The sequence below is a fragment of the Rhopalosiphum padi genome, chromosome 2 (assembly GCF_020882245.1).
Source record: "Rhopalosiphum padi isolate XX-2018 chromosome 2, ASM2088224v1, whole genome shotgun sequence".
Classification (NCBI taxonomy): domain Eukaryota; kingdom Metazoa; phylum Arthropoda; class Insecta; order Hemiptera; family Aphididae; genus Rhopalosiphum; species Rhopalosiphum padi.
In genome coordinates this window covers 72,150,532-72,206,085 of record NC_083598.1, presented here as the reverse complement: position 1 = coordinate 72,206,085, position 55,554 = coordinate 72,150,532, and the positions used below count along the sequence as shown (strand labels likewise).

General features: G+C 27.1%; 4 protein-coding genes across 8 annotated transcripts; 1 reads left to right on the top strand and 3 right to left on the bottom strand.

Moving 5' to 3' along the window:
• Nucleotides 1-5,052: 5,052 nt before the first annotated feature.
• Nucleotides 5,053-48,406, top strand: LOC132919454 (cytosolic carboxypeptidase 1-like). 3 transcript variants are annotated; one of them, XM_060981085.1, is made up of 24 exons: nt 5,053-5,303; nt 8,503-8,650; nt 11,144-11,226; nt 17,414-17,483; nt 17,562-17,717; nt 17,779-17,910; nt 17,986-18,120; nt 18,179-18,328; nt 18,404-18,616; nt 19,431-19,596; nt 19,892-19,975; nt 20,403-20,442; nt 20,599-20,786; nt 21,434-21,556; nt 21,623-21,725; nt 21,792-21,869; nt 22,780-23,076; nt 24,916-25,056; nt 25,677-25,855; nt 44,729-44,816; nt 45,863-46,027; nt 46,801-46,977; nt 47,527-47,660; nt 47,903-48,406. In XM_060981085.1, the coding sequence occupies exons 1-24, from the start codon at nt 5,130-5,132 to the stop codon at nt 47,955-47,957; spliced, it is 3,279 nt and encodes a 1,092-aa protein (XP_060837068.1). In that variant the 5' UTR covers nt 5,053-5,129; the 3' UTR covers nt 47,958-48,406. The 3 variants fall into 3 exon arrangements, with proteins under 3 accessions (XP_060837068.1, XP_060837067.1, XP_060837069.1); XM_060981084.1 differs by having other exon boundaries at nt 20,400-20,442; XM_060981086.1 differs by lacking the exons at nt 5,053-5,303; nt 8,503-8,650; nt 17,414-17,483 and having other exon boundaries at nt 20,400-20,442.
• LOC132919455 (integumentary mucin C.1) lies at nt 25,877-34,569 on the bottom strand. 3 transcript variants are annotated; one of them, XM_060981087.1, is made up of 5 exons: nt 34,208-34,569; nt 29,830-30,012; nt 28,692-28,884; nt 28,451-28,606; nt 25,877-27,255 (listed from the first exon to the last, which is right to left on the bottom strand). In XM_060981087.1, the coding sequence occupies exons 1-5, from the start codon at nt 34,272-34,274 to the stop codon at nt 26,418-26,420; spliced, it is 1,437 nt and encodes a 478-aa protein (XP_060837070.1). In that variant the 5' UTR covers nt 34,275-34,569; the 3' UTR covers nt 25,877-26,417. The 3 variants fall into 3 exon arrangements, with proteins under 3 accessions (XP_060837070.1, XP_060837071.1, XP_060837073.1); XM_060981090.1 differs by having other exon boundaries at nt 27,116-27,255; nt 28,440-28,606; XM_060981088.1 differs by lacking the exons at nt 29,830-30,012; nt 34,208-34,569 and having other exon boundaries at nt 28,440-28,606; nt 28,692-28,833.
• Nucleotides 48,407-51,071: 2,665 nt separating the features above from the next.
• On the bottom strand, nt 51,072-51,957 carry LOC132922374 (uncharacterized). The gene has a single exon (XM_060985861.1). It carries the CDS (start codon nt 51,955-51,957, stop codon nt 51,214-51,216), a length of 744 nt encoding a protein of 247 aa, XP_060841844.1. The 3' UTR covers nt 51,072-51,213.
• Nucleotides 51,958-53,089: 1,132 nt separating this feature from the next.
• On the bottom strand, nt 53,090-53,722 carry LOC132922375 (uncharacterized). Its single transcript, XM_060985862.1, has one exon. It carries the CDS (start codon nt 53,720-53,722, stop codon nt 53,090-53,092), a length of 633 nt encoding a protein of 210 aa, XP_060841845.1.
• Nucleotides 53,723-55,554: the final 1,832 nt, after the last annotated feature.

Genomic DNA, 55,554 nt, shown 5'->3' with positions numbered 1-55,554 from the left:
TAAGTATATTCATGATAATATAGAATTGTAACTTATAAAATAGATATATTTAAAATTTTCATTTTATGTACAATATGTGTCTTACGTAATAAAATAACTATAGAGTATGCAGAGTATGGAGTAATACAAACTACCAAGTATGGTATAGTGTCATCTACGCGAATCCAATTGACTTATATAAGCCCATATAAATTATTCTAATCATATATAACTTGCAAGTAATTATTTATTTGTTCCGTGCAATTGTGAATTTTAAAAAGAAAATGCAAATTTAAATTTGTATAGGTAGTAAATTTATTTCAGAATTTCAGAATTTTTTTACTTACACACATTTTTTCAAATGACAGTTTTAAATGGTACTGAAATATTATTTAATTGTCTGTTTGATATACACAGGAACAGATTTTTTTAGAATAATTTTAACTAAATTTTGTTATTATTGTAATAATAGATCATATAATTATTGTAGTACTTTATAAAGTACAAACTACAAATTCATGTATTATCATGCTATGTAAAATATGTTATTTTGAACGATATACATATTAATTTTAGGGTTCAATGCTTGTAAAAATAAATTATTTTAGTTGGCTACTGATTTGATTTTAATTTGTCTATTTAGAAAAAATAAATAAAAAATGGTAAATAATTTAATGTATAATTTAAGTTGATCTAAAATCTTAGCATGAATTAAAAAGTTGACTACAGTCCAATATTATGCTATAATAAACTAGATACATTTAGGTACCCATATTATTATGATTATTTTTTTATATATAATATTCTTTTCGTAATATTTAGTTATGAAATTATCAATTGGTTTTGATTATTTTTACATTTTTAATTCTCAATAAATAATATTATTCAAAAAAAGTTATAACAATATCTTCTAACGAAATTAGAAATATATTTTGTATAAAACAAATTATAATGATTAAGTAATTGGCTACAAGCCTGCATAATTTAATATTTACCAGTACATTATGCATATTATTTTATACAGTAGTAAGTACAGAGAATCTATATTTTATTACTTTATTATTTTATTAACAATATATACATACAAATTACTAACATTAAAAAAAAGCACTATAGTGAACAATATTTAAACTTGTAATAGAAAATAGGGAAATATATTGATAATGAATATACGATACTTTGACTATAAAAATTATGAAATCATTAAATACAACGTGAATGAAAATTTTACTGTAGTCCGGATATTTAATGTATTTGTACAAATTTAATAAGAAAAAATAATAAAACCTTCTAAAATCGGGTAGGCATCGATTATTTTTTTTATATAAAATAATGTGATAAATAATAGTAATTCTTAAGATGTTATTAAATCATTTAGGTATTCGGTGTTTGTTTGGGCAAGCAGTAGGTATAGGTTATTGTAATCGACTTTAGAAATATAATGGTATAGACGTCGTCACGTCGATAGTAATAATTAGTATAATACAACATCATCGACATAAATGTATATTTTATTTGTAATGGTAAAATATTAATTGCAGACATTAATTATTTAGGTTCAGTCTATTACAGTTATTATTGGGAAAGCTTTTACTCGACGGCGGTAGTATAACTATTACACTCATGCAGCAACGGCAGCAGAAGGCATAAATTGCTTTTAGGTATGTTATAATAATGATTGTGGGTATGCAGTCACAACACTATACAATTAAATGACAAACAAAATATTGTGAAATAATAACTTACCGAAGGATATTATTTCACTGGCGGAAAACAAATGTACAAAAATCACGGTATTGTCATTAATGTATACAACCTCGTGACTAGTAAAGGTTTGTGCAATCGTAAAAGGCCAGCAGTGGCACGCGGCGTGTCTACAGTGGCGCACACACATTGTGCACAGTCGAATTTATTATTATCGTTGGGGTTGACTTAACGTTATAGAAAAAATTATTTTCTGTGTAAAAATATCTTCGGTTGGCACTTTCACGAAACCGATCATTCACCTATAACTAAATGTCAAATTAAGTTACTTTAAAATTCGTGTCGACATGAATATTGAGTATATTATGTTACGCTGCATACACAATAATTATTATGTAATTGCAGCATCGAAAATTTGTTTAATCATTTATTAATGTAGTTAAACGTACCTATTCGTGTGATCAGGTTATATTACGAAATACTATTAAAATTTATAATTAAATGTACAGTAAACTATTATCTATACGAATATACGATGGTAATTTTTGGTGATTTCTTATTACACTTAATACCTTATTATAACTTTGTCTTTAGGCTTATATTGTAGAAATGGTTCACAACAAACGCATACACACCTAAGTATTTTCGAAGCTAGAATTTATTTTTAATTTTAATTATGGTTATTGATAAGGCGCAACAATATATGCAACTCAATTTACATATGTCACTAATAATTTAAGAATGGGTTTAAGCTTTATTATTATTTTTAAGTGAGAATTTATTTATGGATGCTTATTACGTACATATTACTTAGTAAGTAATTAAGTGCAATTACCTAAGATAATCAACATTTTAATATTTTAATATAAATTATTTTTTTTTTTTTAAACTGTTTTATTATTAGACAGTACATTTAATCACGATTAGTTGTACATAAATTATATTATCAAAGTACTTTATTACTTAATATTTGGCAATTTAGCCAAATTACTGATTAATGACTATAGTATTATACATAAAATATTAGCTTATTAGCGAATAATCACACTGTTGCAGCCATAACTATAGAGCACATAAAATTTAATAGGTATACATTCAACTAAAAGTTAAGGTCATACTGTCATAAAACATCAAATGCATCGAAAACATAATTTTTCATCAAACAAAACTGTACTATATTCAATGTTTTAGTATTTCGTAACTTCGTGGTCTCGTTTATTTGAGATTTTACATTTAAACGCAATTTATTAATGTTATGTATGGATAGTTGTTAAGTCGTCTTCGTTTTCATAAAATCTGAAAAATATCGAACTGCATTAACATTATAAGTTTCATTAAAATCCGGTTTTTTTTCGGTTTCATCCAACGCAAAGAAATTTATTGTTAAATTAGGTACAGCGGTATGCCATTTTATCCTTGGATTAAGAAAATTCTGTGTACACCGGTTTTATGAACATCAACACTTTGCCATCCTGACACCATGACTCATTTCCAATTTATTGTATACTATTAAACTGGTTTATTTGTTTTCCTTTTGTCCGAATTTACAAATTACCATTACTCGTAAGTTGAGATATAATTGTTCGTGGTTTTACATTTATTTTTTCAGCTTAACATGGTTACTAAATGTATACGAGTAAAATGCACTTAAAAATGCTTATACACTCATAATATTCCATACGCAGAACATTAGGTACATATTTGTTAATAGTTTTCTTCGTTGATATTTTCAATTTTATATACATTAACTTATACACAAATGTATAGCATCAATATACATTTTGCATGACTAACCATGTACATATTTTTGAAATTATTTTTGTTCGCAATCAAGTATACAATTATTCATACGAGATAGAATATAAGTTCGATACTGGTACTGCATATCATAAACACGCATTCGCTGTGTGTCCTTGGACTAATATTTCTTCTTTATTTTAGAATTAAATACAAGACATTAACATTATACAACATTTAGGACTACTATTTTAAATATTAAATTAAAATAGAATCATTTTTTTTTTTATATAACATATCTGTAGAATCCAAAAAGATTTCAATTGTTTAATGAAGTTTTAAGATTTCTTAAAATGTTCTCATCAAAAAATGTATGAAAATACCTATACCTGAATCTTTCCTTTTTTTATAAATAAATTAATAATTTTATTGACTGTCTAGAAATATAAGGCAAATCTAATTTTAAAATTAACAATATATATATATATATATATATAAGAATTAAAGAAATTTATAATATTAAAAAAATCATAATAATTGCATTCTGCTTTCACTAGTTATGTATTGCATTTTATAGTAATATTAATGATTTTAAATTTGTATGTATTCTCTGATGATCATTGTATATTATTGTATTTTATTTTGTTTATTTTATATTATTACGTAGGTAATTATTATATAATAATAATTGTATTACTTTATTTTGTTTAAGCGGAATTTTTACTCCGTAAATAAGAAAAACTTAAACTGATTTACGTACCTACATTTTTTTCATAAGTAGATATAGGTATACTGTACGTAAATTACTATTATATGAGATTACAGAGCAAAAATAAATAGTTAGTATACAATAACATAACTAACTTTTTTAATTTAATATTATTTAAAAAAATGTTTTTAAAATCATGTTTCAAATGTTATTAATAATCTGGCAAAAATAAAAATATTAAGTTATTAATTTAATTTAAAACATTGAAATTTACATGTTTTTATTCGATATAGGTTAATTCATTGTCCATTGATTATGTTATATCATAGTATATTCATTGATTTTTTTACTAAAAATCTATATTTTATCACATTAATCATTTCTTTTATATCTTTCAAATTATTTTGTAGTTACTCGTGTTTTTTGTTTTGTAGTGAAATATAAATTTCATACATTTTGAATGAGCATTTAATACTATCTTATAACAAGTATTAATATAGGTTTTTAATAATATTTATAATATGTTTAGTCTATATAACTGAATAGAAAATAATGAAATATTGTGCTAATTAAAAAAGTAAGACTTAAATACTAATGAATTTATGAGCTATTTTCTAATTTATAAAAAAATCAAAGTAGACATTTAAATATTACACTTATATATGGTATACCTACTTCTGTTAATCGCGCAAAGTTTTAAATAAATCGAAATATATTCACAACACTATAAAACAGTGTATTAGTGTGCGTAGTACATTTGTGTGAAATAAGTGTTCCATAAGTTGGTTCACTATGGAAACGCGTCGTCACCAGCGTTATGTTTGATGGGGATCATGCGATAAATATATTTTTTTTAACAGTATTTTTTCAACCATAGAAACTAGACATATTGTTTACGATACTAGTATTAAGTTTATTGTAATATTTTACTATTTATATACGTACTATTAATAAAGTAACGGTATTATTAATAAAAATATAAGGGGTGGAAATTTACGTCATGGCAAACAAAAAGAAAACCATAGGAAGGATGAACAAAAAATTGACAACCAATAAACGAGTTAACGAGCAGGCAAGAGTATTATACAAACAATTTCGTTTAAATACAACTACGACGTCTGTTAATAGAGTGGCTGCAAAGGTGGAGAAATTGCAGCAGCCAATAAACTCCAAAGTGAGTAAAAAAATATTAATATTTTGTTTTTTTTTTTGTTTTCAGATTTATTTCATTATTGGTTTTTTTATTTTGTATTTTTCTATTATATAGTTTTATTGTTGTCAATATATTTGAGCTATTCTAAAATTTTAAAAATATTATATTAGCTTAAAAACACTATAGGACCGTTCTCAATCAACTTATTATATTATAAAACTATAAAATCTAAATATTATTAAAAAAAATTGTAACCGCCAATTTCTTGATAAGATTTTAGTTGTTTGCAGTGTTATAAATTATTATGCTTTTAATTGTTGTTGTTTTTTTAGATTATGCAATTCAGAAATAAAATACAATTAGTTTCATATTTGTTTAATGGTTTATTGTTTTAGTATTAAATTATATGATATATAAATATAAACGTACCTATAAATGCATAATAATACATAATTATAAAAAAAAGAGTAATTTTGAATAGTTCAAAATAGTTAAGTAAAACATGATATTTTTTTGAATAGATATAATTTTAAATGAAACATAGACTTAATAATATTCTAAACATAGGCCCATCATTTAAAAAAATCGACTTGTATATTAATAATTAATAATATCCAATACTTATTTACTATTTACTATTTTATCAGTTTAGGTCCATTTATAACTTTTATTATTTATTATTATATTTCAAGTGTGCACCTTTATGGGTAGGCATCTTCATTATGATAATGCAATGTTCACTGTACGCATCTTCTTCGTAGTATTTACTTGTATACTGTAGTAAACAACATATATACATGTTACTGATACTTTACTCTGATTTGGCCAAACTTTAAAACGTATATAACTTAGTATCATAATTTTTAACTTTGGTAATTAATAATTTAACTTATAAAATGCTTATATGAATTAGACAATTAGTCTTGTATAGTTTAAATTAAACTGTAATTCAACAATCTCTAATGAGAAAAAAATGAAAACAACAATTATTATCTAAACTCTATCATTAATATTAATTTATATTTTATATAGTCATTGCAGTTATCATTCAGCTGATAGTATACGAGTACTTTTACTGTAATAATATTCGCAGGTACTTTTATTAACGTGTATATTTTAAATATGAATTCAAATTTTATACTAAACGAAATGTATACATAACATCAAGTTTGAGATTAAAATGTAATGTGACTTTTGTTTCACAAAGATATTTTTATGTATAGTGTTTTTTATATAATGTTTAACTGTATTTCGTCCCAAGATTTGTTACGCTGTTGAAGACATGATAAAACGAAATGATTATAACTATGAGTACTATAAAATGTTATAATTTTTACGACATTTATACTCTTATTTTTAGTTTTGTCTATTCATATTTTATATATTTAATAAGATATAAGAGTATATACCAAACTGTGCTTAGTCATATAATAGTCAGCAACAGTTCATAAAGTGTGGTTAAATCAAATGAATATACTTTCAGGATATTATATTTATGTATACCTACTTCTTTGTACATGTTATTGACTGTAAAAAAGAAATAGGTATTAAAACTATTTTAGTACTCATTTAATTTGTTAAATATATCATATATTCAATATGACGTATTCGACATAACAAATATCTAACTATCTAAAATAAATGTATAGTGCGTTAGTACAATATATTTATATTAAGACATACAGTTTATTTAAAAGAACCTGAAAATATATTCATTTGGCTAGAAAATACTGTAACATAATGTAAGTGTATTAATCTCATTGAAAACGCCCAAGAAGCTGTATATTTTTATTTTTAAACAGTTTCGTCGTTAAATATGTCGCACGTTGTTCTAATCCATCGATAATGTTGTTTGGAAAACACCGATTCACGTGTAAACATTGTTATTGTTGACGTAGAATTGAAAAATAAAAATAAAATACTACAGCTATATTATAATACTAGTATGTGTGTGAAATCACACGCGGAATTAATTTTCTAAAATGTTATAACAACCGCGGGTGCCGCGCCAGTCGATAAAACTTAAACGTGCTTCTAATATTATACATACGTGTTGACATACAACAATTATATCATTCACTGCAGCTGTGCACAATTTGTAAATGAAAAATAAAACAATTAATACAACGACAATATAGTAATACTAATAACGACGATAATAATAATAAAAAAAAAAATCCGACCAACGTCCGTCATCGTCGCTGCTGCAGTCGTCGATTTATAGCAGCCGCGCGCGGTGATAAACTTATCCGGACGGACACTTGGCCCAGGTCTGGTCGAGTGTGTATATAGTGCTGTAATCGCGTAATAATAATAATAATATTATTATTATCATCATCATCATCATTAATATTATTATTATTATTAAGCACAACCGCCGACGGGAGCAGCAGCAGACCCTGTGTGTAGCACACGTGACTCGTCGTGGCGTCACGAGGAAAACGCACACGATATATATGCGATCATACAGGGTGATCCACCAAGCTTGCTAATTCTACGTTTTGTCTCGAAGATTTTCACAAATTATTAATCTCTCACAGAGTAATTATATTAATTATCGGCTCACCAAACGGATTCAAATTTCGATTGCGACACGCCAAACTTTCCATAAAAACCGAATGTATGACAATCACAGTAAAAAAAATAGGGTTTTTATTTGGAAAAAAAACAAGTTGGCATCGCCACTGGACACTTTTTCAAGTAGCGTACGAAATCTGAGGATTTCGAAAATCAGAATTTGAGTGAGTGTTGCGGTTAAAGGATGAAATGGGAAACAGCATGATTGGTTTATCATCCTGTATACACACGGGCGCGCGCGCGCAACTATATCGTATATGGTACCTATATAGTATATACCTACAAACAAGCGCTGCCTCGTTATTTTGGCAGTCTGGCCGAATCGGTCGTGCCGTTTGCCAAACCGTCGTGTTGCGGCCGTCAACGCCGTCTGCGTCGGTGTCATTCACGATTTTCACGTTCGACTTTAAACCATTGCGACTTCCGCGCGTTATTATTATAACGTTTCGTCGCCCTTTTCCATCGCCGTTATCGGTTTACCGAACTTTTTTCCACACCACCCATCGCCGTAGATTTCGTTCTCATCGCGACTTGTCGACACCGCCACGTCGTGCCCGAAACAATTAAATCGTTATCGATTCGCCCGTAAAACATAATATTATTATATCGTTTATAAAAATTGTTTTTCTTTTCGTTCTCTAAGAACTCCAAGACCATGGTGATCTCCGGCGACGATCACGTGTTGGACGTGCTACTAGACCGACTGGCACCTCTCACGGCCCACACGACCGAAAACTTGGAAAAGATACGGAGGATAGCGCACAAGATCAACGGCCGGGTCAACAATTCCGGTAAACGTTTCTCTTTTAATATTCGAACTTAAAGGCGGATAATAATATTATTATACGCTGTGCTTGCGTAGTAGTGGGCCCGACCGTTTAAACGTTGAACCATATGGGTAGACGCACTGTAGTAGGTAAATCTCAAAGTGTCTGCCCTACATTATTTTACTCGTTTCCATCTTAATACTTGATCGATATTATTCTATGAAACGAAATTTTAAATTCTACCCTTAGCGACCGCTCAACTATAGTCAACTGGTGTACCGGTTTGTATAAACCATACAAGTATATATTATAAATATGTGTGTATATTTAATAAATTATTATTTGTTATTATAATTTTAATTATTTATAATATTATATATACATTTTACAGAAACATTATCCAATAAACAATTTTTATAAATTGTTATTAAATTCGAATATTATATTATAATGAACAACTTGGTTCAAAAGTTTAACAAACTTAATGTAAAAATAGTTTTTTTTTTATCAATATTAATCAGTATAAATTAGATATGGGATTCCATATTATTTGGACTTGTTTCATTTAAAATTTATATTTGTATTTATTTTCATGGTACGATAAGAACAATTATAATTTACTTGTTGGTTATCTGACGACCATTTATTATTATTATATCATTACTTTCGAATGACTATAAATCATATGAACTAGTGAAACATAAGAAATATTTTGTCCTTATCTATAGTTTGATATTTAAGTGATATTTTAGTTATTAAGTAGTAATGTACGTGTTATAATAGTTCTGGTAAAATTAAAATACTTTTTTGTTTATAAAATATTATTACTTATTATATTATTTTTTGTTTGAGACTATTGTATCTACGTAAATGTATATATTTTCAAGACAATTTGAAAATAATAAAAATTATCTTATATATCATATACCTATCATATCAGTTTTTTCAATTTATAATATATGTAATTTTATGGTTTTATAGTTAAAAATATTGAAATTTAATAAGTAAAAAGTTCTTTATAAGTTTTTTAAAGATCTCAAAAATATATGAAAACCATTTTTATATAAGCATTTTTACATATTGTGACTATATTCGTCAAAATCAAAAATAAATGCTAATTATTTTGTAGTTTAATTTAATAAATAAAACTACTCCCTATAAGTTGTTCTTATAGAAATTCAAAAAAAATATGTAAATAATATTTAGAAGAGAATACTTTTTTTTTAGCATTCGAAGCTAAAATTTTGAGAAAATTGAAAATTGAACGAAAAATAAAGAAAGTATTCTCTTCTAAATATTATTTACATATTTTTTTTGAATTTCTATAAGAACAACTTATAGGGAGTAGTTTTATTTATTAAATTAAACTACAAAATAATTAGCATTTATTTTTGATTTTGACGAATATAGTCACAATATGTAAAAATGCTTATATAAAAATGGTTTTCATATATTTTTGAGATCTTTAAAACTTATAAAGAACTTTTTACTTATTAAATTTCAATATTTTTAACTAAAAATCCATAAAATGACATATGTTATAAATTGAAAAAACTGATATAAAACATTATTTTTTCAGTCCAGTCAAAAATATTTTAAATATCTATACTCAAAAACTATAATATCATCTCTAGTATATATTTATACATACATATTTGGGTGAAATATAAGTATTTACGATTATTACTTTCTGAATTATACGAAATACAAAAAACTAAATCAAATTTGTCAAAAACCTGTATTGTGTAAATATCACCGTTTTCTCTTAGTTTTTAATTTTTTTCATACATTTACTAAAAAGTATCGTCTAAAGTAAATTTATTACCAGAAACCAACCATTCTCTATGAAAATTGTCTCTACAAAAACACTGTTAGATATAAAAATAAATTTGAAAAATAAAAACATATAATAACTGTAAAACTAATACATTCTTCATTTCACGCAAAATCTAAAAATAACGATTTCAAAATATTTATTCATTACATTTTATTGGTTTAATTTTAAAACATTTTAGGTAAATTATTAACTATTATTTTTGATAAAATTATTTCAATTTTTAATTTATGAATTTATAATTAATTTGAAAATTCAAAAATATTATCTATGCATAAATACTAAGCTATTGTTTCATTATATTCATGATTAAAAATTATAATGATAATATATATGTACAACTTTTTCCACACACCTAATAACTATTACATAATACAACTAAACTAACCAAATTATTTTATTGTATAGTTAAGAGAAAAATGACTTATTGATATACTAATTCATTTTAACATGAACTATTTTGTATTTATTAAAATTTAAAACTTTTTTATAAAAATTAAATTAATAAAGTAATTTAAAAAAAAATAATAATAATAAATTACTCAATTTATTTATATGTAAAGAATAACGTCTTGTCGGTTCTCTAATTTATTTTACTTATCAATCATATTACTTATTTTATGTATATTAAATACAATTTTGACTTATTATATCCAAAAGAATGAATATATTTTTCATTTTAGATAAAAATGTGAAAGCTAAATCGTTGAATATTCTTCGAAAAACTAGATCAGAGCGAATGGTGGATATCGTGAAATTATTTGAAGTAAGTATTAACATAATTAATTTCTTAAAAAAATAACTAAATAATACGAGTTATTATTTTTTAAGTATTTTAGTCTTAAAAATCGTTTTTATATTATTTTATTTACCAATCTAAAATTTTTGCTTTTGTAAATAATAAACATCCATAAAATGTATTTACATTTTATATTTACCAGTGTATAATGCAAATACATAAAATTTTATTAGAAAAAATAGTTGTATTTTATATTTTTTGAAAAATATCCAATAATAGCAGTTTTCAGTATTAATACTTGGCATACAATTTCTATGTTTGGGAAATTAATTATCTAATTAGTTTTAATTTTTAAGTACACGAAAATACAAAAACATTAAATATTAATGCATTATCTTCCACTTAAATTTAGTAATAACACATTTTGCGTAATAAAGTAAAATTTTTGATGAAGTTTGTGAATTTAAAATGTTATCAATGAACATAAATTCTGGCCTTTAAAAATTATACTTCCTGACTTCTGTATATTTTTAACCAACAGAGTGATAAATGTTATTTCTGAAATGTCAGTATAACGATGGTAAATGACCAATTAAATGTTTTATTTTTAAAATTGTCATCTTAAATAATTTTTTTTCCTTAAAACTGTTTTTTTGTAATTACTGTAATATTTTATCTATTCACACTAATCATATCTAGGAGATAACATAACCATTATATAGTTTCTTTATTTATAAATGGAAACAATATAAAAATGCAGTATATTGTAAATTGAAAAATTAAAACTTTATTTGCATTATAATTTTAAAATAATACGTTATTATACTTCTTTAAAATCGAAATAAAACCGAAAACTATTTTTATAATCATTTGAATTTATTATTATAATACTTAAGTAAACTGAAAGTTTTGTTAAGAAATGTGTAAGAAATAGACCGTTAATGTCTGAATTCTAAAAAAAACATTCTTGCAATCTTCTAAAATAAAATAAATTTAATTAATTTTACACTTGAAATATTTTATATTATTATCTTAGAAAGCAATTATCTGGTATATAGAGCGAAATTGCGAAGATTCAAATTTTTAATGTTCAGAATGTAATCATTTTAGTTAGGTTTTAAATATATTTATACAATTATTTAGTTCAGTAATAAATAAAATAATAATACTGTAAAATTAATTGAAATTTACTTAGAGATAGGTACCTATTAAAATATATTTATGTATTATTAAGTTATTATATATATGTCTTGATTTTTTGTTATTAACTCCTATTTAAATTAACTATTCAAGTTATGCGAAAACAATATTTATATATTTCTAATTAAGTATTTGTCTAATATTCACTTAGTACATATTATTTTGTATCTTCGATTTAAACATTTATCTAATCATTCTAAATTTATGAAAACTTATTTCATATCCCATATAATATGTATCGTATATTTTACCAATTATGTTATTCATTTCATAAACAAAATTAAATCATAACTAATATAATATATAATATAATATTATATCTAACATATTTTAATAATATATAATATTATTATTTGTGTATAATTAATAACTATACACATTATATACTGATTACTGGGTAACTTTTATCAATATATATATATTCCATTTTACGAGATATTGTTGTATCCAATTTTAAATATTTTTTAGGTTTTTATATGTATTAATTTTTGTTTTCAATAAAATGTTCTGACAACATCAGTAAAAATAATGTATCAAACATCGAACTGATAGTTAATTTTTCAAAATCATTTAATGTTAAATGTTAATAGATTACAGTAACACCGCATAAGTGTTATAAATGTGGTTATAATGTGCAATGTGCATACATCGCCGATATCGTAAATTATAATAAATTCCGATTTAATACAGGACATTACGCTCTTCGAAAAACATAATGTTATGATGCGTATTGAGAGATTTCGTTTCCGTTCCGTTAATATTGTTGTATGTATACGGTTAGACCAATGTCAGCTATATAATGTCTGTTTTCTCGGTGAAAATTATATACAAAGCGAACGTTTATCGGATACGTTTTTATTTCTTAAACAACGCGCTAATTGAATGACACGGCTATTGGCTCGAGACCACACAAACACTCATACGCGCGTCTGTGTCTGATTGCCCGAGGCTTTTGGTGACAATTATTAAAACATACTCGTATTTTGCAATGTCCGAGCTCCGTGGTAAGGAAGTGAGTGGACCATGATACAAGTAAATAATAACTGTGTATTTTTAGTGGCGTCTCCGCAGCGATAGGCAGAAGGACGAACACCATTAAAATTAAATACACGCACGTCCATTCTCATTACATATTACGTGGAACAGCCATCACACAGGAAATCTAACTGAATCCGCCAAAACGGAACAGCCTTAGCCAAATTTAAAACGTTTTTCGTATGGTAAATTACTGCATGATTGGCTGAGCATGAAAAAGAAACATAATAATAGTAATAATAATAAAAAAAAAATTAGAGAAAAACAAATACACTGGTGTAAAGACCGTGCAAGATTTTTTCACCCAGGGTGGCAATAATAATAATAATAATAAAGTAAGAAAAATATAGTATTCTATTTTGATAATGTTTCGGATTTTTGACGGTCGTATTATAAAAGTACGTGTATAGCTTGTGGGGAAAAAAAACTATATTGCCTGGCACGCGTCTCGGTCGTATATTTTGCATGTACTTTTAAACAGTTGCATTATAAATTAACTGTCGTTCGATTTAGCACGGACTGCGTTATTTTCAGCATGCAAAGGTTAAGGGTGTTCTATTAATATTAATATATATGCATACAATTATGAAAACAAATATTTATCTGTTTATTAAATGAATATTTTAGGACTTAACATCATAATAGCTACAATGCGTCTCTGCGTATTATTATTATGTAAAACCGTTTAATTGCCTGGTATATTGTTAAATAGTAAAAGATAATATATTAAACATTTTCAACAGTTTTGGAATTTAAGTCGTAATGTAATGGGTAAAATGTCAAAGCACCTAAATATTCAAGTATTTCATATAAATAATAATTTTGATGTAGGTATCAATAATAGGGCGAGCTATTGGAATGAGTGTCTTAGTATTAGACAATAATAATTAAAATAGTGATTGCATTTTGTGTTCGATTAATAGCTTATAGAGTTATTGAATGAAACTTATCCAGTTTTTTACCATTCAAAAATAAACTTTTCAAGAAAACGACAAATTATAAAAGTTTCGCAATTCTAAAGTTAATAATATATTTGTAATTTGTATTTGTATTATTATTAATGTTTGTATTTTGAACCTAGGTACATGGAACAATAGTGAAAATGTATTCAAAAATTACAAAAACTATAATTTTATCATTAAGTTATTTTTTAAATATTATTCTTAAGTATACAGTTTGTATACTAATAAGAAACATATAGACAAACCTGAGTTTATTATTCGTTGAAAAGTTAAAATATAAATATAAATACAAAATAAAATGAGTTTATAATTTTACTGAAATAATTTTATAATTTATTTCAAACGTAACTATGGTTATTTACATTTTAACACATTTTTATTTATTTATTGTATATTTGATAAAGAATTTATTAATGAGTTAGAATAAGATAAAAAATAAGCTATTTGTATAGTCTTGTCTTTTTGGGTTTAAATAAATTAAAAAACTTAATATCAAGGAAAAGCCGTCACGTTAATTTATTCTTTAGGAAAATTATTTTAATCTCGAGTTACTGCATAGTTTAATTAAACTGGCTGGTTTAATTATACAACGTTAACTATCGAATATATAATACTAGGATTGATTTAATTTCGCTTTACTACCAATATAATGTTATATTATATTTACTCGTCAATTCTATGCTACAACTTGCACTATACAGTACCTATACACGTTATTAAATTGTATGTGCGTTCTGTAGTATACAGTGTAGGTATATTATATTATGGAAATCGATTTTCGTGTCAGTGGCCAAATGGGCCTTTTGACGGCATTCAGTTATAGGTTGAAGAAAATGTTTCACCGTTCTTAATGAACTAAAATTACATTTGGTTTTGAGAATCAATAACGCTTGTAATGGGACGGCATCACGTCATGTCGGTTTGTACACGCGCGGAAACGCATTATTTATGCGTGCTTTGTGTATAAGTTAATTTAACACTCACACAAACACGCATATCATATCATATCACATATATATTTATTATATATATATATATATACAATACATGTTATACGTCGACGATAAGTAAACCTGTTACATGTGATGTTTACATTAAGTATGCGAATTACACTACCGTGTGATGTTTATAATGACATTTAGTAAACGAATATAATAATACTAAAACATTATCACTCATAGTTTAAAGCTGAAAAAAAAAATATTTATAATAACAATACGCGCCCATAATAAGAGGTATTTAATTCGAAAAGACGAGGCTGTTTGAATTATTAGGTACTTCGTACGTACGTATAGTAATCTCATTATCTATATAGCATTTAAAAACCTAATGTGTATACTTGAAATTAAATTATTTAATAAAAAAAATAAATAACATTGATGATAGGTTTATATTTTGTGTTGTATCAATGGCGGTAGTATATTTCACAATTCACACGATACAATAACCAAAATATCGACCAATCATTTTTGAAGCATAACGACAAATGACCTTATTTATGCGTAAGCTACCAAAAATGAAAAGCTCCCGGGTACTACCGTAAATTTCAAAAACTAAACCAGGAAATTATAACTACAGCTACACTGTTTCTATTTTTAATGAACTTCTAGTGAAATAATATCGGGTAACGAGTGTTTTTGGCATCTTGTTATATAATTCTACGTATAGTATTTATACTTTACGTCACTTCAAACGAAACATCTTTTTATGGAAAATAAATCTATAGTTAAATATATTACATTCATTTCTTTTAATCAAAATAATAATTTCATTTCATTAATTAATTTTGTTGTTTTAAAAAAAGCTTGATAAAAAATTAAAATCTTATTCACAAGAAATGTTCTGAATAATTTAATACCAAACTGGTCATCTATTTTCGATTTAAATAGATCCATCTCACATAAGCAATAATGTCTAATATAATTTTGTGACGACTCAAACATATAATTAATAGTTTTTGTGTGACGAACAACTTGGGCAAATAATAACCATAAGATTCAATTGGTTTTCTTTGACTAGTAAACGTTGGCTCTACTCCAGTGAATTAAAACTTAAAAATGAATTATAGCGTTTGGAAAAATGTCAAATTCTAAATATTTGGTTTAAAATATTTAAATAAAATGATAAGTTCAATAATATTATTAAATGTAGGTACTAATTATTTAAATAGTTTTTAATTTTTTTTTAGTTGAGCTAAAAAAAAGTTCCGAATTTAATAAATCTAATATATTTATCTTAAAAGAAATAAATATTGAGAGTTTAAAATAACAAAAGAAGACAAATTGTTTCTACCTGTAGCGAGACGAGAAAAAATTATCTTCCGTGTGTTATTTTAAGATAAAGTTATCACTAGATGGTTAGATGAATTTTAATTTAAGTAAAGAACCTACGTGTTAACTGCCAAATATGGTCAAACAGGTATGCGTATAGTACTTTATTTCTTTTAAAGAGAAACAAATTTTTCTACTATATTATACTAGATTTGGTAGATTATAGAAAAATTATTTAAAAAATTAAATTGCGATTAAAGTAAAACTTTTTTTCCTCAACAATACTTAGAAGCTTTTTTAAATAATTTTAATAAGGTCGAGTTTAGACTAATTGGTATAAACAATTATAAAAAGTTTAGTGGTTTTTATTTTGTTTAAGTATGAATATGGTGGTAGAATACTAAAAATAGAATGACCATTGAATTAAAAATGTATGTAAGAAGGACCATTATTTTTTTGGAATTTAGTTGTTTAATTTTGAAATTATCAAATCTACCCCAGAGAGTTACATTTTCGAGAATAAGAATGGCATTGTGTAGTTGGAAAATGTCAATTTTTAATTTGGATAGGTATTTCAATATTTGATTGATAAAATGTGTTACTGGAATAAGTTCTCTCTGTTTATTTTAACATTACATTTTACATAAATATTGTTTTAAAAAGGTTAATTTTTAAAGTATTGATACTGAAATATGCAATTTTAAAATTATTTTGTAATTTTATTTATTACTTAATTTAATATTCCAGAAAACTAGGGATAAATCTACATGTACAAATTTAGCAGCTGTAATACATGCTTGTATTGCACCAAAATCCGGTAAACACACAGAGACTAAGAAATAATGTATTTAGTAAAGTTGTACAAAGAATTTATAATATAATTAAATGTGTACAGGTCAAACTAGAAAGACATTTTTGAAACAACTGGTAGAATTAGAAGCAACGAAAATATTTATAAAGTCAATAATGGAATTGCAATCAAAGTCTGTAGGATCGCCTGATGTACTTCTTAACGAATTAGTGTTTATTCTAGGACAACTTTCACAAAAAGGTAATTAATAAAAAAAAATGATGATAAAATGTATGTCTTCTTAAAATGTATTTGTTTTAAGATAGCAAATTTTCAAAACATGCTGAAATGTTGAATGCAACAAAAATGTTCCATCAAAATTTAAAAAACAACATTAAAAATATTAAATTCATCTCTCCGTTATTAAAATGCTTTAGAACAATTACAAAAAACGGTTCGTTATTTTTTTTTTTAAATTAATTAATATTATTTATTATTGGAATTAATAAAATTCAGATTGGATTTTTAGAAACTATTGTTGGCGTACTTCTCAAGGATAATTTTTTGCTAACCTTGGAGAAACTACTAAGGGAAAACCATAAATATTTAATTAAAAACAAACAATACGTGATTCTTGTAATTTTAGCAAACATTACAAAAAAAGGTATTAATAATTTGTGTCTGATTTAATTGTTAAATTATAATTAAATATACGTTTTTAGTTACTGAAGAAAATTGTGATAAAGTTATACGCGCTGGGCTCATGCAATACGCTTTGGACGTGTTCAATATAAAACTATACACTGCGAATAAAGCTCACCCGAAAATATTTTCATCCGCTTTGGATGTGTTGGTTCACATTTCAAACACTAGTACGTTAAATATTTAAATCTTAACATATTTATCAAGCATAGCTGTTTACTTTAATTTTGTTAATTGGTTCATAGATAATGGACGGACAGCACTAAGAAAGTCTAACAAATTTAATGTATTATATCAATTCAGCGTTCGCTGCCCGGAAGACCAGGTTTATAATTCTGCCATGTCAAAATTGTGTACAGTTATAAATGTTTGTCAAGAAAAACTACTACTCTTACCTTTAAGTTCAACCCAATCAGCACTTACCTTTAGCTTAGGAGATATAAACCTCAACGATAACGGTAAGTTAAACATTATAATAATTTATTTGAAATAATTGTTTGCTTTATTAATTGAACCAGGATGAATAATATACATATATATTGAAAATATTAATCAACATAATACTTAGCAATACTGTATTTAATACATTTCTAATGATATATAGATAAAATTTGATTAGTTAAACTTTGTTTGTTGTCCAATTTTTTTTAGAAGTGTTTTCAACACACCACATAAAGATTTGGCAACAATATAATTTCATACACTTTTTATTTTCAGAACCACTTACATATTTAAAGTGGATAAAAAAATGATTTCATTATTAATGTCACTTAACAAGTTAAACATAAAATGCATTTTGTGTTTTAAAATTTAAGATACATTAAAATAATAAAATATAACATGAAGACTAGTATTTTAATATGTTGGAATTGATTTGCTTAAATTTGTATGCACCCATCAATGTTTAACATATTATATCAATATATAGTTTAAAGATCGCATAAAAAAAAAACATTAATAATATATTATTTTTTTTAATACTCGTCAAACTTTAAAAAAAACCTTATTGCAATTAAATATAAATTTAAATTAGTTTTTACTATAGATCATATTAGTATTTTACTTTCTTAGTATTAAAATCTATTTATATTATATAATATATAAGGTATAATATATAACTAAAATAATTTAATAATTGTATTGGTTATAAAAAAACTTAATTAATTTGAAATTAAACTTATACATAAATAAAATCGTTATTAACAGCATAATTGTATATTTTTTAATTTACACTTTTTTAATTATCTGATATGTATTTGTTTGAAAATTTAGATTCAGATAAATATGCAGGCTGTGACAGTGACGACAGTGATATCGATGACATTGAAATAGCTGTAGTCCAAAATTTAACGGATCCTTTAATCATTCGAAAACCTGAATCGGTAAAATTTGAAATACCCTTTAATTACTGGAAAGATCGTGATGACCTCATATTAACGTAAGAACGTAATATATATATCTCATAATAATTATTTATGATTAAAAATAAAATATTAGATGCAATAGAGTAATAATTCCATATTCTACAATGTATAATTATATAATGTACCTAAATTGCATACTCAATGCGCCGTACGAATAATATTTGTACAATTATTATTCTCTTAGGTATGTATCTATCGTTATTGAATTAATATTATAAAAATAAACTATTAAGTATTATTATTATTTAACTCAATTTAAAAATAAGTGTTCGTTCTTTCACTATATACATTTATTACATTTTATTACAGGTATGGACGTTTGTTTGCAGAATTCAACAACGAAACGCAAAAACATAATTCAGCCAATAAACTTAAGTTAAATAAATATTTAAAGTAAGCAAAATGTAGATTGGACATACGAGGAAATTATTAAATATTATTGACTAACAGAATTAAATTATTTAATAGGTAAATGCAATCGGCCCACTGTATTGTCGGGCACTGGTACATTTATGATTTATTATTTTATTTGTGGGTGATATTCATAGGTTTATTTAGTTACAACTTGAAAATAAAATATTTTCTTAAACTTAGAAACAAGCCAAAATCAATTTTCATTAAAATATATTAAATTTAGATTGAGTTATTTCCATTGGTCCAATTTAATTGCAAACACCATAAAGTGTATAATGCGGTAAATAAACCGGTTAAGTCTAAATTTGAAGTGTTGATTACATTCTTAAACATTCTCAGAAAATAATATTTCAACCATGAATAAATATTATAAAATTAAGTAATGCTATACTTTTTATTTCAGTAGAATTACACCACTACTAATTGACCATCATTTGATTACGGACGTAAGTTATTTTTAGTTGTTGGTACTTTAATCTAAATAAGTACATTTTGTGTGATATGTATTTTATGATCAATTTTTTTATAATGATAAGTGTTTTTTTAGTTATATAGTATGCTAGCAAAATATAGAAAATTAACGATTTATTTATATTTATCAGAAAAATGAAATTGGGTTGATGGCCAACTTGCGGACATGTCAAACACATAAGGCTGCATATTTAAGTATAGCAAAACGTGTCAACAGCGTCTCCCCTTTCGTTAAAGTCGCCTATCCTGATTGGATAGGATTCATTAATGACGATCAACCACTAGAGTCCTTATATAATAGCGACGTTCACGTTTCCCGGTAAGGACGATTTTTAATAGTTAGTTAAAAATTTTAAATTCAATATACTGCCAACGTTCGTTATTTCTGTTAATAAACATTCATTTCTGCAATTATTATTACTACCTACGAGTTTCAATTATTATTTTACTACAATAAAAAAACCATATATAATATCAATAAAGTATTTTATTTTTACTAGGTTTCTAGTTTCAAAATCATTACAATATGATATTTGATTTTGCTATTTTAAATTATATGTGTAAATCTCTCATAGTGCATATTTATAGTACCTACCTAACTATTAGAAAAAAAAATTTAATCTTTAAAACTATACTTTATTTTTTTAATTTTGAAGGTAACTAATTAATAGTTAGTAATATTATACTCTCCGTATAATGTATAAACAAAGATGTTTATCATTAAGTAGTTTTAAATTTTCGCCATTGGCTAAATCTTTACCATAATAAGTAATTTGAATACAGCCAAGTCTTACAATTTCGATTTAATTTCCAAGGACAAGTTATTTCATTTTTGAATACGTGAAAATTATATGTATTATTTTTATACATAACTGATATATTTTAAACGGAGTAGCTCTCCTAATAGATTTGTGTAATCATTTACTTTTAATTATTAATTTATGTTATAAATTGTAATTTTATTAGCAACAAATTGTTATCGTGCTTAGAGCGTAGCGTGGCCAAACGTCGAGACTCTGGTGATATGATCGTGTATGATTTAGATTATCTATTGGAAAGTGTAAACGACGCTTGCAATTCTCCACAGCAGTAATTAAAAAATCAATAACCGTTTATCTTTGAAATATATACCTAACTGAAAATAATTTTTTTTAGGATATCAAATTATGATGAGCGAAATTTAGGTGTAAAATCAGGGTTTGATTATTTAAATTTTGAATCCCGTTTCGAATGTGGTAATCTTCGAAAAGCTATTAAGGTTAGTATTTTATAGTCAATAAAATGTTGTTATTTTTGTTACTTTAATACTTGATTTTTTATTCAGATTGGTTCTAACGAGTACGATTTGATTTTGAATTCTGACGTAAATTCAATGTCACATAGCCAATGGTTTTACTTTCAAGTACGATTTTAAATTTTAATAATCAAATTTATATGCATTATAACATTGTAATTTATTGATTTTTTAATTATTTGCCATCTATTATAGGTACTTATCTTCTCTTTTGCAATATTATTTTTTATTTCAAATAAACCTTCTGTTTTACTCTGCAAGTCTGAAATCAAGAAAAATTGCAAATTCGTTTTCAATTCTTTTTAAACGTGTATTTTAGTAAAAAAATCTTTTTAATACATATAACACTTTATAAATTATATTTAACTTAATATGTATTCAATTAAAATTTAAAATATTTGCCTTGCGCGATATTCATACTACCTTACTTAGATTTTTATAAATTTTATATATTCTTTTAATGAAATGAATGTATAAATGTCAACATAAAATTGTTAACTAAATCATATAACTTAGATATAATAATTAGTTTCAATGAGACATATAATATAAATAAATTTTTGAAAAAAACTTAGATTATAACTATGTCTATATTATTTTAAATATTTTTTATAAATTCAAGTAAAAGATAATTTTTTAATATTGTTAATTTACATATTATCTTAAAAATCCCAAGAATATTATATTAATATCATTTTTACTTTATTTTTAATGAAATACAATAATATTATTTTCATATTAAGCCTGATTTATAAATGTTGTCACTTACGTAGTCACTTTGGACTGTAGACAGCTACTGCAGTCTGTTGCTGCATACAATTTAAATAAAGTAAATTGTTTTATTGAATTGATTGATTTTAAAATATAGCAATATCTAATCATATGATTAAGTTATGGAGTATTTCTTTATTATAAATGCACATAAAATGAACTAATGTTATTATTATTATCAGTTTTTGTTTAAGCTTATAATGCATTTTATTAGCTGATTTGACTATAATATTTTTCTTTCATTCAGGTATCCAACATGGAGGCACTTAAGCCATATGTATTTAATATAGTAAATATGGAGAAACATAGCTCTCAATACAAAAGTGGCATGCAGCCGATCATGTTTTCGGTGAAAAACTATACTGAGTCAAAGAAAGGCTGGACACGCACTGGAATGGACATTTGTTACTACCGGAATTGTTACAAAAACTGCAATAAGACTCATGGCTCTTACATGACCGCTACTTTTTCAATTCAATTCCCATTCGACCAAGACATATGTTACATAGCATATGTTTATCCGTATACATATTCAAAATTATTGGTAAATATGTTCAATTAACTGTTCGGTAATTATTAAAATTAATTGTTGATTGACAAAAATAGTGAAAAATTACATTACATGTGAAATTCGATACAATGATATTATTTTATAACTGCGCTTTGAGCATAATTTTTAACTTATTTTCGGACGATAAAATCGAACACGATATAATTATAATTATGTATAATATAATAAATGTTATGTATGATTATAGTTATAATCATATTAATGTACGGTAGGTAGGCACATTTATTTATATCGATTATCATGAATTCAAATTTAATTAAATAGTATAAGAAACTGTATTAAAATTTTCAATAATTTGATAACCTTTTATTGTGTTATCATGGTTTAATGTAACACTTAATTATATTCCAACTGGATTTACTTTTATTTGAATCTTATTTTTTACTTTATAAATTATAAAGTACTTAGGTATTACACTTATTTTTGAAAAATTCAATATTTTATTATATATTTTTTCGCGCATTTATAGAAAATCGTTTTTTTAAATCGCTTCCCTACCTCTTTTTCTAAAACTAATTGAATTACAATAATAACATTATATTTTTAAAAAATAATTTTGATTTATAAAGCTTTTTGATCTTAAAAATCAAGTACTTGGGAACGACTAAAAATATTATACGAATCAATAAAAATTTACTAAATTATTATAATTATTATTATTTATTTGGTTAAAAAATATGAAAATATAATACGAATAATAAAAATAAAATGTTTGTTATCGAGCCAATTTATCATTTTGTATGATTTGTACTGGACTCATAACATTTTTTTAATTATTTCTTCATAACTTAATTTTACAATAGAAAAAAATTTATGTTAGTTATTTAAAAAAATTTATTATTTTTTAAACGTAAATTCAAAAAAAGAGTGAGACGTAATTAAAAAAAAAAAATTTTTTTTACTGTATATTTAAAAACAGATTAACAACAATTTTATTTATGTAATAGGTACTTTATGCAGTGAAAAAAACCCGAATAAAATTAAAAGTCATCTTGCCGAAATATTTGGTGTTACCTCATCGTGATCATTTATTGTATAAGTTTTACGGTAAATTACTTGAAATGGAAAAATACAACGTTATTCGCCAGTCATCAAAGTTATTTAACAAATAAATAAATTATGGTTATTCGTTATAATCCTGCAGATATTCACGTTATTTATCAAATAAATATATTATAAACAATATAAACTAGATATTCACGATTCACGAATACGACATACGTGAATTTGGCCCCTCTCCAAAACTAATTTGTTTGATAGTTACGATGTACAGTTGAAGTAAATAAAAAACACTTAATTAAGTAACAATTAACCCCAAAAAAAATTAGGCAGTACTTTAAACATATATAAATAAATAAATCGAAGCACTATCCAATTTTTATTTAAGACGGTGCGTCAACTATACTACAACATCACAAATCTTTGATTTTCTATTCTTAATCTATCTTATTAATGAGTTTACCTGATTCGTTTAGTCATAGAAAAATAGTATAAACATAATTCATAAATATCCCGTATCCAATTATTACTCCCATTTCATACATTTATATTAATTTAATTCACTAAAAAATCAATGTGAATAACCTATATACTCGTAGTACATATTGTAAGACAAATAATGTTGATGACGACAAATGCAGAATAACGTTATATTCCGATATAACGTAATTTATCGAAAAACATACGCTAATATTTATATTCATTTTATAGATAGGGAAACCAGTTAATATTTTGATAACTTTCCTCACAATTGTGTACAAATCTCTCTTATTAATTTTAATTTTAAACATGATTTTTATGTTTATTTTTCAGTACAAATGCTTCAAATGGAAAAATACTGTCGATCCAAATACTACATTATTCCGTGCAAACTGTTTATGTAGATCATTGAATAATAATGAAGTGCCAATTATTACGATTACCTCTATTGAAACCAACGAAAAAAAAATTAAAGTAATTTTATTATATAGTATACCTACAAGAAGACCATCATAACGTTCTATACATTTTTAAATATTATATTACATGTTTTATTTGTGATGAACTATTATAAAATATATTTATTATTATACCTCGAGGAAAATAACTCAAAAATTCATTTAAAAATAATAATAATAATCATACCCAATAATAAAAAATCGATGCAAATATAAAAATTGAATTAAGCAATAGGTAACTATAATGTTAAAATTCAAAATTATATTTACAAAACAAATATCCTAATTGAAAATTATAATTGTATGTCTGTATAACATTTTGACCTAGCTAATAAAGTAAATAATAAATTATCTATGATATAAAGTTATAATAATAGAGCGAAACATTTTACTTAAATATAAATTCAAATTTATTTCACTAATACAACTAGTATATTAATAAAATTATCTGTACATACTACATGTAATAAAACACTATTTTATAGCATTATTAAAATTGGTCTTATTTGTAAGTCTCGTTAATTCATTGAAATATTGGTATCTATAATCTATGTATTAAAATATATGCCACGACTATTGACTATATTAATATATTATTATTACTATATCATGTTTAACGCTATCTTTTCTGTGCAGGATCGACATATTATATACTTGACATCTCGAGTGCATCCTGGCGAGACAAGTTCATCTTGGGTAATTGATGGTGTAATTGACTATCTTTGTGGAAACACAATCACCGCCAAAAAGGCACGGGACACTTATGTGTTTAAAATTGTGCCTATGCTTAACATAGAAGGCGTCATTAATGGATGGTAAGTATACAAAAACACAAATTTGTTTTTAATCACTTGATTTATTCAAAATGATTACCATTAAATATTAAAGTACATTTTTAATAAGTCTAAGAGAGAATCTATAAAAATTAATATATACAAAATAAAATAATAATCGATAGACACAAAAGAATATAATAAGTAAAAACAATAAACAGAATCGGTCTGTCTACTTATTATATTCTTTTATATTATACCGACATGATTTGTTCATTATTTTCATTACTTTTCTAAATAAAATTAAAAAAATATATATAGGTAATCACATGAAATTAAATGTACCACCATTACTCCACGGAATTAAGCACTGAGAACAGATTTTTGTAATTATACATGACTGATTGTAGTGTAGGTAATTCACTACAAATAATAATGACGTGTAGGGAGAAACGCGGAAGAGAGCAACATTTGTACGAAGTCTAGTTTTGTGGATGATTTTTGATTTTCAAATGTCATACGTAATTATTCTATTTAAAAAAAAAAATTTTTTCTTTAAACAAATATAATATTTTAAACGTAGAACTCGCCGATTGATATGAAATTAAGCGACTTCTTGTGATGACTTTTTCAACACTGGTTTCTGTAACATAATGTCTTTGGCCCACGACCACGGTAACTGTAGATCACCGGTAGCTGCAGCGACGTCTTTTGGTTGTTCCAAATCCTTGGTAGATCGAATCTTGTGCGGCACTGCAGTGGCAAAAGCCTTTTCCAACGATTCGAAAGCATACGCGTCGTTGTGCTGTTGTTGATCTCGACGATCTATTTCTTGTTTCCCGCGTTGTTTCACCTCGTTACGTTGATGATGCCTGTGTAGCTGTTGGTCGTGTTCCTGTTGTTCGTACTGTTGTTGATTGTGCATCTGAATGAGTGTCGGAAGTTCAGTGGTAAAATACTGACTGTCCGCTCGTTCATCAGTCGACGGCCGTTCATCCGTTCGTGGTTCACTGGTCGACTGTTGTTCGTCGGTCTGCGACTCTTGATATCCACTTTGCAGTGGTTCGATGGTACTCGCGGGCAACAAATCGTCGACCACCGGACCGGATGTCGTCGAGACCGTCATTTCAGGTTCCGGTTCCGCCGCCCTAGGAGCATCGTTGTCGTTTTCATCGTCGACTTCCGACTTCCGGCGGATGTCGGTAACCACGTAGCCCTCTGCGGCCGCAACGTCGGAGGTCGTAAGCATAATATTGGGCGATACTGGTGTGGTGGTAGTGGTGGTGGCAGGAGTAGTGGTTGTAGTGGTGGTAGTAGTGGTGGGATTACTGGGATTGATGGTAGTAGTGGTGGTGGTAGTAGTTGTCGGAGCGGTAGTGTTTTCCTCCAAAGATAAGTTTGAATGAATTGGGAATGCTGTAGCTTTTTGTTTATAACCAAAACTGAAAAATAAATATACACAACATTGTAATGGACACTTTTTGAGCACCTAAGCGAGTATAGGTAAATGTACGGTTTTACGTCAACAATTTTACAGATGTTAATTCCTGACTATACCATGGTATAAAAAAAACGAATATCGAATATCAGTGGCGACGAATTATAATCGTATGTGGTCCGGATCTGAGATAAATTGAAATATCAAAATAAATTCCGATAAATTAGATGGTCCAAAAGTCTAATATAGCATATATTATATTATATTATCGTCGCATTTTATATTTGGAAATTTATACGTGCTCCTCTGAAATTTGAATCAGTTATTTACTGTGCAGAATGCTTGTTTTTGCGGTTCGTGTGGCTTTGAAAGAATATATTGGTAATCAATACGCACTTTATCGTTGTAAAAAAAATATATTATGGTCGTGACATTTATCATAATGTGAAAATAAAAAGCAATATGTTTAGAATTCTATTTTTTTTACAGATTTTATGTATTTTTTAATTTATACATATTCAATATGTATCAATATACGTAATTCACTTTTGTGCAGGAATAAAATAAAAAAATATGAATATTCACATATTAAAAAGGAATTTAAATATTATATGGAGACCTAACATAAGACAAAATTTTCAAATTATCAAACTAGGCATTTTATATCTTGTCTTTAAAAATATTGTTTTTTCCTAAAACTAAAATAAGACATTTTTATTTTATCCGATATACGTTTATTATGAAAAAATAAAGTAACGTAGTAACAAAACTTGTTTGATAAAAATAATATTTCCGGATATTATGACAGTTCTTATAATTAAAGTTATATTTTTATGAGTATACAAGCCTGTCACAAGATGGTATTGAGGTCATTCTTGAATTCATAAAATGAAAAACGTAAAATTCAATAACTGTATATAAAATAATATTTCATTTTTAAAACGAAAATCATAAACGAATTTGCTATACATAAAATATTATATTACTTTTATGTGTACGTGTACTTATTATACCTACATGGCTACATGTTATACACGTAAATATTATTAGGAAATGAAAAAATACTAAAAAGTAAAAAGTATTAAATATTACGTTATATAAGTGCGATATCGATTTCGAATTTTTTCGAGGATTTATACACGTATATTAGAAGTACATTTTGACCAAGTCTCGACTAATAATTCTCACCTGTAGCTTACCCCTGGCTGGAGGACACCGGAATCGACCCATAGTTGTAATAATAACATCTGGTCTGCTCGCAAATGAAATCCTTCAGGTCTGTACAGTCGGCCGTCACCCAGTCCATGTTAGGCGCTTTAATCGCTACGCATCCATCTCTGGAACCACTTTCACCCCTGAAAAGCGCAAAACGGTTGTTATTTATTTGTGTATTGTTATATTGGTTGTAAGTATTAATTTCACATAGCCATGAAATCACACCTCTTTTTCCTAGCTATGGGCAGTTCCGGTCTAGCGTTCATTTTCAAGTCTTCATTATCCAGACCGTTATTGTCCGGGTTGGGCCGTTTCATTTGGTTGAAAGTTGTGTTGAACGGTAGACCCGTTGACATCCAGATAAGCATGTCAGTGCCCAAGCGGTTTCCAGATGTCCAATAGTCGAATTTGTTGTAACCTTAAAACAATAACAACAAAAATACCTTTTTTACTAATTTACTGGACAGTTTCTATATTTTGACGGTTCTTTCATTTATTTTTCACACGCAATTGTCATTGTTTTTTGTTTGCCATAGAGTTTCATTCGGTACTGAGAGAAATTGAATTTTCATTTATGATTCATGTTTGAACGGTTTGCGATACAGTGTGTTTAGTTTTATATTATATTATAATATTACGTAGTTATTAATGTAAGAATATTATTTTTCTATTAATTAAATTTTCACCACAGTAAAATACATTTCTATACACATCACATATTTTTTCAAATAAATTTCTCCAAATTAAAATCTATTTGTATTTTATATAAATATACAATACACTTGGATAATATTATAAACATGAGTGAAAACTTAAAAATTATAATATACCATGAAAAATAACGCAAAAGTAAAAGAATTTCATACACTGGGCAATACTGTATCTACTTATATTAAATGTCGATATTCCTTATTCTAAACCAACATTTCTGTTCAATCAATTGAATTTAATATATAGTTAAAAATGTTCGATGGTTTTCTCAAAAAAGTTTCAAACCGTCTGTTTATATTATAACTATTCATCATAACCTTCAAGTGTAATTTCAAGAAATGTAAATCAAATACATTTTTATAAATTACAATAAAGTAAAACAATTTAAAATTTCTTTTTATCATTTTCAATAATTTTACTATTACAATTTTGTTTTTGATATTTATTGGTGTTTAAAATCCATAAACTTAAATTTCAGTTTTAGAATCGTATGTTTACATAATTGTCGGAACACAGTTATGTATGTCATTTGTTTACAGAAGTCTGGTATTTATTTACACAGCGTATTTACTCGGTTATTTACTTTTATACCGACCTAAATTATTATAGTGTTTCTCAATAATCTTGGATTAGTAAAAATTGTTATTCTTACCAGCATTTCTTAAGAAATCCGATATTGAGTTTGTTTTTTCCAACGTTTCAAATGAAGCCAATTGCAATCCAATTGATCTGCAATATTCATATGCCAAAAAATAGTTTAATTCCGCTGAATATGGATTCATCCTACTGATGTAGTACTGAGTGCCATCCAACTGTATTGTTGTAATCCTTTGACCTAAACATAAAATAAATTGCTAAAAATAATTAATAAAAAGTAGAATTATTGTCCATATTTTTTTACTACGCATACCTATAATATTATTATGTATTTACAGTTTAGTATAATAGGTATTTTTACCAACTAAGTTAATAATGATGGCTAATGGAAATGTGAGATCATTTCAAGTTGTATAATTTGTAAATGTATGTTATATATTTATAGAATTTAGTAAATGTCTATTTAATTTAATATAATCTCATTGTTTAATTTGATACCTAAAAAAAATATAATATTTTCAGGATGTTACGCATTTTTAAAAATAAATATATTGTTTATTTTTATTCCCTAACTTTAATGTTTTCATCCAAATCATTTCGGTTTTTAATTTTTATAAATAATTGTATTCAATCGAGAAAATATATAATTAATAATTAATTTTAATATAAATATCAAATGTTGTCTACTTTGCAATTATGAAAATGTATAAATTCATATTTTTGACACCCGATGTGGTTTTGTTTTTAACTAATGGCTTATCGTGTTTTTTTATTTGTTTTTGTTCTCTCTGTAATTGCTTGCCGTCCCAGTATGTCCTTGAAAAATGTCCGGCTATTAATCCTTCTGAAGGGCAAATCGCGTTTTGTCTTCTTCAGACTAGCGCACAAAAAGTATTACGCACAGCTTGGTGTTATATAGAGAAATTAATTTTTTTTACATCTGCAAAATAAAAACTTCTCCAGACTGTTTGTCGGTCCCTCACATAAAATAATTTATTACTTGCATTAGCAAGCCTTAATATTCCTTTCGTTCAAATCGCTAATAATATTTAATAGGTTAGGCTGGGATTGTAAAAAATAAAAAATATGTATAATGTATATGGTCAGTATGTGAATAAATTTTCCTGTCTTATAAGTTATACCTATCTTTAATGTTAATTTAATACACTAATTTTAACTAAAACATATTATATTTTTTTTAAACTTAATAATATTTTATAAATTTATAAAAATAAAATGTTAAACTAAACTAAAATTAATTGGCTTTATGGTTTAAAAAAAAAAAATGTAAAAAAACTATTTGATTAAAAAAATGTCATATTATATTATTATGAAATATACGTTAATAGTTAATAATAAATTTGATTTATATTTTAAGTAATACATTATTTCGGGAAATATTTTTATTCTCACAGTATTACATCTTAAACAATTTTAAGTTCAAATATTTACTATGCTGATTCTTTGAAATTTTTATTATGATTTTTATTATTTTGAAGTCGTTGTATAAATTTTAGGTGTTACATATTGTATAAGAAATCAAAACATTACTATTTATATTGGTTAATATTACTTTAGAGATTTTTTTAATTTCATTATAATTAAGGCTAAAAAGAGTATTTACATAATATACTTTTATATACGTCATTTTTAGTAATAATTAAAACGTAACTGCAACATATTAATAATCATATAAATCTTTTTATAATACTTCAATACTTGATATTATATACAAAAACCAGAAACAAAGGTGTTATTACCGCGGCCAAGAGTGAGTGGAAAATGGATACATATTAATATTCTATCCAATTATTAAAAATATCACTTACAGTAAATTACAATATTTTGAAAAATTTCAATTTTCAATACTTTGATCATCACTTATCGTTATAAAAAAAATTAGACAAAAAGGAACATCCACAAAGAAATCATAATTTGCTATTTAATTATGATAATAATAGATATGATTATGTAATCGATAAAAGGGTTGATAGAATTCCACCGCATATATCCTAAGGATATGCTGTTTACTTCAAACACAGGGTCTTAAATACAATATACTTGTATCATTAATAATAAAAATAAAATGAATACAATACAATTGTATTATTGTATTATTGTTTTATTATACCTGTCGCAGTATTACATTTTAAAAAGCCTGCCCAACAGGTATATCATGTATGTATATCATTTATTATTTCATTCTAACCAAACTGAATCATTATACTACATTTTAATTTGTTTTTTTTTTATATGAGCATTCTTTTAAAAATACATGATTATAATATGACAGACCACTGGACGAGATGAAAAATTGTTATCTAAAAAAATAGTCTTGTGGCTATTGTATTTATAATCGAATACAAATAATCTTAAAACTTAAACCCGATTTAGTTAATTATCTTTTCATTAATTTTGATATTAAGGTATTCTAATATTCTCAGAAATAAATAACCCCTATTGATGATGATCATATTATTATTATTTTAATATTTCTAATTTCTATAACACGACATATTTTTAATACTGTGGTATATTTCGAACAGACCTTTAAAATAGCTTGGGAACATTAATATTTCTTTATGCATATACCTACGAAATTTTCAAAATAATAAATATTTTGAAGATATTCTTTTGTGCTGAGGCTATGATAGATACAAACAATTGTAATGGTTCTAAACGTTATATTCTTCGAAGGTCACGAGCCCTCACAGCATTGTTTTCAGTACCTAGCGTTTTCCACTACACATTATACGAAGCTGGTGCTATTATTTAATTAAAACGTTATTATTATTTTTGTTATAACTATTGCTGGATGTAAATTAATTTTTAACGACGGTACCACGTACATACATTAAAAATAATAATAAAAGTAACAAAAAATTAGTCACCCATCACATACGATTCGCTCCTTTGACTTTTCTTCATACCCCGTCGTTATATATTACATGTCTACATAGGATGTGGTTTTTTGTTTCTGCATAATATACGTCATAATGATGTTAAAATGACCCTAACGGCTTAACAACTGTCGGTATGTATACAAAGGGAACATAATATTAACCAACTATATTTTATCTTGTAATCACACTTTTTTTTTTTATTATTAAAATCTATGATTATAGAATATTAATTATTATAAACAAATGTATATTCATTGACATTTGTCATTCGTCAGATTTTTTTAAAGAACATTATCAATAATATGTACATTAATATAAATTTCAAAAACAACGTATACTTTTAGTGCACTCTGTACAACCTAACCTATCGTGTATTCGTGTGGCTTCCGTTTTCAAGAAGATCTAGATATACGTATTTTCGTGTAAACACTAAACAGGAAGTTGTGTGGAACAGTGTAGCATTATTTTTTTTTAGTTTTTTTAACGTAACCTTCAGCTACGTTATATTGTGTAAGTATTTAAAACGTTAGCGGTTCAAAACGAGATAGAATATTGAAGAATTTACACTAAATTTTATACTTTGTTTATGGTGTTTACAATACATTCACACACCAACAATATGCTATATAATATTTAAAATTAAACAACTCCTAACTATAAAATTATAAGTTAGTATATATAGTACTCTTTCTTATTATTTTATCTCTAATTTTAAGTAATGAAAAAGTTATAAACTCGATTGAATTTTAAATTTTATCACTGGAAAATTAAAAAATACCCACCATTAAAGTCTTCAGGACAAGTTTAAACTTAAAAGTGGATAATAATAAAAAATAAATAAATGTATTTATCAATTTAATATTATTATTCAGAAAATTAATATTTTCCCAAAGCTCGTTAAATAATCAAAATATTAGGTAGGTATGTAGTTATAATCTTATATTTATACAACACTTAAAGTTGAAATACTTAAAATTAACATACATATTATCTATAATTTACAAAAAACTCTCATATCTCCCGATCTCCGCATATATAGATATAATATCGAGTTATACATTCTAAACGATTGTATAAGATAAATTTTCTATCATAGAAAAGCTGGAAAAAATTAAACCTACTTAGTGAGATCTCGGAGAATATTGCACATTTATACTCATAAACCCTAGTCGTACATTTTGGGGAATTGGAGGCTTAGCCCTACCTTTAAACTCCTAACCCCCCTACCCGCCGGTTTTTAACCATATTTACACATATGCTATAGACATAATTCCATAATACTAATTATAGGTTTATAATAGGCCTATCTTTATACCAATTATACATTTAAACTATATAAACCGATTATAATACGATTATATAATCGATATTATACGAGAATATACCAATATAGCTCAAAGGTATAGCTCCGGAATCGGTTACCGGAGATTCACGTTAAATACAACAAATATTTTACTTAGTAATAACCGTCCAACGCAAATTAGCATAGTATAATAATTAAAACAATAATTATATATATAATATACTGACCTGCCGCAAACCATGCGAATACTGTGACCACGGTCAAAGCGACCCGTGTTGAACCGGCGGTAATCATGACGATTTGCAGTCGTATGTCTATCGTCAAAACAGCTACTGTTTAATATTGTATTCGTATTCTGCCGGTTGACAATAATATTATAATTTAATAATATTATTATTTAGCTCCTCCGGGACGAGTTCGTGCGCAATGGCAGTATTACGTTTGTGCGGGTGGGCGAACACTGGAGCGTGTAATACAATAAATATTATATTATTCACGGTCGTCGTCCGTGAGTGGTGTGGTCCGGCAGAAGTGTGCGCGTGTGTGTTTATACGATCGTGTGCGACGGTTAACTGCGCTTGAAGACTGGCCCGCGTGCGAGTGTGGACGTTACCCCCTCCTCACACCCCGCGTGAACTTAAGTCGGTTGTGAGTTTTTGTGTATTGTATGTATGTGTGTGTGTGTGTGTGTATGTGTGTATGTGTGGAAGAAGCGCAATGCCCCCAAACTGACGCCGCGCGGCACAGCCCTGTGTGATGATGATGGTCTCGCCTATTGTTCGTTCCAGCCAAACCCTCTCATGACATACGAGTGCACGTACCTATATACTCATAATATCATAATAGTCGGGTGAAAAAAAATGAAGAAAACTATTGCCTTGTGCCTTACACCCGACGCCGTGTTCTGCGTGGGCGGTAAACCTCGAGGGGGGGCGCCATACTTCACTCTACACGGGGTCATCGGGTTTGATTTAAGGGTTCTCTATTCTTTTCGTAATGTATTATATTATAATTTATAATGGTCAGACGGTTCAAAAAATGTTATTTATTACTCCGTCCACGATGACCATCGTCAAAGTCACCACACCGTTCAACTGAATATACCAGGTTTTTTTTTAATCACAGTGATGACTTCGTGTATTTGGTTCAGTGCTCTATACGTTAGATTATTCATCTCTCCTCGTATATACTACATAGATACTCTACTTGCAGTATTACAAGTGGAATTCCCTTGGAGACAATTTTCGAAAATCATTGACTGTTAAAAAAAAACCATTTCATGATCACATGGTCTCAATATTTGTTTTCGCGTTAACTGCTGCTATTTCAATTTTTGCAAGACATTAATCATATATATATTATGTATTAGTCGATATTTATTTATTTTAACCGATCAATACCATATTTTATTAATACTTTGGTTTTTAAAAAGGAATTGGTTTTACTTCCAGTAAACGTTTTACGATCTAGTTTTTTTTATTAGTTTTACGGAATTTAAACTATTTTTGTGTACACAGTTAAAGCAACGTACACCCCTTTTTTTAAAATATGAAATACCTTAGTCATAATAATATTGTCGTCTTATTTCATTATTGGTTTAGCCAAAGCCACACGAGTCGTTTCGTCGTCATTGGTTTCGGTAGTTTTTTTTTCTTTGAACAATTACTGTCAAACATCAATATTCATTGAATGTTTTCCGTAATAATTATAGCCAAGAGTTACTTAAACGTGACATGAGAAACGTTATATTTCTGTCCATTCGTATAATATATAATATAAGTTATATAATTATATTATATATGCGAGGTGAACAAATGCTTACTTTATGTTTATGGAAAAATTAAACTGGGAATGAAACGAGTGCCAGTTATGTGTAGAGATTCAATTCGTTTGAACCATTGTTATTCACATTGTAACAACTAAATCAGACATAGTGTAATATTTAATTAGTTTTTATGTTTATATACGATTTTTTTATCTTCTAACATTGTAAATCATTATTAAAATAACAAACGATGCAATCAATAATCGTTGTAATAAGTATAATTTTTAATTACATGTAAAATAAATGTAAAGCACGTCAAATTATTAATATTAGTATAAATTATTATGACAATCTACATTTAGTCGACATGTATTATTGTTACATCCATTATGAACATTTATTATTAAGGTATAATATTATAAAAATCAAACAAAAATAAATCATTGCCTGGTAATAAATACTAGTGTCGAGTGGTATATTATAGGCTGATTCAAATTTCAAACCAAATTAAATTTATTTCTAATTACATTTTAAGTAAATTAATATCAATATTTATAAATTAAATTAATTTATGCATTTATTAGCAGTGGATGGGGAGTTTCACTGATTATCAACATGAAGCGTAAATACTACCCTCCCGTATAAATCAATGAATTTAAATAACGTCAAATTATTTTATCTTAGTATAGTTTCAAATAAAAAATAATTATGTAACATTTCAAAGAAATATTGAGCATTTTTCATTTTTTGATAAGCGCCATTATTAATATTTAATATTATATTAATTATATTCAATTATCAATACGAAATAAGTCATGTTTCAAAGGTTACAATATTCATCAATCCCATTATTTATGCATATAATATATTACTCTACGATGTGCACACATTATGCAAACTCTATCTCACGAGAAAATAAGAAAACGATTGAAAAAAAAATGATGATAATAAAAACTACACGCTCAGCTTACAACGAGCCGGTATTTATTTGTTTATTTTTTTCCATTGCACCCCGCGTATTATAAAAATGTGTGCAGTTGTGTGTACTTACATTTTTTTTCAACAAGTTTCTGTAATATGTATGCGCGTGTTTGGATAACCGTCCCTATGGCTGCGATGCTCGCCGAACGCGTGTGCATGCATATTGTACACGCACGCACACATATATTATACGTACACTTGTGTACTGGAGCGTATATACTATACACCTATGTGCGCGTACAGTTCTTAGAGAGAGATAAGTGTGCATTGTTCTATACACACACGGACACATATAGCCGGGTAATTAGCATCGTCGCGTTACATCATCGTGCGGGTATAAATTACTCTTCTATATGTATATATAAGATGTATTATATTTACTTGTATGCGTGTGTGTGTGTGTGTGTGTGTGTGTCCAGGTATATACCTAATATTATATTGCCTCGTGTGTGTCCACGAGCGGCCATCCACCGCCGGTTCGGCGACCTTTTCGACGTATTTCGTGTCCAGCGATTTTTTTTCGCTCTTCCCTACCCATTCCACCGCGCCGTCAGCTTCTCGTTCTGCGCTTTTCTGATTCTCACGAGCGCCTCCCGGCGCCCGTACGACGAACACGACCGAAAACGTAATCAGTAACAAACTAATGTAAGCAATAATAACTATTATAATATATTATTATAGGTGATAATAGGTTTATTAACCGTGTGTTTAACGGTCCGCGAGACGATATCCAGAAGCCACAGCCGAACGCAAAAAGTCGTCAAGTAGGTAGGTAGATATGTGCAGTATAGACAGATCACGAGTGCGTACTCAATAGATGGTTTTAGTGTTAGAAACTGTCGTGTCCCTGAATTATTTTGGATATATAGGATAGCACCACGGCGATTTTAGCCATAATTTAAAACGTAATTATTATATTTATAATGAGACTTCAAACTTAAAATTTCTGATAATTCTTATACATGTATATATGTGTGTGTATGTGTGTGTGTGAGAGAGAGAGAGAGAGAGAGAGAGTATGATACACTATAGATGTATAAGATTAGTAATTCTTGTTTTATTTCATATGTATACCAGTAAGTCACAGTCATATAGGTACAATGGCAGTCTACAACTATATCAGGAAATACGTAATATTTTAATAATTTCATAAATTATATGTTTTGCTTATGCATCGTCTTCGGTTCCGATGTGTGATATTTTTACAGTTATAACTGTGTCTATAGACATAAATAATAAATACCAATATACAAATACTATATTGAGCTACAATATCATAATTCATTATGGTAATCCAGCAAAAAATGCAATTACAGAGCCTTATCGAAAAAAAAAAAATTATAGCACGGCCCGGTCCTTTAGAAGAACTTATTTTTTATTGCACGATTAGTTAAATAATACACCTTCAAAATATTAACCGCAACACACAAAATAACCTTAGACAATTTTCTTTCTAAATTATCTAATCGGACTGTAAAAAAATCCATCTAAAGTTGTGTAGAGGGAGTTGGGCTCGACCTAACCACTAGATCCTACCCGCCTCGACTGTAATACAAGCAGGTCTCATTTTAATAATTATCATCGATTATTGTTTACTATTATGCCATTATACCTGCCTGAAAAAATAACCATCACTTTAACGGTGCTGTAGCAGGTGCGTATTGAGTGCTATAGTTGATTATACATGTACAGCATGTACTTATCGATCGATGACTCTATACTTTTAATTTGTATTGCGTATATCGGCTGGTTTATATTACTATAATATAACGGAAACGCTAACGAGCTAATATAATATAGGTGCGAATAATATATTAAATTATAAATTAAAATCCGTTGTTTGTTTCCGTTTTAACGTCATATGACTCGCTAAAATATTGATCACTGCGCCATTCATCGTGTTTTAGCATACGTTTGCCTCGCGTTATTCCATCCATGATGATCCATCTCGTTTATTGTGTACCTACTCAGTGATGAGATTTTATAGTAATTTTACATAATATTATAAACGATTTTTCTACAAACAATGTATTTCAAATTTAAATATATTAACTATATATGTGTTAACGTTGATCGTTCTGTTTATTGTGTTCTGTCCTCTTGCCTGGAATTGCTATAGTAATAATATATAATATTAATATTTTCTCAACATCTTAACTTCAAACGCTCATAAAAAAATAATGTAGTGCCGTGTTCTATGCTGAACATTTTTTTAAAAATTATTGTAAGAATAACTTATAAAGAATCTTGTGTTAAATTTTCAATCTTTAAATATTAAAAATATGAATTTTATGCATTTTTAATTACAAAAAATGTTTGCAAATGTTCGTGATTTTATCAAATTTCTCCAAAATTTGAACTCTGAACAGTCTGAACACATATAAAAAATAAAAAAATCGAATTAAAAACAACTAACTTTTTATTGATTATTCAAGATGTTTGACTTACAAAAACAATTATCAACATGCAAAAATATTTAAAAAGTCGAAAATTTCAAATGCCTATAAGTAGTTAAAGAGAAAAACTGTTTTTGCTAATTTGCTGCAAATTATATCATATTATTTATAAGATGATATAATATACATATTTGGTGGATATTTCAATTATCTTCACTTAATTATATTCCTCTAATAAACCTTAATCTAAATAAAGAAGACTAAATAAGAATTTTTTATGCTTTTCTGCTCCAAAACGAGATATCAGATATAAAAAATAAAGAATATATTATAATAAAGCTAATAGATTCATCACTAAAAATCTAATACACATAATTAGTACTGTTACTTGAACCTATGAAAATAATATAATAGTATGGGTAGAACCTTGAACCTACAAAAACTATGTAATACAAAATGGATATAATAAATAGTATAGTCACACTTTAATATCTCTTTTTTCAATAGTTAATTTTTAGCTTTAAAATTAATTATACTAATATTATAATATCTAAGCCACACATAATTTAAATAAAAGTTAAGTATTGACGGTTATTCATTTAAAATAAAATAGATAATTAGAAAAAAATACATTAGTTTATAAGTAAAGTATAATATAATATAATCAAATATATTTTAAGTTATACATGACACATTGTACATAGCTAATATTTTACAAAATATTTTTGATTTACAAAACTCCACATTTTTTTAATTATTTTATTTGTCTATTTTATGTTTAAAACAGAATGCCAATTTTACTAACATTCTGATTTGCAGGGTAAATATCTATCAATCCATTTATAGTTCTAATTTTCTACCAAAAACATCCTTCGAAATGGAAGATTGATACTTTTTCACTGTTACATATAAAAGTGTCTTTAGATTCAAACACAATATAAAAATGAAATTAATGAAAGTAAATTGATGAAATGGATGAATTAAATTTGAATTAAATGGTAATCGTTTTATATAAAAATAGTCTGAGCTGAGATTTGAGTAAGATTGATTAAAGAATCAGCCTTTTTTTTCTGGGAATATAGCCATCATATAGGTCCTTCGATGATATGTAAAATGTGGTTCTCTAAGACATAAAATGCAATTTTTAAATTAAAAATGCTTGAGTACACTTCAGTACTTCACATACTACTAAATATAAGTAATTGTGTATTCTTCTAACGAATAGTAAAAATAGTAAGTTAATATTCATGTAGGTAGGAAGTTTATAATATTATGTATTTAAATTTCATTAATTCACAATGTCTAGACTACCCTTCGATATTTGATCTTGGGTTTATTTTTCTTTTATAATTTTCACGTCTGATTTGGTGTGTACAACGGAAGTCCGCCCGACGGGTTGACTATAACATGTACACTTGTTTAGCATTTTTAAATCACTCGTCATTGTAGGATCAAAACGCGTGTGTCTCAAGTTAATATTTACATAACATAGGCGAGTAAAATGCATTTTTGTACATATTATGATATGCATTGTATATTGTCTTCCCACCGTATTTATCTATTGAAATAAGTCAAATCACGAGTTGTCCACCATGGCTATGAATACCTATAATAATATAATAATAATCGTATAAGGATTTTTTTTCCATTCTTGTTACATTGTACATAATATAACCTTGGGGTTGTTCAAACTCTCTTAGCGTACTCGTCGAACGCCGGGGATAAATCTTCGCTAGCGGACGTGAATTGGGTATCTTATAAAAAAAAATAACGCACATGACTCCGGAATGGAAATATAATTATTATAAATTATTACATTAATAATACAAACGCGCCTCGTAGCGTCACCGCCGGGTTGTAGCGCGCGAGTTATTACACTCCGCGGAGCATTCGATGAATGAGCAATTAGTCGGACACGGGCGGGCGGTTGACGGCTGTGTCTTTCAGCGTCCCACAGCAGACGGCGGTCGCGAAATTCTGTTCACCGGAAACAGCCCGGTTTCGAGTGCCGAAAGGGGGAGTTGGGTTCGCATTGTTTTTATAAAAATATATTTTGCACCTCCCCAGCCATATCGTATTTATAGTGGCTGTTTTGAGAAACACTGGACCAACGACTACGACGTCCGGCGTTTGTGTGTGCACACGTGTGTGTGTGTTTAAGGATATGAATGATTACCGGAAACGCACTCCGTCTCCTTGGTCGCGTACAAGCCTATTGTAGCAGACTGTTTAAAATGCGCTTACAATTTTATTCGTCGAGAACAATGGAAATGCGTCGGCGTAGGTGTACACATTTATATGTTATATGTGGTATACTATCTTTCCTTTGGAAATGAAACAATTACAATAATAATATGTGTCTAACAGTTCACACTCAAACGAAAAAATATATGATGTGTAATCCCAACTCAATAACAAACAAGATGTTAATTGTATAATAATATGTATGTATGTATGCATAACCGTACTACACGAATTTAATGAATATAATTAATTCAAAATTATCTGTATAGTACATTACAGAACATAATAACTCATTAATTATTAAAAATGTTTAACTTGACAAATGAACAATATTATTATTGGATATAGAATAGTTATTTAATATACTCGCAATATAATATAATACAAATTATGTAACTACTTTGTACCTACATCGTGATCAGTGCTCCCTAGAAGACTTTTGACTAGACACAGTCAATTAGGTACTTCTTATATATTTACAACTAAGAGTATACTCTCGACAACGAAGATTCATTTACACCAAGTTGTCAACAGCTATAATAGTACGACTAATCGATTTGTGATTGTAGATTTATTAATTTCTCACAACAACCTGATTTTCGGTTTAACGAAGAAACATGACAATATTACCGATATCACTAAATAACGATCCATGGACGTCGACTAAGGTCTAAGATATCTTCTGTTTTCTACAACATGAAGTTATAAGATCAATGTACTTATATTATACGTGTAAATAATATGTACAATAATATTATACATGTTGTATACGTACGTATATTATATCGTTAACCGTACCGATGCAAAATAAATGCATTTGAATTTTAAATATGTACCCACATAATATATACTTAAATAATATATAAGCGGAAAACAATCATCAGCCCGACGTATTTGTCCACGTACGAGTGCGTCTTATAAATATTTTGTTTAATGATATTCTGCTATCTATATAATCATCGTTGTTATTATTTCAGAATAAAGCGACTGCAACGGTAACAGCGTTTCTTCGTTATTTTGATTGTTATTCGCTGTGTGTGAAAAATGTGCAGTAATTTTTTTGTTATTATTATGACGTCAGATCGGCTATTTAAAATTAGCATTATTACTCGAGGAGAACCACGCGATATATTATGGGAGTTCAAGGCACTTTGACTGCGCACCTGCGATTCCCGAGGGCCGGCCATTGGTTTATAATAAATCATACGCATACATTATACGTATAGACGTATTCACCGGGTCTATCGTGTGATTATAGTAACGATATTAAAAACAAAAATACCCTTCGATAATGATTGTGCATTCAGAGCTTTCCGTGCCCGTAACAAATCGATGACGGTAATAATAACAACACCACCGCGGTGAGCCATGAGTCATGATAACTCGAGAAACCCCCCCGGGAGGTCGTTAAGATTTCCCCGCACCGATCGACACGGACATAATTTAATATTCCAGACCACGGGCACCGCCACATTATTGGCCCTTGGTCAACGGACAGATCATTATATTATTCTGTATATGAAATAATACACGCCGCAATAACGACCTGTGAGCGATGACGAGTGATGTATATAATACCCGCTACCTATACAACAATAACGTATTATAACGTTTATACCGGCGCGAGAAAAATGATAAAATAATAATAATATAATACTTCCAATATTTCCATCGTGTAATTAAATATCTACTAGCCCGAGGACAAAGCTACGACCCGGTCGTTTTCTTCCGATGATTTCGATCGTTAACGCGTTTGCAGCCGGTTTGTACCCGCGATGGTATTAATAACGCGTGATGCGTCGTCCTCTAAACAGCGTTATTGTTTGGGCGCGTATGATCCAACACCTCGTATGGGTATATAATAATAATATTATGTCCGATCGACCAGTAATTCGCAAACCATTATAATATTGTAATGCGTTGTATGTGCCGCGCGGTCCGTGCTATGTATAGCATGTTGTGCCATTATCATCCGCAAACGAATCTTATAAACCGCACGTACAACCGGCATTGAATTACGTCCGAGATCTCAGAGCGTCGTCACTCGTCTATATATAGTCTATAATACGGACGACCGTATAATATAGATGGGTACCTACAAATTAATGTATGTAAACACCCAGCGGCCGTTTGGCGCGCGCGAACAACGTGCAACGGTTAAAAAAAAAAAAAAATAATAAAATAAAAATAACAACGCCGTCGTGGCGGCGAGAATATTACATAAAATTCCCACGGTCGTATTGGAGATTCTTCGACGCGTTAACATTCTATTATATCCGAACACGTTGGACTTTTCTAGAAGTGCGGTGATGTTATTATTAAAATTCCCGCATTGTTTTCCATCTCGTTTTAAATGTTACTGTGCGACTTGTGCATGTGTATGTGTTCACATATTGTATATAGAATCGAATTAGACGTCATTAACGTAAATCCTCTAATAAAAAAATGTTCAGTGAACGGATTTATGTGCAGTCTCCGTTTATTCGCAATAAATGTGTTGTCCGTGCTAATTGAACACTCGCATTACAGTAACATAAAAAAAAAAATATGTAAAAAAAAAATCTACGACCGTTCATTGATTAAAAAAAAGTCTTCGAGTAAAAAACTTTATATGCGCTCGTCTGCAAATATTATAGGTTATATCACAGTCTATACAGTACACGCAGGTACTCATGAATTCGTGATGTTTTTGTGAATAATAATGGACGTTTTAGTTGGCGCCACTTATATGGCTTATTCGTACAAACCTTTTCGCCACGTAAAGCCTAAACATATATAATGAAATTCGCGAACTGAAAGATCTGGCTGGTATTATTAAACCTCTGTAGGGAAGCTGTATTTATGTTATAGTATATAGTCGTAGGTACTACGCTATTATATTTCGAATCCATTTTCGATAGGGATCACGAATATCAGTGCCTACATAATAATATGTTACTATATACATATTTGAATTAACAATGAGACACGCAATAATGTATATTGTGGTAAAAGATATTCTGACTGGACACCATTGTGCATTATTGAATTCATTGGAACACATTATAGACGAAGCATTCTGACTTAATATAACATGTCATTCAATATTATATTATATTTTATTATCGTTTTAACGCGCGTTCCGAAATTTAACAATACCACCCAATTTTTAATCCACTAGTTTGCGATTTTCAAATCTTTGAAGGCTTCCCGTAGCGAAAAGGTTCGTCTGTATAGTGGCGCCAAAATGACGCGAATCCCTTAATGCGATTGTATCGATAAATCGTTGGCGCCATTTATATGAAAATACATAAAAACATACAATAGTGTTTTTCAAAATAAAATGAGATTAAAATATAGATATTTTGTATTATCTGTTTTAGCCACCGGTGCGGTTTAACTAACGAAGACTTGAACAGAAAATGGAGTTCACCTGACCCAAAACTGCATCCAGAAATATTTCATGCTCGGGTAAATAAAAGCAATATAGCATAAAAATATCAATTCAATTCAATTCAATTTTAATCTTTAATCTGTCGACTGTCAAAAGTATAGTACACATACAGCTTACACAAAAACTGATAGCAATTTATTATTAACAATAGAATTATCTAAGATACAATCGATTTCCAATAAAGTCTTATAAACACATAGTGTTTAGAAGTTATAATAATGGAATGACGAAAAAGAATCAATTAATCTTTTTTTAAATTCTTTATTTATGTTATAATGCTTGCATTAAAAAAATAATAATTTTATAACATATAAGTATATAACAATGAATTATTATATCATTATTGGTAAATGTTACAGTTTATAATTCGCATTAAACTTTTTTTCTTATTACATTATTATATTTAATTATTAAATGATTATTGAATAATAATTCAACTAATAATAATAAGAATGCGATTTAATACAGCATAATTGTAACATTAAAAAAAAATTTCATGTAACTTTATAAAATGTTATTATACTGTTATATTCATACAATGGACAGATTAAAACATTTAAAACTTAAATAATATTATTGAATTTAACCGTTTAGTGTAAATCAGAAAATATATTAGGTATATATAAATATTTATAATAATTTATGCCTTTTTCATTTAAAAATAAGTAACCTTTCAGTTCTTTTTGTTATTATTTATGTACTTTGTTAATAATATCTATATACTTTACTCTTATTAATAGGTTACTTACTACCTATCGGCTATCAAATAAAACTTAGTAAAATATTAATTTTAATAATATTTACAGTTACCTACACTTCAACTGAATTATTACAATAAAAGATTCTAATCTTTTAATTCAATGTTAAAAATAATTTACGTATGTAATAAAAATAAATTAACGCTATTTTAAAACCTTATCTGATATTATCTAATTCTTAACCTCTCAACTAGTTTAATAATTATATAATACATTTATATACAATATAATATATAATTTAAGAACAAAATTAATTTTATAGTTGAATTATTTTCATAAATTAACTAATATTTTTAATGTTATAGGGGATTTTGGAATACATGGCACACGTGATTAAAAAGGTTCCTTATGTGTATTGTGATTTCCATGGTCATTCAAACACTAAAAATTGTTTTTTTTATGGATGCTCGGCAAAAAAAAGTTGGTCAAGAATGGACTTGTCTAAGTATGAAAATGAAACGGATTTCATGGTCAGTTGTTATAATAATAAACTAATTCAATCGTACATAGTTTATTGTATTTAAAAAATAATATTCCCTGTATTCAGAAACAAATTAATTTGATATAAAAGTTAGCCATTGCTGGGACAAGTTTAATTTAAATTAAAAACTATAATATAATTGTTGTATAGGTACGAAAAACTATTTTTAACGCATCAAAATATAACTCATAATATTTTGTTAAAAATGAGTGCAAGTTTAAATTTTTCCGGTAATTTTCCGTGAAGAATCTATGTTTAATTTCCTATCTACGGAGATACACAATATGTAATATAAATTTCTTAATATATCATGAAACCATTTTAAAAACTAATAACCACTCTTATTTTAATAAATATCTAAAAAATATTCACTACATTTTATTGTAATAATTATTTATAAAATTACGAAAAATACTTAGAACAATATTTTAAAGTTTAAATGATTATATAAACAATACATTCATAATATTAAAAATAATTTTAATTTTAAAATCAATTTTACAATTCATATTATCGAAATTATTTGTAATGAATTATTCCATTCAATAAGATAAAATGTTTCGATGTAAATAGTGTTGTGCATGATAATATAGCATATTTAATTTAATTAAAATAAAACTAACAACTGTGAATATAAATTAATTTTATATAATAATAAATTTAAAATATTATGAATAACATTTAAATACTGTTTGCTTAAATAGTATTTTATAAAATTGTGTGTAGACAATTTACCATACACACTTAATGTGTATTTTTTAGGTGTTGCCAATAGTGATGCAAAACTGTTGTCCGTCGTTCTCGTTAACTCAGTGTAGTTATAAAGTAGAAAGAAATCGTGAAACCACTGCAAGAATAACAGTTTGGAGAAGCTACGGCGTAAAAAGAAGTTATACTTTGGAGACAAGTTATTGTGGTTGTGACGAAGGACAATACAAAGTAATATATTGTATTTTCGATTGTATACTGAATACGTTGTAATTATATTAAATTTGTTGTTATTATTAGGTTGTTATAAGTAAAGTCTAGATTTCAATGCAAAAAGCATTATTTTATTTGGATATACTAGGTCTAGGATAATGCATTCCAAGTACATAATTCGTTTTATGTAACAAATACTTCAAAAGTTAGGTTAGGTCGTTATTTTGTTTTTGTATTATTGTAAGTTAAGTAGGATACCAAGAAATACTAAAAGTTTAAACCATGGTTTCACTCTACACTAGCTCCTATTGAAACAAATTGGGTTATTTTTTAAGGTCATTATTGTAATGGAAAAGCATAGTTTAGGGCATTGTTGGTTATTTTTTAAGCATTTTTTATTCATTTTTATGGTACTTAAATCCAGGTCTTAATCATAACTTATGACGATATCAGATAATATATCATTAGTTATGGTTTGTAATTAATAAGTAATAACACTAATAACAGTAATAACTAATAAGCAATAATAAACAGTAACTTATAATAAAATATTATAATTATTTTCAGGGTTTTCATTTTGGGATTAAGCAACTCAAAGAGATTGGATCAACTTTCTGCATGTCCCTTTCTTCATTAGAAGAAGAAACAAAAAAGAGAGCGAATTTACCTGCCAGCAATCGATTATCCACAATAACACCAAGGTATGTTGAAATGATTTTTAAATAATGGTAGTATAATAGTATAATTCAGTATAGGAAAAATAAAAATATTCAATTTATTTATTTTTATACAGTTTGTCTATAAATAAAATGTATTTATTTTATAATGTGAATTCAATTAGGGTTTTTTTAAAAATTATAATTTTTTTTTTTTTTTTGGTAAAATGATAAACTTTTTTGGTGTATATAACACACTGATCTAATAAATTAAATTTTTTATATAGTTCCAGTTCAAAATCTATGGATTTTGTAGATGAAGAACAGTCAGACTCAGATTGAAAACTGCCCTTAAGAAAGTAATCGACTTTTAATTCTTAACAAATTAAATAAATCCTATTTTAATTTTAATTTAATTTGTTTATGTTTATTGTACAACTATTGTTTAAGTTTTTTCAAAAGAAAAAAACAATGACTTTGTTACGCTCCTTATTTTTTTTACTATTTATAACATTCATTCACTATTGTATAAGAGCCAATCTATACGCGGCCAAACACGGCGCTAAATCGCTTAAAATATTTATTATGTACTGATTTATTAACAAATAATTATTTTCTTAAGAATTGTGTTTTTTCCATAAGTTTTCCATAATCATATTTAAAAAAATATTCGCTATAAGTTTAGAAATTGTAAGGATAATTTAATCTAAATACACTGTAAAAACGGTTTATTTTAATAATTATAAATTTATAACACAATAATGTCAAATAAAAACTTATTATAACACTAATGTTTTATTTAAATCAATCGGTGAGTATATAGATGATTATTTTCTTTTGAACATATTATTACAATTTTTTTCCAATGTTGGTTTATAATTGTTTTGGAAATTATTAAAATAGTGTCATTTTTATCATTTTTATTTTTTTCGTTTTTTTAATTATTTCTTTTTCCCTCTTTATATATGTATAATATATATATATATATATATTTACGTATACAACATACTATACATTTTTTACAAACAAATTTTAATGGTAAAATGTTATAAAAATAATATACTCGGTATAATACACATAAAATATTATAATATAGTATATTTATAAAATAATTTATACACTAGTACTGAACATTAATAACTGAATATTAAAGTTAAGTTATTAAATACTGCATTGTAACCATTTTAACTATACTAAATTACTATTAAATATTAATTACGTATTATCATAACTAAAATGTATGTATAGTTTGTCGTTTGTCTTGATTACACATAAAGTTTACTTTATTTTAAATCTAAGTACGTCAATTGTCATTGCATCTTAATTGTACTTAACCTGTTAACCTAATCTTTAAAACGCTGTTACTGAAATATTTACTTAATTAGTACAACAAGTGTTGTTAGTTTTTAATATATTTTGTACCTATATGTACCTACCTACATATCATCCTATGTCCAATGCTACAAAACCAACCTTGAGTTTAATAAGTACCAGTGGCTATTTTTTCTGATTTTCTGTAGTGCACATTTTACAAAAAAATGTATTTCTTAGTTTCTTACGTGCAACGTATGGTTGCAGATAATCATAGTACTATAAAGGTGGTGTACATTTTTATTTTTTATAGTACAAGTAGTATGTATTTGTATGTTCTGAGCACTTTTGGGCAGGGAGATTTTAAAAGTTTAAGGGGGACTTTCCCCCTCAAGCCATTTTTTTTTTCCCTGTAACACGAAAAACACTGTTTTTTCAAAAACCATAATGTATGTTCTGAGCACTTTTGGGCAGGGAGATTTTAAAAGTTTAAGGGGGACTATCCGCCTCAAGCCATTTTTTTTTTCCCTGTAACACGAAAAACACTGTTTTTTCAAAAACCATAATGTATGTTCTGAGCACTTTTGGGCAGGGAGATTTTAAAAAATCAAGCGGGACTATCCGCCTCAAGCCATTTTTTTTTTCCCTGTAACACGAAAAAACACTGTTTTTTCAAAAACCATAATGTATGTTCTGAGCACTTTTAGGCAGGGAGATTTTAAAAAATCAAGCGGGACTATCCGCCTCAAGCCATTTTTTTTTCCCTGTAACACGAAAAAACACATCTAGAATTGATTTTTACACACTTTTTTTTAAAAAATAATTGTTTTTTTTATTGAATAAGAACACTGTTTGATTAAAATAAAAAAAATAATTTAATAATATGTTTTTTCATCAAATATTATACATCCTTAATTCTAAATTATTTATACTAGTTTTCTTACTTCTCTAGTGAAAGGTACATATTCTACAATACGATCATGAATTAATAAACAATAAGCAGTTACACCTGTAAGAGGTTCTGATGATTCAATTTCTAGTTGAACATCTACTGATGAAGCTGTTGCTGAATCATTCTGTTTCGAAGTATCGATAACTACAATTGGAGCGTTTGTTAGAAAAGTAGAAGGACTTAATATTGGGTTCCGAATATTTTTTTCGTAGTATGATTCTTGAAATGATGTATACATATCATATAATAAGGTAAAATTATTTTTAGAAAAATCTAAATTTAAGTTATCATACGGATAAGCTATTGAGTTTAATAAAACTTTTACATTTGTTAGATTACAATGATCAAATACACTACAATCTTTTTCTATTGAATTTTTACGCCCCTTTTGTAACCCAATTATTATGAAACGAGGTTTTTCTAATTTCGAAGCAGTTTTCAGGTTCCATACAACTTTTTTAGTGGTCCCGAGTTCAGGATATTCAAAGGTTTCAAAAGATCTGAACGGGATAAACAAACTTTTTTCTTTTTCTATAAGTTTTAATAATTTCAACCTTTCTTCATCATCAACAGTGATATGTGGTACCTTCCAAACAATTTTATTCAAAACAACTTTTCCAGAAGTAGCACTTCCACTAGTTTTTACGTTTAGCACATTTAAATCACTATGACTTCGAGTTAATATTAGTTCTAATCTAGAATTAACTAATATTTTTTTAAAGTCTTCAAATATACCTAACCAATATTTCAGCGGAATGCAGGCACTAAATTCACCATTAACATTTACAGGGTTTGTATTATTTTTAAAAATCCAACCCGCATTTTCATAACAATTAAAGTTATCTGGCGTACCTGATAGATAACCTTTCAATGAGCTTGTAATACCAAGTGCACGTGTGCTATCTACTTCTATCCCATTGATTTCAAGTCGTATTTGTTCAAAAAGATAGGAAAAACCATTATTAGAAAGTTTTACTTTTGTAGCATCTGATATTGAACCTTCTATAAATATAAAACTTTCATGCAGATACGGATAAACATCTGTTTGCTGGATTGATATACGTATTTCATCATTATTATTAAATGAAGTTGTATACGGTGTATATGAATGATATTCAATTTTCGTAATTTTAGAATCCGTTTCGAACCGTGAACTTATATCCAAAATATCACTTTCAGGCATTATGATTTAGTTTATAACCAAGAGCCTTTAAAATTTTTTTATTTTTCACCGTTAATTTTTTTACTTTAGTCGGTGTTATCGGTAACACTTTAGTTGTGTGACTAGCTCGATTAACGTGAAGTAATGGGTTTATATTGAATTTTAATCCCATCTTAAGAACCGTAACGTTTAATATGTAACACAACTGTTAATGTCTCACCAAAATTTTCGATTTGATTAAAATCCTGATCAACTAATTGTACAGTTATTGAATCAATATTTATTTTATTTAATTTATAATATATTAAATTTGGCGGTGATTGAACAACTTTTGTCCCAGTCTTTTCACTCGGAAAAAACTCGTAAATCGTATGACTTTGAAGGTGATTGTTGAATGATCCTTGAGCTATATTACACATCACTTTTATAGAATTAATTGTGTTTAAATTTACAGCTTTTTCCGATCGATGAGTTACATACTCCGGAGGATAGTCTCGTTTTTCAAATCCTAATATGGGTGCTATCCCATTAATCATATTAAACATAATTATACCATTACATTGTATGTATGATCTAAAATCATTATGGTCAACTGAAATATCGAATGTTATTTTTGTACCATTTTCTTCATTGTAAGAATTTATTTGCTTCTTAATTTGACGGTTAATATCTACAATTTCGTAACATCCCGTTTTTAATGCAATATAACATATATTTTCATTATTATTATTATTATACTCGTCTATTACTTGTATTGCAAATTTGTTATTAGAAGAATTTATGTTTGGAAACGAATTGAACGTTTGTAAACATAACAAAGCTATTTCAGAGTCTTCGTACACGTTTAGAGACGGGAAATAATTTGAAGATAGTGTGGTTTCATTCCCAGTTAAACTTAATGTGATTGATTCATACATATTTATTTCTAGAAAAACTTTAAATTTAAATTAGTTTTAAGATCCATGACGTTTAATATGTAGAACAACTGTTAATGTCTCCTTGAAATTATCAATCGGTTTATTGTTCTGATCAACTAATTGAATAGTTATTGAATCGATATTTATTTTGTTAAGTTTATAATATATAAGGTTTAGTGGTGATTGAGTCACTTTTGTTCCTGTTCTACCGGTCGGAAAAAACTCATAAATTGAATGACTTTGAAGATGATTGTTGAATGAACCTTGTGAAACATTACACAATACTTTTATACAATTAATTGTGTTCAAATTTACAGCTTTTTCTGATCGGTGAAGATCATCGCGTGAAAAATATTTTTTTTTTTCAAACCCTAATACAGAGCCTATACTGTTTGGAATATCAAAATATAGCCTTCCATCACATCTTATATGTGTTCTAAAATCTATATGATCCATAATCATACTGAATGATAAATATGTTCTCTTTAGTTTATTAAAGGTTAATAACTCTTTACCAATTTTATTGTTAATATCATCAATGTCATAATAACCTTCTTCAAATTCATATACAAATTTCGCATTTTCAATAAATCTATTATCTGTGTCTCCGATAACTTCTATTTCCAATCTGTTATTAGTTGAATTTATGTTCGGAAATGAATTAAACGTTTGTAAACATATCAAAGCTATTTCCGAGTCCTCGTTGACGTTTAGAGATGGAAAATAATTTGCAGATAATGTAGTATCATTACCTGTCAAACTTAATGTGATTGATTCATACATTGTAAAAAATCAAGACATAAATGTCCGCAATTAAATGTGTTATAATCTTGATAATTTGAATAGTTATATATAATTTTGTTTCCCTTAAAGTATTTTTGTAATTCAATTGGTGGAGGTAAATCACCGAAGCTATCAAAATAAATAACTTTATCTTTATTTTTATAAAACGCTACCCAATGACTTCCATCACCTGAAGATACGTCTAAGTTTAATATACCACATTCAATCTGATGAGGTTTTTTAGGCAAGTCATCTCGTGAAAAGACGCCACGGAAATGATTGATATTAAACTTTGTAACATATTTTATAATATCTCTAGATGTAAGTGGTCTGTTAGGTAACGTTTTCATCAGTTTTTTTTTCTTGATCCTTTATTTTTTAATCCGTTACCTTTTTTTCTTTTTGAATTTTGGATTGCATTATATACACTAGCACTTCCAGACATTAAACTACCAAGTGCTGATAATCCTGCGAAAATAGGTATTAAGGGAATTGCACCACCTGTCTGACCCGGTGCTAGAATCATTCTTTTACCTCTATAATTTTTCTTAACCTTTTTTTTTTTTATCGCAGCTCGTGTCCCATTTTTTATTTTATTAACACGTCCCCGTTTACCTTTACAGCCCATACCTATTTTTCTTTTAGCTTTCATTGTGTTAGCTACTGCGTACGCTACAATTTTCTCTTTTCTAGGTGTATCTTTTGCTTTAAATCTTTCCCAAGCACGGAGTTCTAACACCTTATCAGCGTTATGTCTATCTTCTAAATTTTTGCTAGTTTCATACACAATATCGTGATCACGACATGCAGTATCCAATGGGTTTATTCCTTTATCGCCACGATCTAACCTCTTTTTTAATTTCGTACCAGGTCCACAATACTGATATTTTGGAACATGGGCTTCAAACGGGAGACTATTTATAAGGAAATTTACGAAACCTTTGCCAGTCTTATCTGATTCCCACTTACGTGTTGAACGCATTATCTATAACTGATTATAATTTGAAAATTCTAGAGTATTTATAAGAAAATGGATTTGATTGTACAGAAAGATAAATTAGATATTTTAAATGTAGATGCTCAAATAATAAAGAAACCATCAAGACACGGACCATTATTACCTGATACTATACGTGCTATTATAGTTGGTCCTAGTGGTTCAGGTAAAACAAATATAATGTATAACCTAATCACGCATGAAAACGGATTAAGATTTGAGAATATCTATTTATACTCTAAAACTTCTAATCAAGAAAAATATGTTTTACTAAAAAAAATAATAGATGATATAAAAGGTGCCAATTTTTTCATTTTTTCAAGTGCTGATAAAGTTATAAAACCAAACTTAACTAAGAAAAATTCTATCATAATTTTTGATGACGTGATTTGTGATCCACAATCTGTAATTAGAGAATTCTTCTCAATGTGTAGACATTCAGGTGCTAGTTCTGTATTTTATTTAGCACAAACATATTCTAAAATACCAAAACAGTTAGTAAGAGATAACTCAAACTTTTTAATAATACTTAAACAAGATGATACGAATTTACGCCATATATTCAATGACCATTCATCAGCAGATATGGATTTCTCTGAATTTCGGAAAATTTCTCATCTATGTTGGAATCATAATGATTATGGATTTATGGTTATCGATAAAACACGTGAAATGAATGAAGGTAGATATAGATGTGGTTTCCATTCTTTCATTAAAATAAAATAATAATATAAATACAGTTGTAATAGTATTAAAATCTGCATAGTATTATCTAAAGTCGGATGAAGCAGTTATATCAAGTTTATTATTTGCAATGAATAAAGACAAAGTTTTGTTAGAAAATTTGGTAACATCAAAAAAAAATATCAAACGTAAAATAATGGATATGAAGCGTGGTATTATAGATTCTGATAACTATTTTCGTGATACATTTAAACCTTTACTGGAACCATTGAGTACACTGTCAGAAAAAAACACTTCACATATTTCCGACACTATCAAAAAAGAAGAAACCGTGTACGCTAGTGATGAAGATAGCGATAGTGTACTGAATTCATCGTTTGACAATTTTTTAATTTCAAATCCTAAATCACAACGTTATGATAAATCTTATGGTATGCATTACGATGCGGTTAATAATCAACTTAAAATATCAAATATGCCTGTTACTTTCGAACACGGTAAATTACACTTGCTCGATAATTACTATCCTTGGACTAAAGGACTTTGGTCTTTATTATGTGAAAAAGTACCAAAAAATATGACTATGGAAGACATGGAATCATATTATAATATTTTAAAAATAACTAAAGTCTTTTTAAAAGCAGACGGGAAACCTAAAACTTCAGGATATTTCAAATGGATGAATGTTGTAAAACCTCTTTATGAACGAATGAAAATTGAAGAAAAACAATTAAACGAGGAAATATTAAAAATTAATAACGCAAAAATTAAAACTCCAAATTCCCGATTAAATTTAAAACAATTTGATAACTTTTTATCTAGTTCAAGCGCTAAACGAAGAAACGTTATTGATGATTCAAACATAAAAAATGCTTCATTTGATTTTTCTTCTCCTACGAATAGTTCTAAAATTACAGAACCTCCAACAGGTCAGCTATTTAAATTTAGTTTATCGCCAACGACTAAGAAAGGTTCCGGTTTATATAAAGATGTAATACCTCAAACACAATTAGTGTACTATGATGATCCGAATGAATTAGTTACTAGATTAAATCTTATAACATCATCTCGAATTGCTGGTAATACTGGTGTAAATAATGAAATCATATCTATTTTAGAAGAATTACGTGAAA

Excerpts from the sequence above, each read along its gene's own strand:
- LOC132919455 (XM_060981087.1), bottom strand. The coding sequence starts at position 34,274 with ATGATTACCGCCGGTTCAACACGGGTCGCTTTGACCGTGGTCACAGTA. Across the intron at positions 28,885-29,829 it reads GGATTTCTTAAGAAATGCTG|GTTACAACAAATTCGACTAT; the intron begins GTAAGAATAACA and ends TATTGTTTTAAG. Across the intron at positions 27,256-28,450 it reads CCGGTGTCCTCCAGCCAGGG|TTTTGGTTATAAACAAAAAG; the intron begins GTAAGCTACAGG and ends TTTATTTTTCAG.
- LOC132922374 (XM_060985861.1), bottom strand. The coding sequence starts at position 51,957 with ATGTATGAATCAATCACATTAAGTTTAACTGGGAATGAAACCACACTA.
- LOC132922375 (XM_060985862.1), bottom strand. The coding sequence starts at position 53,722 with ATGCGTTCAACACGTAAGTGGGAATCAGATAAGACTGGCAAAGGTTTC.
- LOC132919454 (XM_060981084.1), top strand. The coding sequence starts at position 5,130 with ATGGCAAACAAAAAGAAAACCATAGGAAGGATGAACAAAAAATTGACA. Across the intron at positions 19,976-20,399 it reads AAGTTAAATAAATATTTAAA|TAGAATTACACCACTACTAA; the intron begins GTAAGCAAAATG and ends TTTTTATTTCAG. Across the intron at positions 23,077-24,915 it reads ATACATATTCAAAATTATTG|TACAAATGCTTCAAATGGAA; the intron begins GTAAATATGTTC and ends TTTATTTTTCAG.